The sequence below is a fragment of the Schistocerca nitens genome, chromosome 9 (assembly GCF_023898315.1).
Source record: "Schistocerca nitens isolate TAMUIC-IGC-003100 chromosome 9, iqSchNite1.1, whole genome shotgun sequence".
Classification (NCBI taxonomy): Eukaryota; Metazoa; Arthropoda; class Insecta; order Orthoptera; family Acrididae; genus Schistocerca; species Schistocerca nitens.
The window spans coordinates 405,173,705-405,245,793 of record NC_064622.1 but is presented as its reverse complement, the minus strand read 5'-3'; positions in this window follow the sequence as shown (position 1 = coordinate 405,245,793).

The window sequence follows — 72,089 nt, the reverse complement described above, 5'->3', positions numbered from 1 at the left end:
GATAATAAGTGTTAAACAGTATTCCTCCAAGAAATTACCCGTGAAGTCCATGATTTTATCAGTGATTTTAGTATCATCAGGAATGGAGACAGGCACTGCTATTTTAATTCTGCCAGACATTGATGTCAAAGATGTTGAATTCTTGCTGAAAGTTCACGCGATTGTTTGCACAATAAACAACATTGTCATTGTCAGAGTTTACTCTTCTTCTAGGGACAGAGCGGCAAGAAGGCACTTTCATAGTCGGTAACCATGCCACCTTTTACAACGCAATGACGACCAGATTGTCACTGGTGGTGACTTTAATGCAGTGCTCAGCGATATGGATCAAATGCCACGGCCAAACAGATTTCCCAAACTTCGTGCTGTAGTCGACAGTTTCCTGCTTAAAGACAAATGCCAGCTGCTGTGGTCGAGCGGTTCTAGTCACTTCAGTCTGGAACCGCGCGACCACTACGGTCGCAGGTTCGAATCCTGCCTCGAGCATGGATGTGTGTGATGTCCTCAGGTTAGTTAGTTCTAAGTTCTAGGGGACTGATGACCTCAGAAGTTAAGTCCCATAGTGCCCAGAGCCAAAGACAAATGACGTGTCCTGATTCTAGACAAAACACACTATACCTATTTTTTTAGTACGGGCCGCAGTCGGTTAGAGAGGGTGTATGTTTCGCCTACACTTACGGCACACAGAAACAGCAAAGATGTCATACCCGTCATCTTTCTGATCGTTGCAGCTACTTCTATCAAATGACCTTGCCCCCACGTCACAAAAACACCTAAAAGTTCAATTGAAAACTTTTGGACGAGGCTTTTCGAGGCGAAGATTTTATCACCTTTTTGCCAAAATGAGTTCATCTCTTCGTGTGTACATTGTACCGCTGTTGACTGTCATCTTGTTGATTCCGTGCCGGGCGTCCAATATTATCTTGGAGTGGTGCGTCGCGTCGCTGAAAATGCTAATTTCGATGAGTCACACATTTCTCCGATCCAGCAGGCATTATCTCATTGTCTGTATCTTCCAAACTGTCTACTGCTATTAACAGTATGCCGTCCGGTGACACCGCAGTGGTGTTGTGGGCGAAATTGCGGTCAACGGCCGGCGACACCACAGTTGTGTCGTCTGCATAGTAGGGCTCAGTGGCCGGCGACACCACGGTGGTGTCGTATGCGTAGTATCACGTCGTGGCCGGCGACAGCACATTAGTATCTTTTGCATTCTGTTGGTGTTTTGTTTAGGTAACAATAAGTTACACACGTCAACAAGTGTTTTGTTTTTATATGTTGTTGTGCCCTTTTATCATGGCGGACGAAAGAGACAATAGGATTATTTACGATGAATGCGCGGTTGCCAACTGATTCGACTGACAAGGGGAGGCCGCCAATTGTGAAATTCAGATTCGATTCATACCGCGCATAATAAAAGCTCATGGCCAGAGGTGTAATGTGGCAAAGCACCAAGATGCACTTCTCAGCCGTTGTCGAGAAAATCGACAGTTAAAAGAAACCGTTGCGGTGAAATACTCTCTACGATTAATGATTTTCTACAGCGTCGTGGCGCAGCGGTAAGCGCTGGAGTTCGTAATGCGAAAATCGCCGGATCGAATCTCGCGCCATGCATTTTTTATTATTATTTTTTTGTAATTCATATATATATATATATATATATATATATATATATATATATATATATTAATGAATTGCTTATGCATGTTGGTGAAGGCGGATCGCTCTCCAATTGTACCGCCTCCATTTTCCCGTATTTTTCCGTTTGTTTAGCAGGGTGTACCAAAGCTCTCCCGTCCGCACTGATTTTCGACGATGTTGTAAGTTGCGCTAGGGACCGCATCTACCTTCTTTCGAAGTTAGCACGCAACTACGCTGTTACGCGGCGGCTCGTTTCGGCCCATTCAACATCTGTCCTTCAGGCGTAACGAGCGAGTAAAGGAGTTTATATTTCATACCTGCCACAGCAAGTTTGTGTTCGTGGGGTCTCTATTCTAATTCGAACGTTTGACTTACGCTATACGTATTCGTTTCGGAATATCGTTTCTACGTCTTCCGTTAACTATACGTGGTTAACATTATGAAGACAATTAATAACATTTGTGAAATACAACTTTGTTTGCGGAAAACATAATGATGTTCGAAGTCGCCAGTTTTTCCACGACAAACGACTTTCAACAACTTATTATATGCATAATTGTTGCAACTGATTGCCGGGTATTATATATATATATATATATATATATATATATATATATATATATATATATATTTTGAATTACAAAAAACAAATACTAAATAAAAAAAAAGGTTGAATAGCGCGAGATTCGATCCGGCGACCTTCGGATTACGAACCCGAGCGCTTACCGCTGCACCACGACGCTGTAGAAAATTACTAATCGTAGAGAGTATTTCACCGCAACGGTTTCTTTTAACTGTCGATTTTCTCGACAACGGCTGAGAAGTGCATCTCGGTGCTTTGCCACATTACACCTCTGGCCATGAGCTTTTATTATGCGCAGTATGAATCGAATCTGAATTTCACAATTGGCGGCCTCCCCTTGTGAATCAGACGAAGAAGACAGCGCACAGTGGTCAGACTTTGATTTACCGAGGACCAATAATAAATTTGAAGGATCCCGGGTCCATACATATTTCCTAAAGATACACAGAGCGTCGAGGATATCGTACCATTATATATTGGGAACGATCTATTTGAATATATTAGCAACGAAACCAGAAAGAACTACAGTCAAAATTGCAATAGAAGGTAACTGGATTTAAAAAAATGCCAAATTTGTCGACGTCACGGTACCCGAACTTAGAAAATGGTTTGTGCTTGTTACCCTTATGGGAACTCTAAGAAAAGCAGGGCTCAATGATTATTGGTCAACGAATCCGTTGATAGACACGATATTTCGCAAAACGATGTCCCGCAACCGATTCAGACAAATATTATCATTTTTACATTTTTCCTACAGCAACAATAAACTGGATAATGTCGACCGGTTCTCAAAGTGCAATTCGTAATTGATTATTTTTCCAAAAAGTTTAAAGAAATGTTTAATCTAAGTCAAAACAACTCAACTGATGAAGGAATGATACCGTGGAGTGGACGGTTAAATTTTAAAGTTTACAATCGGTCGAAAATTACGGAATATGGCATACTCATTCGGATGGTGTGTAATTTGAGTACGGGATACATTTCCTCATTCAAGCTATATTACAGCGCTGGACAGCCTTTAGCAAAAACAGTGATGGAACTGTTGACACGTTCTGATGAAAAGTGGCATCACCTCTGCATGGATAATTATTACAACAGTGTAGAACTTGCAGAGAATTTGCTTGAAAAGAAAATTCGAGTTTGTGGAAGGATACGGCAAAATAGAGGATTTCCGGAAAATTAAAGTGCGCAAAAGTCGATGTGTTTGAAGCTTGTCATCAACGGGAAGGTGATAAGCGGCCGGCGACAAGTCAAGTAATCCGACTCAGCGCTGCCGGTACCAAGCGAATAAATTTGTACGAGACGTGCGGACGGCAAAGTGTTAATAACTAGCCAAAGTCATTAGGAAAAAAAACGTTCGTGAAACGTTCTCTTACTATCCAGGGTAAACGGTTTATTAAAATTGTTATTAAATGACTGTCGTTAATAGGACCATAAAATAACTATTACATTCCCTGTGTTTCTGAAGAAAAGTACTCATCGCTCCTTCGTGGCAGTTGTAATGAAGCTGTGATTATAATGATTTGTCACATGTTGCTGAGCGATCTTTAACGATTGTATTATGATAAGATTAAAAGCAGCCGACCAGTTGCAAAGGATAAAGTACTCTTTACCTAGGTTTCGATAGATTTAAATCTATCTTCTTCAGAAGACGGCCTGAGGACAATGAACATCGTAATTTATATTAAAGGTATGAAACATGAGTCAAGAATAAAGTTTAACATATATTAGGAGAATCTTGTATTACAAAATGTGAGAAGGATTCCTGGTACTTACAGTATTACATTAACATGGAGTGATATGTCCTTGTTTTTACAAACATCTGCATAGCTCCATTAGTCAAATAAAATATAGCCCTGAGAACAGGGTTTGTCAGACAAATAAAAATAAGAACATGGAAGTTGGAGAGCGCATAGGCGACTGAGTAAAATCGGCCAGCGTAGTAGCACTGCGGCCAGGGCAGGTGGCGCTCAGGTCGCGAACTATGTGCCGATTGGCGTACTGAAGTAACATGTAAAATATCAATATTAAATGCGTCCTTAGATAGAATGACAATAAATAAATGGAAAGCATTTATCACTCCCGTTATGACATTGTGGGAGCTATAGGAACAATAACGTAGATACATACATCAAAAAGGCAGGTGGCGCTTACGCCGTGAGTAACATGCAGTGGCAAATACAGCCAGAATATAAAAGTTATATTACCATAATAGTGAAGCACATAGAACGTATATAAGTCAAAACTTTAAGAAAAATCAATAATGGCTCTTAAGACATAATTACGAAATCTGGTCCACAATCCAGTTAATACACATTTTAGAAAAAGAGAAAATTACATGAGGGCCGATGTGGTGGCAGCCATACATCGTGAGAAAAACACATTATATAACAGGTAGTGAGCTGCAAGATTTGAAAGTGCATTATAGCTTCCTGAGGAAATAGACTACTGAGGTTACTCGCATTAATGTTATATATTAAACAGTACGGGTTTAAAGCCTTCGAAAAATTGTCTACAGGCAAGGTTCAACTGATCATTCAGTATATTGCCGTCTTTGAGCTCTAGATGTTTAAAAATAAATAATTCTTCCCACAGATCTAGTCTCCGTCCTTTGACTTGTCTGTGTAGGATAACCGTGTCTTCTAACTGTTTAGGCGTATGGCCGGCTATCAAGAGGTGTTCAGCAAAAGTAGAGTTGTGAATATTCGTTCCTTTTTTACCTAATAGATGTTCTTTATATCGTGTTTTCACAGCTCTGCCTGTTTGACCAATATAATATGAGGGGCAGTTATTACAGGTTAGTTTGTAAATACCTGAATTAGAAAACCAATCGCTGGCAATCTCTACTGACTGTATCAGATTTCTTTTTAAACTGTCATCTGTAGAGAAGGAGACGTTACAGTTATATTTTTTTTCTTTTTTTATTTATTTAGAAGACGTTTAATCCTATACGATATGTTACCCAAGAAAGGGATGGAAATAAATTTTTTAGTTTCTGTGGTATCTGTGGGGAGGTTATTTCTCAAAGTCGAACAATTTTGGGAAATTTTCTTATTGAGCATGTAATCGATCATATTCTGGTTGTACCCATTATTAACCGCAATCGCTTTGATGACATTCAATTCCTTTTTTTGATCCGCAGGTGATAAAGGAGTGGTTACCATTCGGTGAATGGCGGAATGAAAAAATGCCAGTTTATGAGCTTTTGGATGAGTTGAGTCAGCAGGAATGACATTATCTGAATATGTTTCCTTGCGGAAGATATTGAAATGGAAGGTATTATCTTGTATAGAAATTGTTAAATCGAGAAAATTAAGTTTACGTTTATCATTTTGAAGTTCTTTTGTGAAGGAAATTTTTTCATGTAAACCATTGAAAGTATTAAAGAGATGCTCTAACTCATGATCAGTGCCATCAAAAGCAATGAAAATGTCGTCAACATAACGTGCATAATAGCGGATTTTGTGGCGTAATTCTGAACTTGAATTGAAGAACGTTGTTTCCAGGGCGTTAATGAAGACCTCTGCTAGAATACCGGCGAGGGGGCTACCCATTGCTAGACCATCTGGCTGTACATACATTTTCCCGTTAAATGTGAAATAATTGTATTTTAAAATGACCTTAAGCAAACCAATGAGTTCCGCAATCTGAGTTTCACTTAATTTTTTATGCTTAAGAAGATTCTCTTTTACAAGGTCTATGGTTTCATCAACCGGGACATTTGTGTAAAGGCTGACGATGTCAAAGGACACCAGTCTAGTATCAGGTGTACAACTTACAGATTGAATATTGTTAATTAATTCCTTACTGCTTTTTACAGAAAAGTTATTTTCAAATGTGAAAGCATCTTTAATTTTAAAATGGAGGCGCCTAGCAAGTGTGTGATGTGGACTGCCTATACCATTCACTACAGGGCGGATCGGGTGATTTTGTTTATGCAGTTTAAACTGACTTCTGAGCACGGGTGGTTTCGGGTTCATATTTATAAGCCCTTTCTTTTGAAACTTATTGTGTTGGCTGGGACTTTGTGAGAGGAGGACTGAGCAGGTGTAGTCGAAATTCTGTATTCTCACAATTCCCCACTGTTGGGACGAGTGTCGCGTGGCCACCCATACGCTTCAGGCTTCCTGTGGTTGATCAGCGGCGGCTCTCGGGCCCCGTGACCTCTGTTGCCTGCCTCACTGCCAGCCGGCTCGTGCGTCACATAGACCGGAAGTCGCGCTGATCCCCGGCAATCATTGGATTTTGATACCTGAGGAAAGTTTCTGTCAAAGCACATGCTCTCGCCACGTCCCCTCTCTCCTCTCTCAAGTGGCCACTGCTGGACCTGCACGTGCCTTCAGTCACAGTCGGAACGAACGACAAACAAACTAATCTTTACCTGAGAAATCCCCAAGCCTTCCCCTGTGGGGTACTGCTGCATGAGATAAGTTCTTCCAAGGCAAATGCACGACTGGGAATCGATCCAGAAATACTGGAGAAGTCAATAAATTTACTGACTAATTAATTTTTGGTCACATGATCGTGATGTAGGGGATATGATGTGGGCACAGTGTAACCCCCCCACAAAATTCGTTCTCATTTAGTGTAACCTCAAAACAGAAAAATTCCTAAACTTCACAACAGTAAAAATTATAATTATGTCGTTCACATTCAGTGTGACGACCCAACAAATAAAAAAAAAATTCAGTAACCTGGTAATAATACAATGTAACTAAACTCTCAATTAAATTGTCGCTCACTTATAATTTTTTCAATAAGTGACTATGAATTTAACCTGGTAAATTTTGGACGTCAGCAGTGATGCGTCATGGCCCTGAAAGATCATTCTGAATAAAAAAAGAAAAATTCTTAGCTCAATGAAGTCGCCGGATAACGCATATAAATTTTTCTGGCACAGCCCTGTGCAATGCTGGCCGATAGATTTGTCATTTATGAAAGGAAACAACTGATTTTTCTTTTGCAATAATCGGGATGATCATGGATTGGAGAAATTAGTAAATTCTTTAAATTGAAATGAATCGTTGTTAAAAGTTACTTTTTATGAGAAAGATTATTATTAGTAGATTTTTAAAACATTTACATGGGACTTGAGATAACAATACTACACATGGGCGAGGCTGCTTTTTACCTTATACAATAATGCTCAGGCTCCGGCATCGCTGCACCGCGACCGGCCCAACCAACACGATACACCAAACCAGACTGCTCGCTAGCAACAACTTACTGCTACAGCTACACAGTTCCTACTGCAGTCAACACTGCTCTCTGGTCTGAGATTCTCTTATACCTTGCATATCGCAGGCAGCGCGTGAGCAATACATCGAAATTACATCTGCTCGGACCTCTTACAACAGTAGCTCACCAGTCTCAGTTGCAGTCTTTTTTTTTTCCTTTATTGTTATTTCATGCCTCTGATAAGGCAGGCCAGCAGCGGCCTACATACGCCGCTCTTCGGCCAATAGACACAACAGACAGACATAGAAGACCGAGAAACATTAAAAGCATGGTAAGACATGATGAACATTACACAATATATTAGAAGTCGTTCGATGGAAGGCACTGTGCACAAAGGGTGTCACCAGTTGAACAGAAGAAGACATCCAGTTGGAGACGCGAACATAGGAGAACACTGATTAAAACACTGTAGCACACAACGGAGAAACACTGACGCACGGAAACACTGGTGACTATCATTGGTGAAGCACTCATAAACACACTGATGAAGAGGGGGGGGGGGGGCTGCCTCCAAGTGGAAGGGAGAGATAAGAGGGCGGGAAGGAGGGGGGGGGGTGGAGCCAGTGGGAGAAAGAGGGGGAGAGTGGGGGAGGGAAGAGGGTTTGGAAGTCCAGGGAGGGGGGAGGAAGTGGGATACTTGGGAGAGAGGAGGGTGAGGAGGGAGACAGGGTGCCTTGCGGGAAAAGGGGGGAATGGGAGGGGAGAGTCAGAGCTGGTAGGAGGGGTAGATGGATTGAACAAGGACATCATCAGGGGGAGAGTTGGCGGAAGACCCTTTCGGCAAGGGTATTGAAGGTGTGAAGATGGAGAGCAGGTAGGATGCAAGAATACAGGTGTAGCAGCGGACTGGGATGGGAGAGGATGGGAGAGACAAGCAGGTGTGGGGGATCGAGCTTGCAGGAGGTGTAAAGGATCCATGTCCGTTCAAGGAAAAGGAGAAGGTGCGGGAAGGGAATCAAGTCGTATAGGATCCGCGTGGGGATCGGAGATGGATGCGATAGGTGAGGCGAAGTGTGTAGCGTTCAAGGATTTGGAGGGATTTATAGTAGGTGGGAGGGGTCAGTTGCAGTCAGTCTCTGGAAGAAGAAGGACCATGAAGCATCAACAGCAGCTGAGATCTTCATCTGCCTCTCCATTACAGAAGAAGCATAAAAGTAAGTACATGTCGTTGCTAGTATTACCATATGCAGCAGTGTCTCCTCCTGTTCTTTGTCAAGTTCCCTTTCTTTGTTCAGCTCCATGTCATTGTCTGTGAATGCTTATGGTCTGTTCTTCTTCTTTGTTCAACGGTTTCTGGTGTGCCTGGACAGGCAGCGACATCTAGCATGTCTGGACTACCAGCAGCTACCATCAGCTCGTCAGGACCTGCAGCAAATTCCGGCTTGTCAGCACCAGCAGCAGTAGCAGCACCATAAGATTCTGTAGCACACCTGAACAGCAAGTTGGAGATGAAAATCCATCTCTCTCATTGATTTGTGTAATGAAAACACCCAGCAAGTCCCCAGATGTCAGAAGAACTGTGCTGGAGGCCCTAAACAACATGGAACAGGTTGGTACTGGTCCCTGGCATATGCACCATTCCAGAACATTCCAGTGTTACTGCAAGGACAGATTGTTGATGTGGCAGATCAGAAGCTGCCTATTCCTCCCAGTGCTCTGCTGCATTTCACTACAGCTCATAATTCAACAGCCAGTGGTTCAAAGCGCTTAAATACTGGCATAGAAGGATCAGTGGACAGTGACTGGCGTTTTGTGCTAGAGGTTGACAATGCATCGCGAAGTGTTAAAGTGCGGTTTACAAAGTTGGAATGGCTTGAACTGTGACATGCAGAACACTACATCAACCAACAGATGAACTCCGAGCATTCTCCATTGCCGGAGATTTACTGTGCTGGTCTGACGATATGTAACATCAATGTACTACGGCGTGACACTCATGGTGAGATCTGGAGGTCGATCCGTTTATATGCAACACTCCACATTACAAACTTGTTTGGCCAACAGACGGTGCTATCACGAGTACTGGAAAGACTGAATCATGGGCACCCGTATATTCAAGCTGTGTAAAAAGACATCATGAACTAAGTTTGAGCTGTGGCGGGATCGGCGCCAATAGTATCTGTGACATGAGTACGATCTATTTCGTAGTACAGGGGTTTACTTGGGGCTTGGGCCGGCTTGGGATATAAGCGAGTGCCGACCGCGAGTAAAGGGGAATAATGCTTTGAGAACGGAAGGCTGCGGTACGCGAGTCGACGATTGGTTGGCGGGCAGAAGCGAAGACGGCATGCCTGAGGCCACGCAGCGGTTATCACGTGGTTATACTAGAGGCGGCGGGAGTTGGCCGGCGCTGTGCATTCTCTAGCAACCTCGTGAGCTTTGGATGTGTCCGCTTCCTTGGAGGGAGACGCTGTTAAGGTCTTGGGAAGTGATGGTCTGACATCATCGCAAAATCGCCCCAGCATTAAGACACCCAGTTAAGTACTCTAATTACTAAAAGCGCTTAGTTAACTGTAGTTGTGATCGATCTTGGAACAGTAATACCTTGCCGGACGCGTGATGTTATGTGTGTTCGATTTCATTTGATGCTTCTTACTAAGAGTGTGCTCTGCTTCCGCATAATATTGATGTACTTGTAGAACGTTAGTTCATGAACTATTATTAGCAAGTGTTTAATTTGCTTACGATATCGGTTAATCCATGCCAATATGTCCTCTGCGGGCAACCAGAGTTTTTATTTCTACCGTGTTGAGCTTTGCAGGCCCACTTAAGGTGGCCAATATGTGTGTCATTAAGTTCTAGTGAGTGTCGGTTCTCGTGAGCCAACTGATTTCCCACTCTTAGCGTTTGTTTATCTGATACTGTTTCACTTAAAGAAAGGACCTGCGAGTAAAATTAGTTGTTGTTTAGCCTTGGTTTTATAGTGTTAATTTACTGGTCAATCTTGAGTTTTAAAGTTAATAAAAGTTCTTTTGGCCTCCTGTTATCGGGTGTGGTCTATGTTTCAGTGAGCTGAGGCATCGGGCAACCGAAGCGCAGAGCTTCCCTTTACATTACAAGTTTGGCTTATGGGCGGTGGACTTCGCCTGAGCTCGTGTGTTCCTCTTCCGTAGCGTTTGCTGGGCTCACATTTCGGTGGCATACTCGCTGTGGGTTGCAAACGGAGCCCCGTCTTGGTTCGAAGTTAAGTATTACTTCCCTCAGTCGACTTTACCGTTCGTGGTTAAACTTCAGCCTTAAAAACTTGGGCCTTACTTCTGTTGTTACACATTTATGATTGTAACAAGTTATAACTTTCTATACCCTAAAAGCCCATCTTACAAGCCAATGGGCATTTCATTAATTTCGTGGTTTACTCTGCAAAATTCTCTAGTCTAGTAATTTCCAAGATTGCCCAAGTTACTTTTTAATAAATATGTTCTAAGTATTCGTGTTAAAATTGAGGCTGTATGTCCACTATTATTTTAGATGTAGTGTTAAAGTATTGGAATTGAAAGGACCAGAGTTGTTTTGTTTAAGTTATGGTCAAATTCAGCCTTAGTGGCGTTTCCTATTGTTTATGGGAGATCGTTGGCTAATGATTTATTAACATGCCTATGATTTTTGTAATGATTGTTTTATAAATAATCTTGGGTGAGTGGCGTCTGTCAATTTTCATGTGAGATAGTTTTTGGTAGTTAATAAAGACATTGGAATTGAAATGTTCACTTTATTGGGTCAGCCCTTCCACTCCCTTTAGATTTAAAGGTTAAACAAAGCAGGTGTTAAGTAAAAACGTTTAAAGTTCATCATATAGTGTGTGCAGACGATTTAGAACAGTGCATCAATGCGGTTTCATAAGAAGAAGCTAAAGGAACACCCATCCGTTTGGGAGAAATACATGCGGAATTTATGGCATACAAGATACATTTATTTGTGAAATACTGTAAAAAATGAATTAGTTGTTTTTGCTGTTGATGTAATGAAGCCTGGGAGGGTGAAGCATCAGGAATTTGTTGGAGGTGAGTATTCCTGTGATGTTATGGAAGAAGACTGGAAGAAAAAGAACAACAATTTAGGGTACTCCTGGCCACTAGCAGAAGAGTGATAATTATAGGTCCATCTAGTTGTTGAAAGACAAATGTTATCATTTCACTACTAACAAACCCGGATGGAGTCCGGTCTGGGTTTGTAAGAGTATTTTCAAAAATTCTGTTTCAGCCTAAGCACCAGCTACTGCAAAAGAGAATGCAGGTTGCTGATGGCGTAACATACAGGACATTCAGTCAAAACAGTCAAACAGTGCCCGTATTTGACGATGTTGCTGTGGAAAAGCCAAGATCATTCTTCTTTGGTTGTTTATAAGTAGTGACGTATTTTATTTGAGTCAGACATATTACAGAATCCCTAAACAGTTGGTGAGGAATAATATAAATCCCATTATAGCTTTCGGACAAGACAATTTTAATCTAAAACAAATTTAACAGGTGCATGCAGGAACCGATATGTCATTCAATGGTTTTGTAAAGATATGTGTAGATTGGTGGAATCACACAATATGAGAAAACTGAAGATGGTAGGTATAGATGGAACTTCCAGGAGTGTCTGAATATACAGGGTGTTACGAAAAGGTACGGCCAAACTTTCAGGAAACATTCCTCACACACAAAGAAAGAAAATATGTTATGTGGACATGTGTCCGGAAACGCTTATTACTTCTTTTCAAATCACATTAATCATGGAATGGAAACACACAGCAACAGAACGTACCAGCGTGACTTCAAACACTTTGTTACAGGAAATGTTCAAAATGTCCTCCGTTAGCGAGGATACATGCATCCACCCTCCGTCGCATGGAATCCCTGATGCAGCCCTGGAGAATGGCGTATTCTATCACAGCCGTCCACAATACGAGCACGAAGAGTGTCTACATTTGGTACCGGGGTTGCGTAGACAAGAGCTTTCAAATGCCCCCATAAATGAAAGTCAAGAGGGTTGAGGTCAGGAGAGCGTGGAGGCCATGGAATTGGTCCGCCTCTACCAATCCATCGGTCACCGAATCTGTTGTTGAGAAGCGTACGAACACTTCGACTGAAATGTGCAGGAGCCCCATCGTGCATAAACCACATGTTGTGTCGTACTTGTAAAGGCACATGTTCTAGCAGCACAGGTAGAGTATACCGCATGAAATCATGATAACGTGCTCCATTGAGCGTAGGTGGACGAAACTAAAATGAGGCCTAACATGGAAATTAAGCGTTTCCGGACACATGTCCACATAACATATTTTCTGTAATTGTGTGTGAGGAATGTTTCCTGAAAGTTTGGCCGTACCTTTTTGTAGCACCCTGTATAGGTATGAAAAAAGTGATGAGTATGTTGGACAAGTTCGCACGTATGTCAGGCACTCGCCCAGAGACGATAGGTGTGCACAGACAGAAATGTGTCTGCACACAGATGGAAAATTTCAGTCTCTCGAACGTAAAGTTAAGAAGATAGAGACGTACGTCAAGGCCGTTCTGAGACCGATCAACGATTTAAATGCTAGGGTTAAGAACTAGAGACATACACCCGCATCATTCTGAGAAAAAAAGTAGGTGACTTAGACGTAAAGGTTTATATAATTGAAAAGAAAGCATGTGACTTAACCGAAGATTTAGCGGAATGCGACCTGTGAAGCAGTCCACTTAGTATATAGTAAGATATCAACTAAGCATAAGGTCACTGCTGCCTGGAAGGTCGTTGGAGGGAAGTTACGGTTGCTAAGGTTAGGACATTTAAATTAAGAGCAGATACTCCAAGAATGTTTAGACCAGTTACTGAATATCTCGATGAACTCTCGATGAAATCACAACGATGACAATGTTGCTATTGGCGGTTTCATTAACTATCACAATGACGCTAGGATAGACAAAATATTTGGTGTCAGTGGTGAAAAACCATACATGTTCGGTGCGCAGCTTACAACTTTAAATGAAAAGATGATACAGATAGGGGATAAGGAACTTCATACAACACCAAGTCTACTGATCCTCATTTTCCTAAAACCCTCAAAAACTGTAAAATTTTCATCCAAAGATCTGGAGGTGTATGATGAAATACTGCAATTGTCTGGTGTACACAGGAAACCAACACAGTGCTAAATACAGAGGCGTTATAAAACCATTGTTATTAAACTGTCGGTATAACAGTGGTGGTGATATTGACATTCAGCAATCTGGCTCCTCAGTATATATACTATGACGACCCCAATGAGATAGTAGATCGACTACAACTGCTCATGGCATCAGCTGCTGTAATACCGCTCATTCGAATTAGGTTGTCCTAATAATTTCAGCACTTAGAGAGAGGTATAATCGAATGAGTATGGAGACAGTAGTTCGAGAACTGCACAAACCAGCACACGAGACATACCCTTGTTGGCATTTTATGGTTAAGGGTTTGGATTACTTATGGCAGGCTGATCTTGTAGGATTGAGAGAATATTCACTTGAGAATAATGGATTCAAATATATTTTAATGGTTATTGATACATGCTCCAAATTTACCTGGACATTACTTGTTTAAGAAAAAGCAGGGAGAAATGTCGCGGATGTGTTTGAGCGTTTGTTACAGACAGGGATGTACTGAGGCCCAGACAACCTCCAAGACTGTGATCCGTAGGTGTGGAATACATCACTACTCAACATTCACCGACCTGAAGGCGAGTATCGTGGAACGTATGAAAGGAACAATAGAAGGTCAAATGTGGGTTCGGTTTAATCTTCGCGACTGGTACAAATGGACAGGTGTCCTCCCAGGAATAACTTCACAGTATAATCGAATCTAACATGGCACAATAAAAATGAGACCACTCGATGTTCGTGATAATGGAATCATGGATATGGTGTACTACCGTATTAAAATGCTGGATCCATCTAAGCAGAAATTTAATATTGGTGATTTGGTACGTATCTCAAAACACAAAATAGCATTTGAAAGTCAAACCTCCCAAACTGGTCAAGTGAGATATTCACAGTTTCTAGGTTGTAGAGAACAAATGTCAGAACATACACCTTAAAGGATAACAAATGCACTTAAATTTCAGTATACTTGTACACCGAGGAAATGCGGAAGAGCTCAGAGCCACATGTGTTTCTCATCGAGCATGTCATAAGACGTGGAGGGAATGGAGCACTAGTTAAATGGCTTGGTTTCTCTGCGAAGCAAAAGAGTTGGATTGACTCTGGCGATTTACAGTATAATGGGGTGCACAGAGTGGGGCCAGCACAGTAGCATAACATGAGTTATAGGAGACACAACATGGGAGGCGGCGGTACTCTCGACAAACTTCCCATCGAATTGTACATTCCGGGATATAATTACTGTGGACCTGGTACAAAGCTTCAGAAACATTTGGTTCATGGAGACACAGAATTGTAGCATAAATCACTACACAAACCGCAGGAAATGCTAATTTCCTATGGGCTGATGATATAGGCAACCAATTACAACATCTTCAGCCCTCAGATACTCTCCGTAATGCCTAAGCCATCCAGCAAAATTACAGAAACAATTTGTAAAAGGAACTCCGAATTTACGAAAACAATTTTAATTCCAATGAAAGAAAATACATATTATCTTCAGAAGTAAAATACTGGTTTAAAACATTACATTTCATCTGGTTGCTTTTACGTAAAAGCGTGCTCTCTGAACATACGTCACTTGGTACCTGATCGTGCAAGAATTTTCCCACACATGCATTTTACACAGTTTTCAATAAAATAAAAATCCACATTTTACTTATGTTCTTCATACATACATATACAAAACACTCAAACAGCAAAACATAACTGAACAGTGATTTTTGAAAATGGTTGTTGTTACGTTTTCAAGATTTTGTAGTGAAAGCAAAGAAACTTCTAGAAAAACGCTTTATATGAACTGATCTTTTTGATTATGATTTCAAATGAGATTATAAATGAACACATTACAACTCTCATTTCTGCTTTTTAATACCAGAAACGTTAGTATGATTTTTACAGCGCAGATTTATTATCAGTAACAATCGGTATACAGAGCATGAAAAGGAATAACTTTTATCACTACTTCTTTAGAGTCATCGGGAGTGTGCATAGCAATCCGATCGGACGCTGGGCCAGCAAGGTGCCTCAGCGGCCACAGTGACAACTGCTCTGATGTGAGAAAGAAAACAGCTGCTCTCCTTCCAGCTGCACGGCAAGACACTACAAGATCGCTTACTTCACTGCAAGGTGTAGAGACTCTCAATTATTTGCCACATTGCAGCATGACGAAAATTTATTGTTGACTATTGACTGAAATTAAAGAGATTTTGTAGTTCCTGCATCTGGATCACTGTCTTTATAAGTGATCATGTCGCAGCAAGTAAAACTGTGTAACGCACTCAGATCATCTAATGATAACTTGCTAAGACACTAAAACAAGTTATGATTGCACTTCTTTGTTCTGAGGAGAAAAATAAACATAAGAATTTAACTCATCCAATCACTTTATGCCGCCTGGCACTGTGTCCTCCGAACCGGAATTCGAAATAACGAAACATTTACGCTCGTTGGACGTCGGTCACATCTTTCTGTGTCAACGTATTTTTCACAACATTTTTGTCATGTTCTGAGTGCTAAGGTTCGTAAGAGGGGCTATCGTCATTATTTAACCACATATTAGAGAAAAGTGACGGTTTCAGCTTCCCCTTGCCTTCAGGCATTTGTATTTACAATACTAGCACAGCAAGACCAAGATGTTAGAAGTCTGGATGAATCATTCAGACCGCTACCCCTGCAACTACTGAAAAGGCTGTTGTCCCTCTTCAGGAAACAACCGTCTGTCTGGCCTCTCTACAGATGTCCCTCGATTGCAGTTGCACCTTCAGTATTGCTGTCTGTATCACTGATGGACGCATTGAAACCTTCCCGTCTCCTCTATATCTCTTTTGTTACGCAACCTTTCCTTCTACAATAACCTATGAAATCTTCCCTTAGGATTTCTATCTCCTGCTTAATAATAACAAATGAATTCTTCCCTTCGAAATTAATTCTCTTTCTCAATCTTCGCCTACAAATTTAAATGCTGCTTATTAAAAGTGATTTTCTGATTATTTCGACGAAACATACAATGTGTCGACGTCGTGGTCCTCAGTCGTTACCTGTAATAACCCAAAACTGTTCCCTACCTTTTCTACTGTTACTGGATCGCCATCTGACTGCAACATCGAACTGTGACATGAATATACTTACTCCGTTTTACTATACTCTATTAGCTGCTGGTGGGCTGTCATAATAAGTGGTTGTATTTATCACCAAAGCTGACGTTATTCTTTAACAGCAAACCTGAGGTCATTCTTTAATTAATTTGACTAAAGTTACGTAATTCATAGTTAAACTTTTTCTTGACAACAATAAAATGTTGCAAAGTTTTACGTTGATGGTTTTTGGGATGGATTATAATCAGTAATGCAACACTGCTGGGAAAAATTAATTATATTCTGAAAACGATTCATGAAATATTTACTGTTGGTAATGAAATGATTTTACAAACATTCAAATGGGACTTACTTTTTACAATAATCTTACAACCAGCATTGCGCAAACATACCTTCAGTAGTCTAGAGTTTCAAAAAAAAAAAAAAAAAAATAAAAAAAATTCAACAATATTAGTTCCTCTTATGACGATAGTTAGCTGATGTGTCTGTACATCCGTTTATAATCTCTTGTAAATCATAGCTGATGGCTGGTAGGTACACCACTCCTCTGAACCTCTCGCTACAGACCTGCTACCAACTCGCTTCACATCTCGCTTACTACTGACTTCCTACGAACGCTAAAGTGCGGTCTCTCGCGCCAACAATGCTTTCTGGTGCAAACAACCCCTGCTACCATTACAAAATGTATCAATGCGCGGTCTTAGCCGCTCTTTTCTTAAAATGTATCCATACGCGGTCTCTCCCACCCTTGCTAAAATTACATCAATGTGCGGTCTCTCCCGCCAACAATACTTTGGTGCAGGCATTCCCTGCTAGCACAATTATTTCCAAAATGACAAATATTAATTATTCCTACTTAATCCTATTAATAAAATACAAACATCTTTCATAAATTGTGGTTTGACAATAGAAATATACACGTCTTACAGCATGTCATCCCGAATCGCCAACGTCATGCCTCGTGAGTAGTACAACCGAGAGAGTAGAACAAAAATCATTTCACAGAGATGAAAGTGAACAAGTATCATGGCTCACAAGAAACTACGAGCGAAGATTCACGTACTTTAGTTAATAGTTGCACGTTCCGCACACTTTACGATCCGACGTAAACAGGACGAGCTACTGATTGAAGATGCGTGACGTTAACGGGAACTTCAAACGCGCAGAGCGTACGGATGGGGGCAGAACCGGTCTGACGGCGGGCTCCACGGATTTATGGCCTCCGTCGAGTAAATCATCAGTCGCCACAGTCGATCACCGCGGCCCCTGAATGAAACACGAACCGGCGTGCGTCATTTCGTTCCAAGGCCGCGGTCTCAACTCCCAGCGAGTGCCCCGGAGCTCTGTCTCTGGTTGCATATTTAACGCGCTTACCCTGATTGCATACCGCGGGGTTCCACTCTCTTCCGCTTCTGGTATTACATGAAGGCGGAATTTTCGAGTGACGTACTAACCGGGCGAAATATATTTCTGAAGTGACCCCCGTGTCGCGCATGCTCGTAATAAAATCGTGCCGGTGGCACTTAGGCACAGACGACGCAGTCACTCCTTAATCGCTGTATCCTCGAAGCTTGTACGACTATTAATCGAGCGCGATTGACATTTTCCGCTTCCGCGTTACTTCTCTGCATACTGCTATGGAAATCTGCTTTCAGAAGAATCTTTGAGAAGCACCATGAGGGGGAAAAAGGACATGATCGACTGCAGTGGATTATCAAGGCTTGTTTCTGTTGTCTTTGTTCTTAATTGATTTTAGCCAATTTTGGTTTGTTTTTTGAGTTGAGGCTACTACTGTTTCACTGTTCTGCTACATTGCTACACCTACGTAGCTATCTAATACAGTGATGTTCACTTTTGTATACTCGCGTATCACAACAGACAACGATTACAAACCCAAAAACGTTCCAATGGAGATGGGGCTGTAGACAAGGCGTCTACGAGATACACTACGTGATCAATAGTGTCTACCGTTTATGAAGCGAAATTGACCAGCAGACGCCACGGTAAGTGGACCTCTAGTATAAAAACGGGGAACATTGTGTTGTTATCAGTGGGGAAGCGGTAACAGGAAAATAGATCGGTCAGGAGAGCTCAGTGCTTTAGAACATGGACTAGTTACACTCCAATTGCACAGTGAGTGAGCGTAGGGGGTTAAAAAGAATAGAGTACAATCGTCGAGCAGGTCCTCATAGGCCACGTATTCCTGTAGTCAAGCAAAGTGACGGATGAGGTGGTGTAAAGAGCGAAGTCACTGCACGGTGGATGACGGAAACGAGTGATCAGTTACTCTATGGTCTGTGGTAATTCGATGCAAGGGTTTGGCTGCCGTGAATGCCTGGATATCAATGCTAGCCCTCATATGCAATGCCAACAGTGAAGCGCAGAGGAAGTGGTGTTACAGTATGGTGTTATTTTACCTGGTTAGCTTGTGGTCCACTTATTATACTTATGGGAAGGCTAAATGTGGAAGGAACTAAACATATCTTACAGCACTGTGCATTGTGCAACAGATGAACAGTTCCGAGGTGACAACTGTCTCAGCATTACATTGCACCTTGTCAAAGTAGCATCTGTAAAGTAATAGTCAGCCGGCCGCTGTGGCCGAGTGGTTCTAGGCCTTCAGTCCGGAACCGCGCTGCTGCTCACGGTCGCAGGTTCGAATCCTGCCTCGAGTATGGATGACTGTGATGTCAGGTTAGTTAGGTTTAAGTAGTTCTAAGTCTAGGCAACTGATGACCTCAGATGTTAAGTCCCATAGTGCTTACAGCCATTTGAATTTTGAGCAATAGTCTGTGGACAACAAGATTCCTGAAGTGGAATGTCAACACTGACCCACAATATTCTAGCGCAACGCAATCTGACTGCTCAAAAAAAATTACAACTTGACTACAAATAATTAATACAAAAGACTGGCCCTGAATAAGAAGCAATCCTGACAATAACCTATACATTTCATTAAGCACTTACCTCACAAAAATCTTCATTACGCGAACTAATGCAATACAGCGAGCGTCAATACTGCCAGCTACGTAAAAGAGTATACTAAAGCCACTAACTACTAATAGGCATGTGGTTAGCAAAGGAAATGTTTTGTTGGAAACCAGATAATTTATTTTTTACCTTAATAGTGTGACATCCTTCAAACACGAATATAAATCGACATTGACATCCAGTACGAAGATATACAATCATGAACAATTTTCAGTCTCCAAGTCGGATACTTCCAGATCGTTAGCCTACGCTGACACTTCAGACCTCTACCCTCCATCAACACTAACTTCTCACATTTAACATCCATCACTGCTGGCTGTTCACCTCCAACTGCCCAACAGTACTTCCATCACTGCTGGCGACAAACGTTTAACTGCCAACACTACTGGCAATTAACTTCCAACAACGAGTCCTACCAGCCACAGAGTCTCTTACAAAGAAAGCGCAGTTATAGATCCAATTCAAAGCCCTACAAAACGCTGCCAACACAGAAGCAGCCCACTTACAAATACCCTACTCGTCCGTGCAGTGAGTTAGAAATTCTTTCCAATACCGTCGGATTATCTCGTAAGGTTTGGTAATACTGTACTGTTCGCTGCTCGGGTTTCTTAACCGCACACTTCACTTTGCAAATGACCCCAGAGACAAGAATACAGAGGATTGGGATCAAGTAATTTTAGAAGTTAAGGTACAGACTCTTCTTGACCATTCCATCTTGTACCAATTTGGCAAAATGTCTATCGCATTTCCCCGCGGTACGGCACAGGTGAAATTTGAGAGAGTTAAATGAAAAGCTGGACATTTCAAATACGCTTTCCAGTCACATTAATGTGATCATCTATCAGTAGCTGAAACAACCATCTTTTGCACTATCGACGGCTGCAAGACGTCCGGGAAGAGACTCAGTGTCTTCTGAAAGCTAGCGAGAGGAATATGGAGCCATGCCAACTCTACTGCTAAAGGCAGGCTCTGCTAGATTTCTCGGTTTAAGATCCATGGGCTAATCGAGGTGGTCCTACATGCCCTCGATTCTGTTTAAATCTCGGGAGTTTGGTAGCCAGGTAAACTCATCCTGGTGTTCGTACACTGCGAGCTGTGTGACACATTGTATTGCTCCGCTCGTAAATCTCATCAAGCGGAGGAAAAACAAACTGCATTCAGCGATGCACATGGTCCCCAGGGATAGAGGCAAATTTGCACTGCTCTACTGCAACTTCCAGAATGACGAGATAACCCAGGGACTGTCACGAGAACATTCCCGAAACCATAACGCACCTTCTTCCGGGATGAACCCTTCCGACCATTCTTGCAAGGTATTTGCCTTGTGTTCGATGGAACATAAAACGTGATTCTTCTGGAAAGGCCATCTGTCGCCACTCATTGGACGTTCAGACTCCAGCCTTCGTCGCTGATGAATAGGAGTCCGCATGGGTGCATGAACCAGGCGCCTGCTATGGAGGCCCGTGCGCAGCAACGTTAGCTGAACGGTCGGGAGACACTGTTGGTGGCTCATTGGTTCATCTGGGCTGTCAGTTGTCCAACTGTTGCACGTCCATTCACCGTACACACCACCACAGCCGTCGTTCACCCTTGTCATCTACAGCCTGTGGTGCAACCCACTTGCCTTCGTGGCGGTCATCAAGGCACCATTTTGCCATGCACGGTATGCTTTAACCATGGTAGCATGCGAACGGTTTAAAACTATTTCGAAAATAGTTCCGCCCTTGCCTCGAAAGCCAACGACCTTGCTCTTTTGGATATCAGATAAATCGATCTGTTTCCGCAATACGACAACATTCGCATTTTTTTTCCACCGCGCCCTCCTCCCGAAACGTTTTACATACTCTGCTAGTGCTGCCACCTGCCGTCTGTGGGTGCTTACTGCAAGTTGACGTCGACCATAGGCGGTGGTCACCTTAAGCTGACTGGTCTGCGTACGTTTGCACTACGTAGGACAATTTTTCACGTTGAAATCAGTGGCGACTCGTAAACATACATTTATAAATATCTCAGAACCACCATACTTTCGGACACATGTTTACTAGAACGTTTTTGCTGCTGTCATTGCATATATTCACCTGTGTGAGTTTTTGCTATTATTTATGATACACACAGAAATGGCGTAAGAAACATCTACAGCTAGTGTCTTAGGACACATTTTGTATAACTAGAATAAAATGTATCGTATGGACATGGGTATGGACAATGTATCATTTACGTGCTAGAACCCATTTTCTACCAAACTTCACGCTACAATAATCATAGGAAACACAGGGGGTGCAGGATTTACTAGCATATCACATGAAATTCATTTGTACATAATTTTTTTAAAATATGCTCCATTAGTGTTGATACGTGCCTCAACCCACCCTCATTCTGCATTCAGAAGGTGTTGATGTATCCATAGCGTATTGCATATAGTCTAACACTTTTCGAAATACGACCACGAAGACTCGTTCCATCATGTACAGGGTTCGGAGCGCAAAAGTTTTCAAATGCCTCCACAGACATAACGGAAATTGGCTCAGTTTCTGAGAACGTGGAGGCTAGGAAATTGGCCCAACTCTTGCTATATATCTATCAACGATTCTATTACTTAAAATTCGCTGGGCAATTACAGTGAAGTTAAGAGGTGCGTCTTCACGCATGAGGTACAGGTACTGATAGTGGCACTTCTTTCAGCAGATCGGGTAAAGTGTATGTAAGTGAAAGGTGGCCGTGCAAGATAACTTCAATTTTTACTGTCTGATATTGGTTAATTATCGCATATAGGTTGCGCAGGTGGTTTTTCTTTGTGTTGTACTCCCTCCTTAAGAGAACACACAGGATGAGATTATATGTGTATCAACCAGCATTGTCTCCACATCTTCCGATTTTCTCCGGATAATCTCTGCGAAGTATGAATATTTTTGTCCACTGATAGATGTCCTGCCTCTTTTGTTCAGACAGTGTGTTAAGCGAGGAATCTAGCAGTATAACTCAGTCCCTACGTATCCCTCCTATAAGAAATACGAACACAAGATTAGACTACACGATCCAGTCACATTGATGTGACTACCTGTCAAAAGCCTGAATAACCACCTTTTGCAGAGCGGAAGTGCCGAAAGAGAGACAGTGAGGTTCTGAAAAGGATTGACTGGGAAGTGAGACCATGCCGTCTCCACTACTGTGACCAACTGTTTTGGGGTTCCCAGCTGAGGTGCCATGGTGCGAACAGCCCAGTACAGATGGCGCCACAGATTCTCGATTGGGTTTAAATTTGGGGAGTACGGTAAACCCATCCTGATGCTCTTCGAACCACGCACGTACACTGCAAGTTGTGTGTCACGCTGCATTGGCCTGGTTGTAGACGCTATTATGCCGACAAAGAAATAAACTGCACGTACGGGTCATGGTCCTCTAAGATAGATGCACACTTGTGCCAATTCTCTGTGCTTTCCATAATGACGAGATCACTCAGAGAATGCCACTAAAGCATTCCCCAGACCATAACGGTCCCTACTGTGGTCTGCAGCCTTCTGACGACTGTTGTAGGATATTTCCTTTGAGTCCAGTGCAGCGCAAAATCTAATTACTCTGAAAAGGCTACGTGTCGCAACTCAGTGGACGTCCAGGTGCAGAACTGGCGCTCAAATTCCACTATTCGGCGTTGGTTGATGAACACCTGTCAGCATGGGTCCATGAACCAGGCGCCTGCTGCGGAAGTCCATTCGCTGCAGCGTTCATTGGACGGTCATTGAAGAGACACTATTGGTAGTCCCTTGGCTCATCTGGACGATCAGCTGCTCAACAGCTGCACGTCTGTTATTCCTTACACATATCTGCAGGCGTCGTTCAGCCCCGTCACCAATGGCCTGTGGTACACCGCAGTTACCTTGGCGCTGGTTTTCGCCGTTTTGTTATGCACGGTATGCTTTAACCACTTTAGATTTATCCATTTCGGAAATGGTTCCACCCTAGGCCGAAAAGTCAATAATAACCCCCTTTTGGACGTCACATACACTCCTGGAAATGGAAAAAAGAACACATTGACACCGGTGTGTCAGACCCACCATACTTGCTCCGGACACTGCGAGAGGGCTGTACAAGCAATGATCACACGCACGGCACAGCGGACACACCAGGAACCGCGGTGTTGGCCGTCGAATGGCGCTAGCTGCGCAGCATTTGTGCACCGCCGCCGTCAGTGTCAGCCAGTTTGCCGTGGCATACGGAGCTCCATCGCAGTCTTTAACACTGGTAGCATGCCGCGACAGCGTGGACGTGAACCGTATGTGCAGCTGACGGACTTTGAGCGAGGGCGTACAGTGGGCATGCGGGAGGCCGGGTGGACTTAACGCCGAATTGCTCAACACGTGGGGCGTGAGGTCTCCACAGTACATCGATGTTGTCGCCAGTGGTCGGCGGAAGGTGCACGTGCCCGTCGACCTGGGACCGGACCGCAGCGACGCACGGATGCACGCCAAGACCGTAGGATCCTACGCAGTGCCGTAGGGGACCGCACCGCCACTTCCCAGCAAATTAGGGACACTGTTGCTCCTGGGGTATCGGCGAGGACCATTCGCAACCGTCTCCATGAAGCTGGGCTACGGTCCCGCACACCGTTAGGCCGTCTTCCGCTCACGCCCCAACATCGTGCAGCCCGCCTCCAGTGGTGTCGCGACAGGCGTGAATGGAGGGACGAATGGAGACGTGTCGTCTTCAGCGATGAGAGTCGCTTCTGCCTTGGTGCCAATGATGGTCGTATGCGTGTTTGGCGCCGTGCAGGTGAGCGCCACAATCAGGACTGCATACGAACGAGGCACACAGGGCCAACACCCGGCATCATGGTGTGGGGAGCGATCTCCTACACTGGCCGTACACTACTGGTGATCGTCGAGGGGACACTGAATAGTGCACGGTACATCCAAACCGTCATCGAACCCATCGTTCTACCATTCCTAGACCGGCAAGGGAACTTGCTGTTCCAACAGGACAATGCACGTCCGCATGTATCCCGTGCCACCCAACGTGCTCTAGAAGGTGTAAGTCAACTACCCTGGCCAGCAAGATCTCCGGATCTGTCCCCCATTGAGCATGTTTGGGACTGGATGAAGCGTCGTCTCACGCGGTCTGCACGTCCAGCACGAACGCTGGTGCAACTGCGGCGCCAGGTGGAAATGGCATGGCAATCCGTTCCACAGGACTACATCCAGCATCTCTACGATCGTCTCCATGGGAGAATAGCAGCCTGCATTGCTGCGAAAGGTGGATGTACACTGTACTAGTGCCGACATTGTGCATGCTCTGTTGCCTGTGTCTATGTGCCTGTGGTTCTGTCAGTGTGATCATGTGATGTATCTGACCCCAGGAACGTGTCAATAAAGTTTCCCCTTCCTGGGACAATGAATTCACGGTGTTCTTATTTCAATTTCCAGGAGTGTAATTCATTCTGTTTCTGCATTACGACATCGATTGCACAGTTCCCCTGTCCCCCGACAAACTTCATAGATCCTCCACTGCTAGTGGTGCCAGCCGCCGTCTGTGTGTGGTTAAAGCACGTTGATGTCGGACAAAAGCGATGGTCTCATTAATATGACTGGACCTTGAAATCATAGCACACACCGAAGCATTTAAGCAATCATTATTCCCACACCCCATACGCGAATGAACGGGAAGAAAGTCTAACATTTGGTACCATGTTAAAGACCCTCTGTCATGTCCTTCACAGTAGCTCGCACAATATGTGTATGGATGTAGAAATAAGATCATGGAAGATTTTTCGGTGATCAAAGGTGAAGTCCGTCGGGCGATTCCATGACTGGACTATCGTCCGAACTGCAGGTAGAGTGCAGCATTTCAATTTCATTTGACTTCCTTTCACCCGAAAAGATCCCCGATACCAATTTTGACTGGAGGCTGAATGGACATGAAGCCGTCCTGTCAGGAATGGAATGAGGAAAAATCCCCGCTCCCCTACACAGGATGAACCCGGGACATGCCGTGGCGGAATCTAGCTGTCTAACAGCTTCTTTTTTGATAAACTAAAAAATTCTTTGTCTGACATAGATTCGAACCCGCGCCCTGCACGCACTTCGCCGTTTTTCTCTTTTTCAGAGCACCGCTAATACGTGAGGGTGAGTATGTTGACAAAGGTGTCCTGAAAGCGGGGCAATTGTCCTCTGCACCAGTATGTAGGAGACAAATACTGTCGAATCGCCAAGTGGTCTTCTCTCACATCACCAGCAACCGCAAAGTGTACAGACTTACCAAACAGCCACTTGATTGTATTCTTCTTCGTTCTTCTAAGGAACAAAGCAGCAGGCCGCAGAATAATGTCAGTGGTGCAGGCGGTGTCAACATATGTGGTAAGGAAACCCAACTGTTTCCAGAGCCTATAACAGTTCGCCATATGTCCACAGCAGATAAATAGATACTCGATGGTTTCTATAATAGCATACTTACTACATTTGTCCGTGTCTTCAACCCCAATATGATGCAATACGTCATTAGTTGGGGCTCGAATTATTTACGACTATATTACCAAGAAGATGGCACTGCCATGGAATGAACCGGGAGACATTTTTCCACTTTGTCTTCCAGTGCATCCGTGCTGACAGTGCTTGTATGGGAGTGGGACAAACCACCCACTCCCGGCGAGCGAGCAAATACTGGCTCGGAAGTATAGGTAGCTGCAGTACATCGCCATCCAAATAGCTCACGGCAAGGTAAAATTGTCTGATGTAATGTAGTTTAAATTTAAGGCGACCAACATCAACAGACGGAGCAAGACTCGGTGGACTCACAAGTGTGAACAGCTGAGCCGTGGAAGTATGTGTCTCCTGTGTAACAATGAAAATCGTCACCGAATATATAATTCAGAAGCTTTGGTCTTGATATCACGGTGGCCCAAACCTCCTAAGATACGTTGTTTGGTCGTGATCAGATAGCGCGACCTAAGTATGTAATGTTTCCATAAAAGTCGCCGAGACAATTGCTGCAGTTTCTCTGTAATCATCGAAGTGAGCTGGAGCAATTGCCTTACACTACACATAAGTATCCAGAATGCGAACTTTTTGGGAAATAGTAGCTCGGCGCCGTTCGTGTTGCAGTACAGCCGCTGAAGTGTCCCCCCACCCCCACCCCCCCACTCCGGTGTATAAAGATCGATGTCGGAGCCAGAGTCCATTTAATCTCCGACACAGCTCTTAAGTGCCAATGTTGATACAGTTAACACAATGCAATGGAAATACGCTATCTGAAATTTGGCTCTAACATGAGATCGTAAGGTGGGGAGCTGCTGTTAAATCAGTTAATAACTATATTTTAAAAACAATTTGTAATGAAAATGAGATGAAGGAAACAGTACCTGCTTTAAATGAAGTACAAATCAAAATAAACTGGTTATTTATTACAACAGCTCGTTTTCGTAGACAAAATGGTTCAAATGGCTCGAAGCACTATGGGACTTAACATCTGAGGTCATCAGTCCCCTACACTTAGAACTACTTAAACCTAACTAAGGACACCACACTCATCTATGCCAGAGGCACGATTCGAACTTCCGACCGTAGCAGCAGTGCAGTTCCAGACTGAAGCGCCCAGAATCGCTCGGCCACAGCGGCCGGCATCGTAGGCAAAAAAGCAACAGATTGATAATACTAATACAACGCGATAGACAATTAATCAGCACAAGTTCTAAATCTTCGGGACTACGTCCCAGCGCAGAATACCAGAATGATCGCCTCCTTATCGATAAAATCATCTCTAAGATTTATTTATTTAGCATATGGCATGTACAGGGTAAAATTGCACACATACTATTAATATAATAAAGGAATTACAAATGTATTATTAAATGATTCATTGAAAACAACAATATGCGAAAGATTAGGGAGACAGCCACTGCAACTATTACAAGTACACATCTAAGCAGGTCACCTACTGAATAGCACGTGGAGTAGCATTCATGATATCCCTCCATTCTCCTTTAAATTCTCCTCGCAGGACATTCGAAGATCAGGTGAGGGATTGTTTGCTCTTCTGCACCACAATCGCATCGTGGGTCATCAGTGAGTTTCCATCTGTGGAGAATGGCCTTACACCTGCCGTGTGGTTAGTCCTCACACGATTAAGTCTGCACCAAGTTCTTCTGGGCATTTACATTCCTTCCACCGGTGTCGAAGGATCAAAATCAGTGATGAGAGAATGATAATTATTCAGCGACCAGTATTGCCTCCATTCCCTTGCTATGTCGTACCTTGCTGGGAATTTGAGGACTTCGTCGTCCCATAATGGTTTCCTGGCTTTTAGGCGGGTAGATGGCCCAATATTTTTCGGATAGGTATATCTTCAGAGACAGAGGGTCATTAATTTTCTTCCATTCTCGGATAGCTGCTTGTTGCCTTCTGAAGGAGGGAGGAGCTATATTGCAAAGGGCACGAAGCCATGGAAGTGGAGCTGATTGCAGAGTTCCTGAGACAATCCTCATGGTGGTATTAAGCTGGGCATCTATTTTCTTCGTGTGTGTGCTCTTGTACCAGACTGGGGCGCAGTATTCTGCCACCGAGTAAACAAGAGATTGTGCTGCGGTGCGTAGGGTGTTAGCTTGAGCTCCCAAGGAGGTTCCAATCAGCTTTCTTAATATACTATTTCGATTTTTTATCTTTTGACTAGTTATTTCTAGGTGTTTTTTATAGGTTAGTGACGGGTCAAGGTATTTTGGCTGGCTGTTGTGCGTCAATCGCTCATTGCAGAATGTTAGTTGTAGCTCTCGTCTTGCGTCATGGTTGTTCAGGTGGAATACGCTTACCTCAGTTTTATTCGGATTTTGGCACAGCCTCCGTTTCGTATAATACCGGTTAAGAAGTTGAAGGTCCGTTGACAGAGTAGCTTACCCCTCTTCGAATGTCATGCTCTGAGTGGCTATTGCAATGTCAACTGCATAGCAGAATTTTTGTGATTTAGTTGCTGACATGTCACTCGTGTATGGATTGAAGAGAAGGGGAGCCAACACTGATCCCTGTGGGAGCCCATTGTTTATTGAGTATTATTTACTCGTAGATTGACCTACGTTCACTCTGAAGTAGCGATTTTTCAACAGGTTTTCCAGATGCTTAGTTGTCTTGCGGCAAGGGATCGCTGTTTTCAACTTGGGTATGAGTCCGTCGAGCCAGATGGTATCATAGGCGGCCGAGAGGTCCACAAAAACCACACAGGTTTTCTGGGCCCTTTGAAAGACTGACTCAGTGTATGAGGTTAAGGCAAGGACTTGTTCACAGCAGCTCCGTTTGTTCCTAAATCCTGTCTGGTCTGCGGGAATTAGTCTATCGTCATATATTCTGTTGTACACCAGTCTTTCTAACAGCTTGTAGCAAATGCTCAATAGGGCTATTGGCCGCTAGCTAGCTGGGTCATCCTGTGGCTTTCCTGGCTTTAAGATTCCGATGATTAAAACCAGGAAAGCCACAGGATGACCCAGCTAGATTACCGATCCAAAGCTGCACCATTCATGTATCCCTGCACTCGACTACCCCGTTAGCGTCGACATGGCAGCAACCGCCGATCAGGCAAAATGTCATTTATTTCTGTCCAATGGCGTGAAACTGTGATGTTAAATAATTTCCGTCCGCAGAATATATCGAGTAGAGGACCAATCGGGGCACAGTTTGTTGTGGAAATTACTGTCTGACGTCAAGAGCTGGTATGCGAATCAGAGCGTTATTTATATAACTCAGAATTTCCAACACGTCCAGCGAACGTTGTGGAGGCTCCAGCAGGTACAGTTACCAAAGCAGCAGGCCTGGTCTGTTCAAGAATAGTGAGCTCCCTCCAAACGTTATCAGGTGGCGGGCCAGCCCTTAAGACTCAAACCCGCTAGCCGGGCACCGGGCAGTACCGTACACCACAACACCGTAAGTCCTGTCCTTCTTTGAGTGACATGAGAGTCTGACAAGCCCCATTCGAGTGGCTCTACCACCCTCGTAAGGTAAGGACTTCATCCTCTGAGTGGCGAGCGGGTTCTCAGGTAGATGCCGTGTTACTTAACTTCCGCAAGGCGTTCGATACAGTTCCCCACAGTCGTTTAATGAACAAAGTAAGAGCATGTGGACTATCTGACCAATTGTGTGATTGGATTGAAGAGTTCCTAGATAACACAACGCAGCATGTCATTCTCAATGCAGAGAAGTCTTCCGAAGTAAGAGTGATTTCAGGTGTGCCGCAGGGGACTGTCGTACGACCGTTGCTATTTACAATATACACTCTAGGAAATGGAAAAAAGAACACATTGACACCGGTGTGTCAGACCCACCATACTTGCTCCGGACACTGCGAGAGGGCTGTACAAGCAATGATCACACGCACGGCACAGCAGACACACCAGGAACCGCGGTATTGGCCGTCGAATGGCGCTAGCTGCGCAGCATTTGTGCACCGCCGCCGTCAGTGTCAGCCAGTTTGCCGTGGCATACGGAGCTCCATCGCAGTCTTTAACACTGGTAGCATGCCGCGACGGCGTGGACGTGAACCGTATGTGCAGCTGACGGACTTTGAGCGAGGGCGTATAGTGGGCATGCGGGAGGCCGGGTGGACGTACCGCCGAATTGCTCAACACTTGGGGCGTGAGGTCTCCACAGTACATCGATGTTGTCGCCAGTGGTCGGCGGAAGGTGCACGTGCCCGTTGACCTGGGACCGGACCGCAGCGACACACGGATGCACGCCAAGACCGTAGGATCCTACGCAGTGCCGTAGGGGACCGCACCGCCACTTCCCAGCAAGTTAGGGACACTGTTGCTCCTGGGGTATCGGCGAGGACCATTCGCAACCGTCTCCATGAAGCTGGGCTACGGTCCCGCACACCGTTAGGCCGTCTTCCGCTCACGCCCCAACATCGTGCAGCCCGCCTCCAGTGGTGTCGCGACAGGCGTGAATGGAGGGACGAATGGAGACGTGTCGTCTTCAGCGATGAGAGTCGCTTCTGCCTTGGTGCCAATGATGGCCGTATGCGTGTTTGGCGCCGTGCAGGTGAGCGCCACAATCAGGACTGCATACGACCGAGGCACACAGGGCCAACACCCGGCATCATGGTGTGGGGAGCGATCTCCTACACTCGCCGTACACCACTAGTGATCGTCGAGGGGACACTGAATAGTGCACGGTACATCCAAACCGTCATCGAACCCATCGTTCTACCATTCCTAGACCGGCAAGGGAACTTGCTGTTCCAACAGGACAATGCACGTCCGCATGTATCCCGTGCCACCCAACGTGCTCTAGAAGGTGTAAGTCAACTACCCTGGCCAGCAAGATCTCCGGACCTGTCCCCCATGGAGCATGTTTGGGACTGGATGAAGCGTCGTCTCACGCGGTCTGTACGTCCAGCACGAACGCTGGTCCAACTGAGGCGCCAGGTGGAAATGGCATGGCAAGCCGTTCCACAGGACTACATCCAGCATCTCTACGATCGTCTCCATGGGAGAACAGCAGCCTGCATTGCTGCGAAAGGTGGATATACACTGTACTAGTGCCGACATTGTGCATGCTCTGTTGCCTGTGTCTATGTGCCTGTGGTTCTGTCAGTGTGATCATGTGATGTATCTGACCACAGGAATGTGTCAATAAAGTTTCCCCTTCCTGGGACAATGAATTCACGGTTTTCTTATTTCAATTTCCAGGAGTGTACATAAATGACCTTGTGGATGACATCGGAAGATCACTGAGGCTTTTTTGCGGATGATGCTGTGGTGTATCGAGAGGTTGTAACAATGGAAAATTGTACTGAAATGCGGGAGGATCTGCAGCGAATTGACGCATGGTGCAGAGAATGGCAATTGAATCTTAATGTAGACAAGTGGAATGTGCTGCGAATACATAGAAAGAAAGATCCCATACCATTTAGCTACAATATAGCAGGTCAGCAACTGGAAGCAGTTAATTCCATAAATTATCTGGGAGTACGAATTAGGAGTGATTTAAAATGGAATGATCATATAAAGTTGATCGTCGGTAAAGCAGATGCCAGACTGAGATTCATAGGAAGAAACCTAAGGAAATGCAATCCGAAAACAAAGGCAGTAGGTTACAGTACGCTTGTTCGCGCACTGCTTGAATACTGCTCAGCAGTGTGGGATCCGTACCAGATAGGGTTGATAGAAGAGATAGAGAAGATCCAACGGAGAGCAGCGCGCTTCGTTACAGGATCATTTAGTAATCGCGAAAGTGTTACGGAGATGATAGATAAACTCCAGTGGAAGACTCTGCAGGAGAGACGCTCAGTAGCTCGGTACAGACTTTTGTTAAATTTTCGAGAACATACCTTCACCGAAGAGTCAAGCAGTATATTGCTCCCTCCTACGTATATCTCGTGAAGAGACCATGAGGATAAAATCAGAGCGATTAGAGCCCACACAGAAGCATACCGACAATCCTTCTTTCCACAAACAATACGAGACTGGAATAGAAGGGAGAACCGATAGAGGTACTCAAGGTACCCTCCGCCACACACAGGTGGCTTGCAGAGTATGGATGTAGATGTAGATGTAGAATAGTGAGTTCCCTCCAAACATTATCAGGTGGTGGGCTAGTTCTTAAGACTCAAACCCGCTAGCCGGGCACCGTTCAGTACCGTACGCCACAACACCGAAAGTCCTGTCCTTCTTTGAGTGACATGAGAGTCTGACAAGCCCCATTCGAGTGGCTCTACCACCCTCGTAAGCTAAGGACTTCATTCTCTGAGTGGCGAGCGGAATGCCCTGTTGCTGCCAGTGTCGTGTGCATCGGCCGCTCCCCAACTCACGGGGCAAGGAACTGCAAAGTTCCCAGGAATTCCCTTGCCTGAAGCAACAAAAGTTCAGTTGGACAACACCTGCACTTTTATCAAATACAGTACTCAGAATCAAGTACGGTATTCAGTGTTAAATAAATTCATGAGAATCATGTGTACCGCATATCTCCAGTCATGACCAGGGCAGATAGTCGTGGCTTATTAAAGGAAGGAGGCAAACCAGACGGTTTGTACTCTTTCACTCCCTGGACTTTGCCTATTACGTTTCGGTTTTCCAGTTGTGTCGCAATTTAATACGCCAACTATCAACGCTGATCGCCAATGGTATATTCCGGTTTACAGCAGTAACCCATGGAACACCAATATCGTCGAAACCTCGATGTGTAAGAATTTAATTTTTGCCCTTATTCAGTTGTGCACTACCGATTCGACAGTAATAATCTAACACCGCATTCAAGAGGGGCGGAGAAGAGTCTCTACATACGCCTTGACGGTGAGGATCACACCAGAAAGGCTCATTTCACGTAACTGAAGTGAGAGACGGCGAAGCAGGGTTTCTATGGGGAGAAAAATAAGGCCACTGATAGCAGGCTGCCCTGAACCACGGCAATGGCCTTGCCGCAGTAGATACACCGGTTCCCGTGAGATCACAGAAGTTAAGCGCTGTCGGCGTGGTCGGCACTTGGATGGGTGACCATCGAAGCCGCCATGCGCTGCTGTTATTTTTCGGGGTGCACTCAGCCTCGTGATGCCAATTTAGGAGGTACTCGACCGAATAGTAGCGGCTTCAGTCAAGAATACCATAATAACGACCGGGAGAGCGGTGTGCTGACCCCACGCCCCTCCTATCCGCATCCGCCTCTGAGAATGACACGACGGTCGGTTGTCCCGGTAGGCCACTGGTGGCCTGAAGACGGAGTGCATCTTTTTTTTTTTAATTGAGTGCCCTGAACCACACACCGAATTAACGCGATCAGTGGTGACAGCTGATCCGCTAACCACCGCAGCCACCGCTTTCCGGTGATGGAATCGGGAATATTTCATTGAAGAGTATGTATATCTTATCGTCGCCAATCCAGTGGCAACTGTAGTGCGTATCACGAGACGCGGTGCCCTCTGCAGTGGATGGGGACACCCGCAGCGACATTCCAACACGTGTGTAGCGCCAGCCTGCGTCGCAGGTAAACTTTCTTCCACACGTGCTTCGCCACGTGACGCGGCGCTATTTACAGCAGGTCAGTTCCGGGAACACAGTTCGCAACACATTTTATTCTCCCGCGAGACGAAACGAGGTCCAGATAATACCCGACAACACCAGGAGGTACTGCATAAAACAGACTCCAAATATGATTATATAAGCTCATCTATTACACTGCTATGGAGTTCGGTGTGTACCTATAATAAATGAGCTGCAATGGTTTAGAATTAAATGCAACCAATTTTCTTTGAACCTGGATGCAAAGTAGCAATACATTTTTAAAATTATTTCACACGGACTGCTGTTGTGAGCTTTAATTTGTTTTCGTACCACTGTACAATGTCAGCATAAGGTTATTTTTCAGCAACCTGGTAAAAAGCTTTATATAAAGCAATATTACATCTTCAGAACGTTTTTAGCTAAAGTTGAAAGCAGTCATTAAACAGAACGGTAACCTACTGGATACATTTGTAAGCTCTTTTTTCATCAAAGTACACTACTGGCCATTAAAATTGCTACACCACGAAGATGACGTGCTACAGACACGAAATTTAACCGACAGGAAGAAGATGCTGTGATATGCAAATGATTAGCTTTTCAGAGCGTTCACACAAGATTGGCGTCGGTGGCGTCACCTACAACGTGCTGACATGAGGAAAGTTTCCAACCGATTTCTCATACACAAACAGCACTTGACCGGCGTTGCCTGGTGAAACGTAGCTGTGATGCCTCGTGTAAGGAGGAGAAATGCGTACCATCACGTTTCCGACTTTGATAAAGGTCGGACTGTAGCCTATCATGACTGCGGTTTATCGTATCGCGACATTGCTACTCGCGTTGGTCGAGATCCAATGACTGCTAGCAGAATATGGAATCGGTGGTTTCAGGATAGTAATACGAAACGCCGTGCTGGATCCCAACGGCCTCGTATCAGTAGCAGTCGAGATGACAGGCATCTTACACGCATGACTGTAACGGATCGTACAGCCACGTCTCGATCCCTGAGTCAACAGATGGGGACGTCTGCAAGACAACAACCATCTGCACGAACAGTTCGACGACGTTTACAGCAGCATGGGGTATTAGCTAGGAGACCATGGCTGCGGTTATCCTTGACGCTGCATCACAGACAGGAGCCCCTGCGATGGTGTACTCAACGACGAACCTGGGTGCACGAATGTCAAAACGTCATTTTTTCAGATGAATCCAGGTTCTGTTTACAGCATCATGATGGTCGCATCCGTGTTTGGCGACATCGCGGTGAACGAACATTGGAAGCGTGTATTCGTCATCGCCATATTAGCGTATAATCCGGGTTCGATGGAGTGGAGTGCAATTGGTTACACGTTTCGGTCACCTCTTGTTCGCATTGACGGCACTTTGAACAGTGGACGTTACATTTCAGACGTGTTACGAACCGTGGTTCTACCCTTCATTCGATCCCTGCGAAACCGTACATTTCAGCAGGATAATGCACGACCGCATGTTGCAGGTCCTGTACGGGCCTTTCTGGACACAGTAAATGTTCGACTGCTGCCATGGCCACCACATTTTCCAGATCTCTCACCAATTGAAAACGTCTGGTCAATGGTGGCCGAGCAAGTGGCTTGTCACAATACGCCAGTCACTACTCTTGATGAACTGTGGTATCGTGTTGAAGCTGCATGGGCAGCTGTACCTTTACACGCTATCCAAGCTGTGTTTGGCTCAATGCCCAGGCGTATCAAGGACGTTATTACGGCCAGAGGCGGTTGTTCTGGGTAGTGATTTCTCAGGATCTATGCTCCCAAACTGCGTGAAACTGTGATCTCATGTCAGTTCTAGTACAATATATTTGTCCCCTGAATACACGTTTATCATCTGCATTTCTTCTTGGTGTAGCAATTGTAATGGCCAGTAGAGTATAAAGGATGGGAAATATGCCAATTGAGTAGGAGGTGTTACAAAGAACGTATGTTATATCTGTCTAATGGTGTTCAAGGTAGACTAGGAGCATAGGGTAAACGTAAAGTTATTTCAACTACAACATTTTTTAATCTATAGCTTATAATAAAATAATAAAACACAGTAATATTTTTACATTGAAAGCCTCGTACTCCTTCTTACATTTAATCTGAGTACTTAAGTAATATGACTTCAGTACCAGTTCCCTGAAAGCATGCCCTTCATATGCAAGATATTGACCCGTAAATGAATAGCAATGCGTCCAAATTTCGTTTCAGGAGATATTAGGAAATAGGGAAGACTTTCATAGCGCAACGAAAAATATAGGGGAGCTGTACATAGCGTTTAAGCAGTGCAAAATTACGTCGAATTTATTTTAAGCTTACAGCGGGGTTTGTAGGTGTGTGGCATCCCCGCTTTCGGGGACATTGCGCACAGGGGAGATACAGACTCCACGTTGTGTCAACTAACACCTACCCACAACAAGAATTAATCACGATAGTCATTTTCAACACATTCTGGATCAGAAGGTATCGCCAAGCTCTCTCCAAGTCAGACACACGTTGTACTTGCTGTAATATGCATGCAAAGAAATAACTACGTACACCGAGCTGAAAAAGAGTCATGGGATATCGATATGCAAATACGCAGACGGCGGCGGTATCGCGTACACAAGGTATAAAAAGGCACTAGGTTGGCGAAGCTGTTATTTGTACTCAGGTGAATCATGTGAAAACATTTCCGATGTGATTATCACCGAACGACGGGAATTAACAGACTAGCCGGCCGGAGTGGCCGTGCGGGTCTGGGCGCTACAGTCTGGAACCGAGCGACCGCTACGGTCGCAGGTTAGAATCCTGCCTCGGGCATGGATGTGTGTGATGTCCTTAGGTTAGTTAGGTTTAATTAGTTCTAAGTTCTAAGCGACTGATGACCTCAGCAGTTAAGTCGCATAGTGCTCAGAGCCATTTGAACCAATTAACAGACTTTGAACGCGGAATGGTAATTGGAGCTACACGCGTGAGACATTCGGTTTCGGAAATCGTTAGGGACTTCAGTATTCCGGGATCCACAGTGTCAAGAGTGTGCCGAGAATACCAGGCATTCCTCTCAGCACGGGCAACACAGTGGCCGACGGCCTTCGCTTAACGACGGAGAGCAGCGGCGTTTTCGTTCTGTTGTCAATGCTAACAGACGCAATGCGTGAAATAGCCGCAGAAATCAATGTTGGATGTACGACGAACACATCCGTTAGGACAGTGCAGCAAAATTTGGCGTTAATGGACTATGACAGCTGGAGAACTGCGCTCGTGACCATATCGGTTGGAGCCAAGACGACTAGGAACCCGTGGCCTTTTCAGATGAGTCCCGATTTCAGTTCGTACAGGTTGATTGTAGGGTTCACGTGTGGCGCAGGCACCATGAAGCCATGAATCCAAGTAGTCAACAACGCAGTGTGTAATTTGGTGGTCGCTCGGTGTTTGTATGGAATGGATTGGGTCCTTTGGCTCAACTGAACCGACCATTGACTCGAAATGCTTGTCTTCAGATCCATGGGGACCATTTGCAGCCATTTATGGACTTCATGCTCCAGAACATGTCAGCGGACCACAATTGTTTGCGACTGGTTTGAAGAACATTCTGAACAACCCGAGCGAATGAACTGACCACCACACGAGTCCCATCGCACATTACGGGACATAATCGAGAGGTTAGTTCGCGCACAAAATCCTGCACCGCCAACACTTCCGCAATTATGAACGGCTATAGGGACAACATGGCTCAATATTTCAGCAGGGTATTTCCAACGACTTGTTGAGTCATAGCCACATCGAGTTTCTTCACGACGACGCTTAAAAGAAGGTCCGACACGATATTAGGAGGCTCCTCTTGACTTTTAAGACCTCAGTGTATGTGTCTCGTGGAATCTCTGGATATGATATCACTGAACATCACTACTCTGGCAACTGGGATGTACGAAGCTTTTATCGTCGGCTGTTAAGGGGCTGTCTTGGAAAATGTTAGTCTAAGACTAAAGGACGTATGCGGATGCAGTACGATAGTCACCCAGACCATTCGTCGTCTGATGTTCTGAAAGAACTGAACAACAGATCGCCTGGAAGATGGTGAGACTGCCATGGTCCTCAGGAATGCCACCCATCGTCGCTCGATTTAAAGCCAGGTAGAATTCTTTTTGTTGCATATCTAAGGAATCGAGCATATGTCACTGGATCCAAAACCCCAGACGGCTACAAACAGCGTCTCGAGAAAGCTTGTCGTTCCGTGACACGACAAACTTAACATCTCGTCTGCAGCTCATTTAGAAGGTGCACTAAGTTGTGCCTCTAGGAAAATGGACACATTTGAACATCTCACTTAAGGGTAGGTTTACTACCTTTGGCCCGAATAAAGCATGTTCTTTGAGAATTTTTTTCTCGGGGAGTATTGTAGATATCAATGTCAAATTTGGTCAAAATGTTTATTGACATTTCCTCTACAAACTGGAATTTTTTCGACCGGAAGTGTCGAAGAGCAAAGGCGGAAGAAAATATTTATAGTTGATGGATCGGAATAAAAGTGGTACAAGTTAGCTAGCTTCGTCAGAAACAAAGAATCATGCCAGTCGGTTCAGGAGATTTGAAGCTACCATACTGCACGATCAAAAAGACGTCATTTCGAGAAAAACGCGTTGGAAGTTTTAACTGCATATAAATGAAATATTATGCAACGTACGTTCAATCTGCTATTCCGGGTCCATTAACCAGTCGTTCCTCTTCCTCATAGATGGCGTTCTGCCCGATCTGGGCCATCCTGCGTTGCTCCAGAGCCGCTCGTACGGCCGGTGACAAGCGGTTTTCGGCCGCTTGAATCCGGTGGTCGTCCGAGTGCTTGGCGAAATCCGTCGTATAGAGTCCCAGGGTGATATCCATCGAAACCAAGGTCAAGGGCTAATAAACGTTTTTTGCAATTGTAGTAGGGGCAGGAAGGTCGGACATCAGTCAACGTATGTGGGAAGAATCTCCATCGTAGTAGACGGACCTGTAGAGGATAAAAACTGTAGAGGAAGACAGAGGTTGGGATACTTCAACGAATAATGGAGGACGTATGGTGTAAGAGCTATTAGGAGATGATGAAGGAGGTGCGCGACCCTGGATGAAATCCACTCGGTAGGATAACTACGGGAGCTGTTGTGCAAACTAGCCTGGCGGTTTCCTACATCCGACTACGAGAGTAGTGGTCCGATACATACGTCCTTCCTCAGCACACGAATTGCAAACATGTAGGAAGCATTCTCTCACATTCACAGGAGACTCAGACTGATGGGATACACGTCGGCCGGAGTGGCCGAGCGGTTCTATACGCTACCGTCTGGAACCACGCGATCGCTACGGTCGCAGTTTCGAATCCTGCCTCGAGCATGGATGTGTGTGATGTCCTTAGGTTAGTTACGTTTAAGTAGTTCTAAGTTCTAGGGGACTGATGACCTCAGATGTCAAGTCCCATAGTGCTCAGAGCCATTTGAACCATTTATTTTGAACGGGAGACACAAATTCCGTCTGGGATTTGGGGGGCAATGGTGGTGTTGGTGGTTGGGGGGGGGGGAGGACGATGGGGGAGAGAGGGGCATGGGAGGGTTGGAGACAGGAGTGGGGGGGGGCGTGGGATGGCGTCATGTCACCTTCTGCCACTAACACTGCCAAATCCAAGTTGACATGTCGACCCCATGTCAGCAACAGGATAAGGCCAGGAAAAGGATAAGTACGTCAGTTACATTATAGAAAAAAATTCTACTTTAAAAAAAATTGTAACTCGTTGCCGGAAGACTCTGCAAGATAGATAAACTATGTTCATATTTCTTTCACTTATTATATGTCACAGAGAAAAACACCTTATCGGAAACAGATACACTATTTACGGCACGTTTTACAAAAATGGTTCAAATGGCTCTGAGCACTATGGGACTCAACTGCTGAGGTCATTAGTCCCCTAGAACTTAGAACTAGTTAAACCTAACTAACCTAAGGACATCACAAACATCCATGCCCGAGGCAGGATTCGAACCTGCGACCGTAGCGGTCTTGCGGTTCCAGACTGCAGCGCCTTTAACCGCACGGCCACTTCGGCCGGCCACGTTTTACACTTAGTGTGTTATGTAACTCTCTCTCTCTGGCACACAACCCCTGTTCACCGTCGCTAAGGTAGAACTAGATGTGATGCGGGCGTGATGTTAGTTTCATACTACAGATTCTGCCTCTTTCGACCAGTGATGTTGCTTGCTGGCAACGCACTTTTTCTAACACAACATACGTACTCGAATTACCTATATCTTGTGTATCACTGGGTGGTAATCGCAAATAAAGTAAAAACTTTGGTCTTGCAATAGAAAGACTGGGCAATATGGTATGGGCGGAAAGAAGGCTCCTTCATTCCCTGTTTCTCGCCCACACCGTATTCTTCCATTAGTCCTCGGAACAATTTCGGACACACGGCACCATCCCAGAAAGCAAAACAAATAGTGATCGCATGGTCTACAATGACTGCAGGATCCCTGTGCTGGAAACGAGGAGATAGCTACCTATGTATGAGGCCGATGAATAAGTACGTAGCGTTTTTGTTTTGCGTGTTGCTATTCCGGTTGATATGGTTTTATTCATCGATTGTTAATTTTTATTTGTGGTTCACTGTTGCTATCTACGTTTGCATGTTGTAATACTGTCATTTGGAGATGGTGATTGGAGCTATAGGCGCTACAAAATGGAGTACCAGCTGAAGAAATAGAAACTTTTCCAACATATTCTTCAGTTTGAGTTATTTAGAGGATTGACAGCAGCGGAGGCAGACAAAAACATTTGCACCGTGTACGGGGAGAATGCCATTGTACAGAGCACGGGAAGAAAAAGATTTTCCGTTTCAAGAAGGATCGCTTAGACGTTAAAGACTTTCCACGTTCAGGAATACTCTCGGCGTTTGATGAAGATCGTCTAAACGCATTAATCCACATTGGTCCAAGTCGAAATATTCGAGAAATGGCGGAAGTAATGAACTGTGATCATTCCATCATCGTGCGACTTTTGTATGCAATGGGGAAGATCCAAAAACCGGATATTTGGGTACAGCATGCTCTAAGTCAAAATCACAAAAATCAGTGGGTGGCCGTGTGTGAGTCTCTGCTTGCTCGTGATCAGTTGGCTCACGTACAACACCGACATTTCCCATCCTGTATCGTTACTGGTGACACGAAATGGTGTCTTTAAAAGACAGGAAAAGAAACGAATGTTGGGCCCAGACAAAGCACCAACTTCCCGTACAAAGACCTGCGTGCATCCACAAAAGATGACGTTATCATCTGGTGGAACAACGGCTGTGTGGTGTACCACGAATTACTTCTGAGAGGTGTAACCATCCCTGGTGATACTTGTTGTCAACAACTGAGACGTCTTGCAGACGCAATCCATGAACAACACATTCTGCTAGACTGACAAAAAACAGTATACAGCTATTGGGTTGGGAAGTCATTCCGCACCTACCTTATTCACCTGAACTCGCGCTTTTAGATTTTCAAATTTTCTGCCCTCCATTCAACAACATTCAGCGGACTTCCTTTCCAGATGGAAATGCTCTCCAAACATACTTCGGTGAGTTTTTCACTTCAAAACCAAATGATTTCTACACTCGTGAAACCGAAAAGTTTCTCCAGCGTTGGCAGACTGTTGTAAATAGTGAAGGAAAATTCATTATTGACGACTAATGTCCCTGTAATGTGTATTTGTAGTGTTAATCTTAAGGAAAAACGCTACGACTTATGTGCCAACCCAATACAATAAAGCAAAGATAAAATCTGAATGTAAACGACTTTGTGGATGAGACAGTTCGATGTGAGCAGGAAATTATTAGCTACGAGCGCAGGCGACCTTGACTTGGCGATTGAACGGGCGTGATCCACACTATATACCGGCGGAAACCGGTCCGTTCCCGAGCGATAAACGCATCGGCTTACAAGCAAAGAAATACCGATCGGTAGTTAAAAAGGTATGAGGAACACATTGAAGCTTTTCACAGCCAGGTACAATTTCAGCAGTAGGTAGCAGGAACACGGATGTATAAGTTTCTATGCAGACTCCTTTTCCTAGACTCAAGATATGTGACGACTCATACTACGTTAATTCCCACAAAAATCCTGCTTTTTTCGATGTTGCAAGTCCCTGGCAGAGGATGTAAGACAGTAATGCCTTATTAATTGTAATCACAGATTCGAGATGTCCACCGTCCTAACGTTGAGTTCCGGCATTACGCCGTTGCACTTCCGATGTCACTTGATTATTTGCCGCGCGGAGTGGACGCGTGGTTAGAGGCGCCATGTCACAGATTGCACTGTCCCTCCCGCCGTAGGTTCGAGTCCTCCCTTGGACATTAGTATATGTGTTGTTCTTAGCATAAGTTTAGGGACCGGTGACCTCAGCAGTTTGGTCCCTTAGGAATTGACACATATTTGAACTTCAGTATTAACAGCTCAACAGTTGTGGGAAAGATGCATTTAAAATAGGGCGATATGGATAAAATAGGCATTTTTTGTGATTAAACGAACCTACTACGGTGTCGTAGCAGGCGGAGAGGTGATACTCCGACGTGGCGCGTCCCAGGTGGCGGATAGGGGGGTCCTCACCGGTTTACCGGCGGACTTGAGCGAAATAAAATAGCTCTCGCGGACCAAACACTAAACAACCTCTACGGCTAACAACCGCAGTTGTAACTCGGAGCTTGCTCCATACAAGGTTGACTACCTTTGAAAGTCAAACATGGAAGGAAATCTTTCAAGGAATAATCCACCGCTTGGCAATAACCAAGGAAGACTGCACTCGGATACGGTGGGCAGTCACCTGAAAGATAACTTGGATGAGTCGGAGCATCTGAAAATACCCAAAACGGACAGACGACCAAAACTCAAGACAAGACAAATAAACTACATTGCGACACACAATATAAATTCCCTCATACAACCAGGCAAACTCAAAATTCTGACGGATGAAATGGATCGCAAGGGGATTCTCATAACCGGACTTCAAGAAATGAGAAATACTGATCAGGAGCCGATAGAATCACAAGGATATAGGATTTATAAGGGAATACCAGGAAAAAGAGTCATGAAACAGTGTCCACAATTTGGAACAGGATTCGTGGTGAGTCTGAAAATAATAGAGTCCATAATAGAATTTAAAGCACAATCTCCCAGGCTCTCAACATTAACTCTAAAAGCTGCAAATAAAATGTACACAATAATAAATGCCCATGCCCCGACAAATGATAAAAATAATAAAAAAGAACACAGAGAAGAGGTAGAAAAATTTTGGGAGCTCTTAGATCAAACGACGAATAACATTAATAAAAATCACATCAAAATTTTAATTGGAGACTTCAATGCCCAGTTAGGAAGGGAAAAGAGATATAGAGACATAATAGGGAAATGGACAGCACAAAGAAGAACAAACAAAAATGGCATAAGACTAGTGGAATTTTGCAGAAACCATGACATGATCTCAAAGTCGACGTATTTTAAGAGAAGACCAAGTAAACTTAAAACTTGGAAACATCCAGACTGGAAAAAAGGAGAATGGCAACTGGACCATGTCTGCATGGATAAGAATTACCACAAGGAAATTTACAATGTGAAAGTACTGAGAGGGACAGATACCGGATCAGATCATTACATGATAAAAATTAAAATTAAATTAACCCCATTAGCAAAGAAAAAATCCCACCAGAAGAAGAAGAGAACCTATGACCCTCATAAACTGATACAAAATGAGGATTATGAAGCACAAACCAGGGATATAAAAATAACAGATGATCTGGAAGAAATAATTCCCAAATTGAAACAAATAGCTGAACAAGTTGCCCCTATAAATCCAAGGAAAAAACACCAGTGGTGGAACGATGAATGTGATGAAGCAGTGTTGGATCGACACCAAGCCTGGTTAAGGCATCAAAATGAAAAAACAGAAAAATCATATTTGGAACTCACAAAACAAAGGAAGACAACACAAAAAATAATAAGGAGAGTTAAACGTCAGTACCAAAAAGATATACTTCTAATGATAGAAACAAATAGTGAAAAAACAAACTCAAGAGACTATTACAAAATATTTGGCAGACAATTACAAAGATATGATCCTCCAACATTAATGTTAAAAGATAAAGATAATAGCCTAGCCCATAGCAATAGTAAAAATACAGAAATTCTAGCAGAAACATTTAACAAGTTACTAAATTGTGAAGATCCCCCAGAACTTCTTCAAATAAACACAGAAACCCCAATTAAAACACCAGCAGAAAATATAAATCCACCTACAATTAATGAGGTCTACAGAGCTTTGAAAGAACTCAAAAACTACAAAGCAAGTGGAGAAGATCAAACGTTTGCTGAACTTTGGAAATATGCAGCAGAACCAGTAAAGATAGCATTACACAAATGCATAGTAAAAATCTGGAATGAAGAGAAATTACCAGAAAATTGGACTACTGCTATAATACATCCATTACATAAGAAAGGAGAAAAATCAAATCCAGACAACTATAGAGGAATTTCCCTTTTGGACTGCACGTATAAGATCATGTCAAGAATACTATACAACCGCTGTAAAGATCAACTAGAACTGGAACTGGGAGAATATCAAGGAGGATTTAGATCCTGGAGAAGCTGCCCAGAACAGATAATCACCCTGAAGTTAGTTATGGATGTCTACAAAAGAAGGCAAAAACAACTAGTCATAACCTTTGTAGATTTCAAAAAGGCGTATGATTGCATCCATAGATCTTCAATGATGAAAATATTAAGGAATTTAGGACTTCATCCTAAATTAATAAAAATGATACAGTTAACCTTAACAAACACCAAATCCAAAGTAAAATTTAGAGGAGAAATATCTGAACCATTTACGATTAAAACAGGGTTGAGACAGGGAGATTGTTTATCACCATTGCTATTCAATTGTGCTCTTGAATATGTAATGAGAGAATGGTACAAGGAAAATCCTATGAATATTAAAATTGGGACTAAGAAAGATAAAATAAACCTAAATTGCTTGGGATTTGCTGATGACCTAGCATTACTAGCTAATAATATTCAGGAAGCCACGAAACAAATAACAAGCTTACAAAATATAGCACAAAAATTAGGACTCCAAATATCATTTGAAAAGACTGAAATAATGGTAACGGATCCACTTGTAATAGATCACATCACAGTGAATAATAGGGAAATTAAAATAGTGAAACAATTTAAATACCTGGGTGAAATTATAACACATAAATTGGACGAGAAACCTGCATGGCGAGCAAGAACTAATAAAATGATAAAAGCTCAAAAACTAACGTGGTCTACGTACAATAAAAAATGTCTATCAATTAAAACAAAATTAAAACATTACAAGACGGTGGTTCAACCAGAGGTTACATACGGAAGTGAAACTCTTTTTAAAGTCACCCAGAAAAACAGAATTGACAAAATTTTAAAAGTAGAGAGAAGAATTGCTAGAACATGCATAAATAAGAAATATCAAAAAGCTGGGCAATGGCGGATAGTTCCAAATGAAGTGGTATACAGAGAACTGGAGCCCATCACTGATACTATACGAAAGAAAAGGATCTCTTTTTGTGGTCACATTCTGAGGACACCAGAAACCAGATTATCAAGGAAAATTATTGAGAAACTCTGGAAGTTGAAACAACAAGGAGGATGGCTTAAGGAAATAAGAGAGGATATGGAAGAACTGGAAATAACCCTGGATGATTTGCAGAACAAAACGCCAAATTTAAAGAAGTTGAGGGACACAGAAATAAGATTTAAACCAAAAATTGACAAACGACATACAATGAAAAGGGTATTTACAGATGAGGAACGACGAAAAGCATCGGAACGAATGAAGAGATACTGGGCCACTCGGAAGGGGAAAATACCAAAGAAGAGGACCAGAAATGATTGACTGAAGTGGTCCAATGAGGCCGTAAAAGCAGAAGAAGAAGAAGAAGAAGAAGAAACGAAACTATAAGATAGAGATTCTGAAAAAAAAAGTTTTCCACCCAGTAAAACAACGTGAAAGTTGCCTATTCATTTGGCAGCTTCATTTTACCTACTACCTTTTCATGGACCGCGACATAATTTTTGCTATAGTTTATGTGTTTCTGTTATACCCAGCTTCGACTAATCGCAATAGACTCTTTGAGCAACTTCTTTGTATGCCCAATAAGGCATCTACACATCTCTGGGAGGTTCTCTATTAGCAAATGGGAAGCTTTTGCGCTCAGGAACCCACGAGTAGGTATTTGTTTTGTATGTGCATTTGTCATACTGGAGGTATTTCTCGTCGAGGTTAGTTCTATTTGGGTTAGGAGACCTGGTTTTCGAGCTGAATCGAAGCTTCCACACTGAAGAAGAAATCGGTTGAGATCATTTCAGTTACTTGCCGTGGCGAATATTAAGCGACCAGTTAGGTTATTTCGGGAGATAATTCTAAATTTCTGTCAGCTTAATACGGGATTACTGCGCGCACAGGTTCGCAGCAATATTCTTCCGCAAGTCGAAATGGAACTTCACAGGTTGCTCATTTTTGACTGAACGGAAAGTAACTACAGCAACAAATGTTATCTCTTCAGTCCTTCGTGATCTAGATTCAAAGTTATCGTCCTGAATTTTCAAATTTTCAAATAGCCGTTGTCTTTTTTAAAGTTGTGTTTTGAGAACATATTGTTCTGAATACATTTGTGAGATTTACTTTCGTACACTCCTGGAAATTGAAATAAGAACACCGTGAATTCATTGTCCCAGGAAGGGGAAACTTTATTGACACATTCCTGGGGTCAGATACATCACATGATCACACTGACAGAACCACAGGCACATAGACACAGGCAACAGAGCATGCACAATGTCGGCACTAGTACAGTGTATATCCACCTTTCGCAGCAATGCAGGCTGCTATTCTCCCATGGAGACGATCGTAGAGATGCTGGATGTAGTCCTGTGGAACGGCTTGCCATGCCATTTCCACCTGGCGCCTCAGTTGGACCAGCGTTCGTGCTGGACGTACAGACCGCGTGAGACGACGCTTCATCCAGTCCCAAACATGCTCAATGGGGGACAGATCCGGAGATCTTGCTGGCCAGGGTAGTTGACTTACACCTTCTAGAGCTCGTTGGGTGGCACGGGATACATGCGGACGTGCATTGTCCTGTTGGAACAGCAAGTTCCCTTGCCGGTCTAGGAATGGTAGAACGATCGGTTCGATGACGGTTTGGATGTACCGTGCACTATTTAGTGTCCCCTCGACGATCACCAGTGGTGTACGGCCAGTGTAGGAGATCGCTCCCCACACCATGATGCCGGGTGTTGGCCCTGTGTGCCTCGGTCGTATGCAGTCCTGATTGTGGCGCTCACCTGCACGGCGCCAAACACGCATACGACCATCATTGGCACCAAGGCAGAAGCAACTCTCATCGCTGAAGACGACACGTCTCCATTCGTTCCTCCATTCACGCCTGTCGCGACACCACTGGAGGCGGGCTGCACGATGTTGGGGCGTGAGCGGAAGACGGCCTAACGGTGTGCGGGACCGTAGCCCAGCTTCATGGAGACGGTTGCGAATGGTCCTCGCCGATACCCCAGGAGCAACAGTGTCCCTAATTTGCTGGGAAGTGGCGGTGCGGTCCCCTACGGCACTGCGTAGGATCCTACGGTCTTGGCGTGCATCCGTGCGTCGCTGCGGTCCGGTCCCAGGTCGACGGGCACGTGCACCTTCCGCCGACAACTGGCGACAACATCGATGTACTGTGGAGACCTCACGCCCCACGTGTTGAGCAATTCGGCGTTAAGTCCACCCGGCCTCCCGCATGCCCACTATACGCCCTCGCTCAAAGTCCGTCAGCTGCACATACGGTTCACGTCCACGCTGTCGCGGCATGCTACCAGTGTTAAAGACTGCGATGGAGCTCCGTATGCCACGGCAAACTGGCTGACACTGACGGCGGCGGTGCACAAATGCTGCGCAGCAAGCGCCATTCGACGGCCAACACCGCGGTTCCTGGTGTGTCCGCTGTGCCGTGCGTGTGATCATTGCTTGTACAGCCCTCTCGCAGTGTCCGGAGCAAGTATGGTGGGTCTGACACACCGGTGTCAATGTGTTCTTTTTTCCATTTCCAGGAGTGTATTTACTACTCTGAAGATCCACGAAGGCCTGCAAATCAGCTGCATTATTTTGCTGATAACAGAGCTTTACAATAATGAGATTTTTATTTGAATGAATATTCCATTCAAACTAAGTCGTTTCTTGGCTATTTGTATACGACGCAGCGGCACGCTACCACACCGTTATATTGCTGTAATTTGTTGATCCCAACCGCAGCCCATGAACATTTTGAGGCATCAGAGGTAACTTACTGAATTAAGTCTGCAATTGCAAAGCAATGGGAGTAAATATCCTGTCTTTGGATGAAATTTGGTTTCAGATGCAGAAAGGTGGGTGGACGTCTGCTGTGATCGGAACAGCTCTACTTTCTCAGTACACTACTTAGGCACTTGGCTCTTTACTGAGATGTTAGCTAAAAATAATATTCATAAATTGCCTGCTGATATTAATGGCTCAATTATTCCTTCATGCTTAGAATCAATGACTACATGTCGGAGGGGGCGCCAAAGCTGCAACTAAAAAGCAAATACAATACTCAGTTCCTAGTCAGTCTGCTGATGAATCTCTTATCGTTTAATGTTTGGACAGAAATATGCAAAATCATTTTCGTTGCGCTTAAATTATGTAAGCGTGTGCGCGTGCCTGGGTATATTCTGTTAAATATACGATGTCAGATTGTGTTTCCAAATTATTTTTCGGGACATAAAGATTTACTAAAATTAATTCAATTAAACAGTTTAGATAGCGGGTAAGTTGTATATATTTGACTTGCTGACCGGTCTCGTTCTCTTGTAAGTCCAACAAGAGACCATTTTTCACTCTGTAAACAAGAGCATTACATGATGATTCCACGAGTAGGCAGTCGAATTTCATCGACCTCACGACACGGTACTTCGACGGCCCAACTGGCCGCCATCTTCAGGCGAGATTGCAGGTGCACAATTAAGCAGGAACTGGTAACATCAGGTACGGCGTCCCCTTTAAACGTCGGGAACAAGCCGCTGCGCGGGTGAGAGAAGCAGAACGGCTGCTCTCTGCGAAGCGAAGAATTGCGGCGCCACCGGAGATAGAAATTAACAAAAGCGATTAATCGCAAATTAAGATGCAGCCGATCGGAAAGCGGGCCGTTGTTCTAATAAAATAGGATTCCACATCTTACTTAAAGGAAAACAATTATCTCTGTTAGTAGTGTCATCGGATAATCGTATTTCGATGGTTTCCTTAATTACACAATGCCAGTAACGGGAAGCCGGAGCAATAATTCGCGCCCTCCATTGAGACGATGTTCAGCTACAGCAGCTTTTTCAGGCTGGAGCAAACGTGTGTGATGTTCGACGCATCGTTCGTCAACCGTATGAATACTCTGTCCAATATAAGCCTTTTCGGAATGGCAGGGAATTTTACATATTTCAGGCTTCCTCAGTTCCATATCATTGTTAACAGACCCAAGAAGGGCTCTAGTTTCGGCCAAAGGAAAAAGCAAACTTTTAACGTCGTATTTTCTGAGAACTCTGGAAGTTTTCGAAGAACTACTGCCCGCAGAGGATAAAAAAGCAACTGTACGTTGTTGGTTCACATGGTGGTCCAAACTGGAAAGCCGAATAATTTGATGATCAGTAAATCCATTCTGCCTGAAAACTAGCACCAAATCTGAAATAGCATAAGCTCTCTCGACCAGTGTACATAAAACCTCCTTGCGTAGATGTGGTGGATGACTACCAGTAGCATGGATGTAACGGTCCTTATGCGGAGGTTTATGGTGTACAATGTGTCCCAAAGTCCCATTTTCTTTTTTATGTACTAGAACATCCAAAAAAGGTAATTTCTCATCTTTTTTCAATTTCCATCGAAAATTTGATGCGTGGATGAAGATAGTTAAAACGATATAAAAACCAACGAAGAGCTTCAATTTAATGTAGGCAAACGGTAAAAATATCATCCACATATCTCAAAAAACGTGTGGATTTAAGAGAAGAAGTCTTGAGTGCGATGCCTTCAAAATCTTGCAAGGAAAAATGGGCGACAATGGGGGAACTACGACTCCCCATAGCCACACCGTTAGTCTGTGAAGGGGCATTAAATAAAAAAAAAGTCGATGTATATACGTGACGACATAGCTCAGTAGTTTTACCATCCAAAAGCTGACCAATTAGCCACAAGGACTCTTCCAGAGTTCCAGAGGCACCTGAGTAAAAAAAGAAACAACGTCCAGAGGAACTAGAGGGTCAGATGTTCCAAGGCATAGAGACTTCAAACGTTGAATAATGTCGTTCGATTTGGACGTATGACGTTCACATTTCCCCACATAAGGGCTAAGAAGAGAAGCAAGCTATTTGGCCAAAAGCAGGAGCACTCAAATTGCTGACGATCGGACGAAGGGGTGTTCCAGCTTAATGAACCTCAGGTAAACCCTACAACCGGAGTGGTGCTGCCGCCCCTGGATGAGGCTGGACCGTCGAAATACCGTGTCTTCAGGACAATTACGGATATTATGGATATACATAAATGACGTGCATTATAAACCGTTCTCAAATAGAGAAAGACGTCTCCGTGGTAACCAGCTGGCGTGTTGTCAACCATCTTTGCCGCACTCACGTTCATACAAGCACCAGTAGCGGGCAGCATACACTGGAATGAGCCAGTGTTATTGGGCGAGACGTTCTCATCCATTTAAGAACGGTTTACAATGCACGTCTTTTATGTATATTCATAGTATCCCTAATTATTTATCCATGATTTTTCTGTGACTTTAACTTATAATAATAAACGCTTACAGACAGCTTTTGCAGGTCATAGTAACGCCTCTCTACAACTGGCTAATGCTGACGTTGTGCAGGAGGCGGCGGGGGGAACTACCGCAGTAATAACATGAGTGACTGAGCTCCACTCAGTGTTACACACGCCTCTTCAGAGTGGCCTGGCCCGTTCCAAGCCACCGTCCCTGCTGTCTCAAAGGTATACCAGATATCCATTATTTTGATTTGCAGCTCCTTGTATTGGCCGTGTTTGCAATTAAAATTGTTGGATGTTAGGTCCGCCAGTTATGAAAAACACCGTTTTTCTCAGAACCCAAACATGTTTCGGCACCACTGTGCCATCATCAGTGGGTTTTCGTTTTCATTGATTCTGCAATGTGAACATTTTTGTTAAATGATTATAAAACTATGTGCACTTTTAGTTCAAACAACAGATCGTTTCTTTTTGTAAATACCTTTACATTTGGTGTGCATGAATTTTTTGGATCAATTGTGTGTTAATTACTGCAGGTAGCTTGTCATCTGCAACCAAACGATGTTGATGAGAAAGTTTTTTGCTGCTAGTTAACCTATCTTATAGACTGTAATTTAGTTTCTCGCAATGTTTTTGGGCCTATATTCCTTTTTACAGCCACACGAAAACGTAAGTAAAAACGAATATAGGCGCGAAAACATCGCGAGAAACTAAATTACATTCTAGAAGATAGGTTAACTAGCAGCAAAAAACTTTCTCATCAACATCGTTTGGTTGCAGATGACAAGCTAACTGCAGTAATTAACACACAAGTGATCCAAAAAATTCATGCACACCAAATGTAAAGGTATTTACAAAAAGAAACGATCTGTTGTTTGAACTAAAAGTGTACATAGTTTTATAATCATTTAACAAAAATGTTCACATTGCAGAATAAATGAAAACGAAAACCCACTGATGATGGCACAGTGGTGCCGAAACATGTTTGGGTTCTGAGAAAAACGGTGTTTTGCATAACTGGCGGACCTCACATCCAACGGTATACCAGATATTTACTCATAGATATTGACGAGTCATAGCAAATAAATCGGTTATCTTCTTTGGCAAGACGTCATCATTGTAAATTGAAATAAATGAATGTGTTTTTAAACGACAGTGCTAGTCATTTTGTATGATTTTGTCGCTTACATTAATTTAAATCCTTTACTCGTTCCGATTCATGCATTCTGAATTGAGGCAAAATTACACAACTTAGAGTTGGCCATGTATTAATTTCAAATACAAATCTGTATATTTACCAACTAAAATGTACTTTAAACAACGTCAGTGACTAGCTGGACTGCTATTTTTATGGATGCAGCGAATATTATAGAGAGGTTTGTTACTGTTTATGTTTATGAGCAGGCAACTTCATTGTATACTAAAATAAACAGGTACTGCAAGGATGTGACCGCTACCAAAGAAAATAAATTGCTCCTAACCTGTCCTATCCTACCGGACACTGAGTCCAAAGACTAAAAGGAAGGTCACCTGCTTGTAACAGGAATTTCTTTGACCAAGACAATTTGACACTTAGCCATCTGTCATTCAGTCAAGATGGTGTACTCAGTAATGAAACAAAGCAGTAGGCTCTGCCAGAAATATCGACTCTTAGACGATGCGCCTAATATTGTATTTTAATACGACAGTATGCCATCTTAGGCAATTTATAACACTTGTAAGTAAGCATTACAAACATGGATTCTTATACGCTTATATCACTTGTTATGTATTTCACTACTATTGTCTAACCTGCTTTCAGAAAACCCTTGATAATGGCACTTTGAAGCCGAAATCATGATTGTGTAAGCGTAATGTAGCACTGTAAATAAACAACAGTCTAATGGCGGTACTGACTTGAAACAAATATAATATATTTGTTTCTGTGGCCCCGCATTATGAAAAAATCATTAAAACAAAGTCGTTTTCGATCCAGCGAGATCTTTTCAGAAATTATCATCAACAACTTTCTCCCATCACTGCGAAAATATTTTAGAATCGCCAGTCTACAGAGAGATAAATTATCAGCGCAATGAAATAAATCAGAGCTCGTACAGAAATATTTAAGAGTTCATTTTTCCCAAGACCTGTCAGAGAGTGGAACGGTAGAGGAAGAGACTGAAGGTAGTTCAAAGAACCCTCTGCCGGGCACTTAAGTGTGAACTGCATCGCTGAATAACGTTATTATTTTTCTTTTTTATGAGGGCCCTCGTTTAACTACTCACTTTTTGCCATATTTTCTGATTCCTCTCTGGAAGAAAATCACAACGTGTTTTTCTTTGTTGGTACATGATGATTCCACCGATGAGAAAATGTAGGCCTGTTACAATATCGTTAATGTGAACTCAAGTGAATAGTGTAATGAATCGTTGTAAAAGAGAACTAATCTTTCCATTCAGCTCAGGTAATAATCTAATTTTAAAATCGAACTAAACATTTTCTATGAAACGAACGCACGTGGAAGTTGATTTTACAGGATGACAAGCGCACTGGAAGGAAATGGAAGCCGAATCTACCCGAGCCATACACGAAGTACATACGTGGAAGATAATATGCGAGTAGCGAAACCCTTCAGGCAGTAACAAAACGGTACTTCGAGTCCGTGACATTATAGTTACTCAATAACGAATATGCCTACATACGATATCCAGTAAATCTAGTCTTACAGAGATAATAAATGTTCTCTCTTGTTCGCTTATTTATTTCTGAAGGTTCTGGTTTCCAAAAGTTATTAAGTCGTTCGATCAAGAATTTATGGTGGTAAATTTCGTAAACACATATTCCAGTGCATATGTTAACAATTGATATATCTTGGACCACAAGCGGTGTACTGTAGTGCAGTTTAGGAGATTACAGTTCTCGGGTGAATGGTAACTGTTTCCTCTTTTCCTATCTGGAGGTGGCTTTCCTAACGCTCGTCGAATCTTCAAGTGGATGCTTGTGTAAAAGAGAAATCGAAACTTAATTACGTCCTTCTGTGTTTACAATCTCCTTATATGTATAAATACCAAGGGCTTATTTAAAAAATGGTACAAGTCCATTTTTGTTCCTTTTGAGATACAGGGTACTAAAGTTAAATGAGCGCTCAAAAATCTGAAGTTGAGATACCAGAAATATTCAAGCATATGGCTTCCTGCTAGAGATGAACCTTTCTTTCTGTTTGTTTGGATCATTAATTTAAGAAGCATTATAGACAGAAAAGTGGAGATAATGGACTTGTACCACTATTGAAATAAGCCCTTCATATGCAGATATGAAACTTGTCGACTTTATAAACCGTTCTTGAAAAATGAAGTATGTGTCTTACCTGTTTGACATATTCGACGAGGGCATAGGATTGGACTTACTTCATGTTTCGTATACAAATTCTTATCGTTAGCGCTAGACTTTCTGGAAGACTTTCCTCGCTTTTAATGCTCTGATTCAGGTGATTCATGTATAATTCCTTGACCCATTCTGTTCTTTGATGTAAGCACGTTGCCTCACGGTGTAAGCTGCTGTACAACCTGTAGTTTATTTCAAGTACATTTGTAATTTGAATTTAATCGAGTGCTTCCCGCCTCTTACCATAATCCCGGTGCCTCCTCTCATTCATGGCAACAATATTTTCATGCTTTATCGTGCCATTAAGTAGATAAGCAGAGTGACCATCCTAGTAAAACAGGATTGTTTCCCATACTGGGAAAATCAAAGGAGAGACCTATATTTAACTTGAAAAAGCTTCTTATAGTTGAATCGCATTAATTAATATTTATTATTGACAACCTGTTTCGACAAAATCTCATCTTCTGATCTTCAAAAAAAATGTTTATTTATAAATCGTATTTGATTGTGAGTTTGTCACACATGGAATATCGTCGTTATGGCGGAGAATATTCAGCTCATAGCTTTGCCAAAAGTAAAACCATATACAGATAAAAAGCAACTTGTGCAGATGGGCATTTTAACACGTAACACACACTGAGGCTTGTTAGTTCTTACAGTGCACGATATATAGTAAAAATGCATATTTGTAGAAGTGTTTGCTTTCTCATGACATATTGTATGCATCACGGATACATCTTAGCTGAAATATATGGTGCATCTGATATATATCTATGATGCGTACAACGCGACATGTAAATATTTTGCCGGCCGGTGTGGCCGAGCGGTTCTAGGCGCTACAGTCTGGAACCGCGCGACCGCTACGGTCGCAGGTTCGAATCCTGCCTCGGGCATGGATGTGTATGATTGTCCTTAGATTAGTTAGGTTTAAGTAGTTCTAAGTTCTAGGGGACTGATGACATCAGAAGTTAAGTCCCATAGTGCTCAGAGCCATTTGAACCATTTTTGTAAATATTTATACAAATGTGTGTTTTCACTGTAATATTTCGTGCATTGAAAGAACCAAGCCGCGGTGGGATGCAACGTCTGTTAACATGCCCGGCTGCACGAGGTGCTGAATTTTGGACGTTCATATATTTCTTTGGATAGTTTGCCACTGATTCTTTTGTGGTGTGCTCACAAACTCTGAGTCTTAGACATTATTATCGCAAGTGGATGCGAGCGAACAGTTGTTGATAATAATCGGACGCAACTTGTGGTGGAGAGAAGCCACGTGACTGATGAGGTCCAAGCCTGCCGTGATCGTGGTAGTAGCTCTGGAGAAGACTTTGGTATTAATTGAGGATTTTTGGCATCTTGCCTGTTTGCTGTACGTAGTTGTTGCTTGCGCACTGGAGGGATTTTGTCAGATTTATGTTGCATACGTTGTGAGTAGTATTCGTATCTTTGTTGTGACCAGTTACGTGATTATTGATTACAGACATACGGACGTTGTTGTATAATTAAAGTTGTTGCTAATCAACCTGTCGAAGAAAATTAAAGGTCCGAATAGTGTGTGTCAATGATTAAATACTCAGTTTTCACAATAAAGTAAATTAAAAGTTTGTATTGTTTTCTTTTTCTACACTGCTTAAGGCTTGTTGACCAAACACCTCCTGATCATTCAATCTCTACATAAGAAATGGCAATATTTGTATCAGTACTTGTGACCATGCTTTACACTCAGCGTGGATCGAAGTATTTCTTCTGAATTAGTTTAGCATGTTGTTGGATGCAGAAATTCACGCAGTTGCAGCGGCAAGACGAGGTGAGTTGTATGTGTTGCATGCATGAACATTATTGTACTAATTGTTAGGAGATGTTGGAGAATGCTTTTATAATCGCTTTCAAATAGCTCCATATTTAGCAATTATATTCAACCGCTCGCACACAGAAAGATCCGTAGCTAAATACTGGAAAATTGCACAAGTCACACCAATAAGCAAAAAGGTAGTCCGTTGAATTACAGACCCGTATCACTAACGTCAGTTTGCAGTAGGGTTTTGGAACATATACTGTATTCGAACATTATGAAGTACCTCGAAGAAAACGATTTATTGACACCTATTCAGCACGGATTCAGAAAATATTATTCTTGCGAAACACAACTAGCTTCTTATACTCATGAAGTAATTAATGCTATCGACAGCGGATGTCAAATTGATCCCATATTTTTAGATATCCAGAAGGATTTCGACACCGTTCCTCACAAGCATCTTCTAAATAAACTGCGTGCCTATGGAATATCGCCTTAGTTGTGCGACTGGATTCGTAGCAACAGACGGAAAGTCATCGAGTAAAACAGAAGTAATATCCGGCGTTCCCCAAGGAAGTGTTGAGGCACTCTATTGTTCCTGATCTATTTTAGCGGTGTAGGAGACAATCTTAGTAGCCGTCTTAGATTGTTTACAGATGATTCTGTCATTTACCATCTTGTAAAATCATCAGATGACCAAAACGACTTGCAAAATGATTTAGATAAGATATCTGTATGGTGCGAAAAGTGACAATAGACCCTGAATAAATAAAAGTGTTAAGTTATTCACATGAGTACTAAAAGAAATCCACTAAATTTCGATTACGCAATAAGTCACACAAATCTGAAAGCTGTAAATTCAACTAAATACTTAGGGATTACAATTACAAATAACCTAAACCGAATTTGTCACATAGATAATGTTGTTGGTAGAGCAAACCAAAGACTGAGATTCATTGGCAGAACACTTAGAAGATGCAACAGGTCAACTAAAGAGACTGCTTACGCCACGCTTGTCCGCCCCATTCTGGAGTATTGGAGTGCGGTGTGGGATCGGCATCAGGTGGGACTGACGGATGACATCGAAAAAGTACAAAGAAGGGCAGCTCGTTTTGCATTATCGCGAAATAGGGGAGATCGTGCCACATGATACGTGAATTGGAGTGACAATCATTAAACCAACGGCGTTTTTCGTTGCACTGGATCTTCTCACGAAATTTCAATCAACAGTTTTCTCCTTCGATGGTGAAAAAATTCTGTTAGCACCCACCGAAATAGGGAGAAATGATCATCACGATAACATGAGAGAAATCAGGGCTCGCAAAGAAAAATTTAAGTGCTCGTTTTTCCCGCTCTCCGTCCGGGAGTGGAACCGTAGAGAGACAGCTTGAAGGTGGTTCATTGAATCCTCTGGCAGGCACTTTATTGCGAATAGCAGACTAATCATGTATCTGTAGATGTAGCAGATACAAGAGAATTTGATTTTTCATGTTGTGTGGAAAGAGTAATAAATTGATGTTTTTTTCCCAATGTGAATATTAGTTTTGTCAGAGATGGAGCTTTACAAATTTCCGTACCCTTTCACCTGAACTATAATAATTACAAATAAAGAACTAATCAAGTTCAAGTGCTTCTTATCTATAGATTTTACGTTTGATAAAGCTGTGTGTGATATGCTGTATGGCCTCCACTATAAAGACGACATGCTACGAAAGATAAGCTCATAACGGAACACGACGTATGAACGAAAAATTTAAGATAAGGTGACATTTTCAACTCTCGAAACCGGTCGTCAATAATAAACATTAATTAGTGCGTTCTTGGCTATAAAACCTTTTTCTGGAGTGTTTCATTCAGCTTTTGTGCATAAAATGGAAATGAAATTCAGGTAAATCCAGTAGGTATATCAGGTAAGGAGAAATTGTAAGAATACCTTCTGATCTTCATCTAAGAAGCGGAAGAGCTGAAATGTTTACAGTTCTGGACGCTTGTGAATAGTTAGATGCGTTCGTGTACGTTTCTTGGAAGTCATTTTGCAGATGCCTGCTTGCAGTCTGGCAGCACTGTCACCCTTGCAACATGTGTTCGCACAGCCACCTGCTGACGTATGCAGTCCACGCAGCCGGAGACGTTTGTCACGAGGAACCGTTGGGCTAATGCGAGGAAGGGGCAGTCGGAGCATTTTTGGCATCTGGATCAACCGGTCCTGGCAGCGCAGACGGGCGTGAATGCACAGACTCAGCATCGGCGGCTGAGTGCAAATGCCGCCAAGTCCTTCATCAACGTCACTAACGCTTTAACACGATGCGACAAGGAATCTCGATGGTTGGAAGAGGTTAGTATGGCGCGATGAGTCACCTTTCAATCTCGTTTTCCATGAGAGGCTGAATTTATGCAGACGCGTACTAGAATAAACACAAGCGTCGAGCTGATTGCTACATACCGACCTTCTCCAGTGTTCACAAAATCGAATATAACTCTGAAGTACACATTTCCCACAGAATTATACGAAGGCGTGGTTTCGTAGCAGTATGTACTGAAAAAATTTTCTCGAACTTTCAGCCGCGTCAAGTTGTTTTAAGCCACCATACGCGGCTGGAAGCTCGAGAGAATTTCATCAGAACCTATTTAAAGATCAAGTTATGTATATCGTACTTGTGATAATGGCCGATATACCTGAAAAGACGAACCACAGATGTCTGGGTGAGGTCTTCCTCTAGTTCTACTGGCTATTTTATTCATGACAGTTCCGCAGTTTACGATGCCATTTTTGTTCAGGGAGGAAGGCCACTTCTGTTAATTTCCCTTAAGGAGATTTTAAGGAAATTACTCGTATGTTTTTAAAATCGGCAGTTTGTTATCGGAAGGTGTGACTTTAATGTGCTGAAACTAGTCGTGATTAATAAATTATTTGGGCATAACTGTTGCTGTTTTCATCATGTGGAACGTATAATCGTAGCTATGGTCGGCTCTCGTACCAACTGATGTGTGTTTTACTATTATTTTTACGTCTTTAAAACCTGAATACACAGTATTAATCTTACACAACAATATTTACTTAAAAGTTCGTTAGGAACCAGCTTTCGGCTTCCAAGGCCATCGTCAGGTAACTTAATACTTAAGAGATAGTCCACACGACTTCAGTGAGAGTTCTTAGCCATACAAAGGTTGTTGCACAAAAATATGTGATATTTATGACGATAACGACACAAAACACATACGTAATGCTTTGTATCGATAAAGTCGTAAAATGTCACATAGTGCAACAATCTTTGTACAGCTATGATCTCTCGCTGAAATTGTGTGGACTATCTGTTAAGAATTAAGTTATCTGACAATGACCTAGGAAGCCGAGAGCCAATTCATAACGAACTCATAACTTTAAACATCTTTGTGTGTGCTTATTTTTATCATTTCAACACTGACCTACGGAATTTTCCCTGACAATGTCAACTGAAACTTAACCTAATCATTTGTTACCCACAATATACAAGCCCAACGCAATCTGACTGCTATATAATAATAACATTGCGTCAAATAACTAACACAAAAGAATGGCCCTGAATTGGAAGAAATCCTAACAATAACCTATACTTTTCATAAGTCACTTACCTCACAGAAAATCTTCATAACACGAACTATAGCAATTACAGTAAGGAGCAACTACAGCCAGCGAAATAAAGAGATTCTAACCAGTGTAGGTTCTAACTACTAGGAGGCAAATGGCTAGCGAAGGAAAGATTTTGTTGCAGAGCAACCAAGGTATTTAGCAGATTTTACCTTATTCATATGACATACAGTCGTCAATAATTCCACTACCCAAACATTACCAACTACATCCATCCTCATTTTACAATGCATATCCTACCAACAATGAGCATCCACGAAGCACTTATGTCCAAGTCATCCGCTCGCTAACTGCTAAATGCATGTCCTACCAGCACTGAGTCTCCACGAAGGACACATATCCAAGCTGTGCACTCACTAACTGGTAACTGCTAACCCGTCCAACCACAGAGTCTCTCACCGAGGGCGCAGAGCAATGTCAGCGATATCAATACAGTCTATAGGGCTGCCAACTTGCAAACATATAAACAAACTACTTACAAAATGAGTATTATTCTGGAACGTTAATAGTTTGTCTTCAAGTTGTTAATATGGATGTTTTCCACTGAGAACAGACGGAATATTTTTTACATATTTTTCATGTCCACCACGAGGTTGATTGCTGCCTGCTGGGGTTGCGGGCACGTGACGTGGTAAGTTAAGTACATAAACGGAGCAAAGACAAATGGGAATCATCGAGCAACGGTACGGGCCGCGGATTGGGGGGGCCAACTGGCGTTGAGAGACTTCGACAAGGGACTGTTACGGCCTGGCGTCTACGAATGAACATCTCGGAACGGCGAAGCTGCTTTGTTGTTCGTGTGCTACTGTTGTGGGTCTATGGAAGCTGTTTGAAGGACGGTGAAACAACGGGAAAGGAAGAAGGTCGTGGACATTCACGCCTTATCACGGACCAGCACGCTCGACGTCTCTCCGCTCTGTGAAGCAGTATAGGCAGTGATCTGCAGTTGACCTGAGGTCACAGTACAATACTGGCACAGACACCAGTGACACTACGCAGCCACCGTTCAGCGTACATCGTTGAAGATCGGGGTCTGCAATAAGTGACTCCTACTGTAAGTAGGCTGTTTAGGTTTTTACGTTGGTAACGCCACGTAGCGCTCTATATCACAATCACTGACTGTGCTGTGTGCAGTCTGTGGCTGGTTGGCATTGTTGGAATATTTGATATTGTAGTGTTGGGCAGTTGGATGTGAACAGCGCATAGCAGTTGGAGGTGAGCCAACCAGCAGTGGTGGATGTGGGGAGAGAAATGGCAGAATTTTGAGAGCGGACGATCTGGATGTGTGTCCATCAGAAAGAGTACATTTGTAATACTGGATATCCTGAACTTATATATATATATATATATATATATATATATATATATATATATATATATATATATATATATATATATATATATATACAGTTGCAGCTGTAGCGGCGCATCGAAAGCTAAGTACTAATTAATTGTTTGTGTATTGTAGTTTATTTAGGAACTTTAGTAGTCTTCAACCGCTGTTCTTGTTGTTTTCCGGTGAAATAACTTCAGAAGAAATTTTTGCGAACTGCTTTCAGTTTCGTTACTGTCATTAGACGTTTGATTTTCTTTCTGTGTTAGTATTTTGTTATATTCTCATTTGTTGTTGATTAATACTGTCAATAATAGTAGTTACTTCCCTTGTAGAGCAAGTTTGTGATTATTGTAGTCAGTTTTTAACATCTTATTATTGTAGTAGCGGAACTTAGATAAAGTTGTTTTCTTGTTTCAATAATTGTAAAATTTTACCATGAGTGAGAAGTGTGGGCTTTGCCGTAGGTTCGTGAGTAGTGGATTGCGGTGTGAGACTTGTTCGAAGTTTTTTCACTGGGGGGAATGCAGTGGGGAAGCCAGTGGGCATTCTGGTGAGATCCTCTCCTGGAACTGCAGGTTATGTAGCAAGAGTAAGTTGATAGAGGAGCAGGAGCGTAAGATCTGTGCCCTTCAGGTGCAGTTGAAAAACGCACAGGAGGAGCTAGATAGGATGAGGAGGGAGAAGGGGGTTGGGGAATGGGAGCTGGCTGTTGGCAAGAGATCTGCTAGGAGAAGGAGATTTTCAGATAGTTTTACTATTGGTGTTTGTAATAGATATGACCAACTGTCAGAGTCTAGTGGAGAGGAATCTCTAGTAGCTGTAGATGTAGGAAGTATGCAGCAGACCTCAGCAGTTACGGTGGCTAGGACAGTTGCAAAGTCTAAGAGAAAGAAGAAGGTTCTGCTGTTAGGTAGTTCTCATGGTAGAGGTGTAGGCCAGCAGTTGCAGGAAGTTTTGGGGAGTGAGTATCAGGTCACCAGCATTGTGAAGCCTAATGCAGGATTGGCTCAGGTGACTTTTAACATAGGGGGGCTATGTAGGGATTTTACTAAAGAGGATCAGGTAGTGATTGTGGGTGGGGCTGGTAATAGTATTGATAGGGATGGGGAGTATGACATAGATGGTGACCTGGAAAAGATAGCCACTCAGACTGGCAACACGAATGTCCATTTCGTGGAACTGTTTCAGCGTCACGATCGGCCTCATCTTAATACAGCCGTCAGGCGTAATAACATGAGACTTGGGGGTGCGCTGATGACAGAAGGCATGAGTCACATTTCAGTGGTGTCGGTGGAGTCTATCAGCAGGACGGGTTTCACTAGACATGGCCTGCACCTCAACAGGTATGGGAAGGGGAGGTTGGCAAAACTTATAGGTGACAGCATAGGTGGGGGTGGTGGGATCACTCATGGGGAAATTCCGGTAGTTGTGGGTGTTAGAGCTGTACCTTTTTTAGATTGAAGTCAGCTGATAGGTATTCCTGCTTAAGGGAAGTCTCTCTAACAAAGAAACCACTTTCTACAAAGCTTGGGTATCCGATTAATGAGGGAATTAGTATATTTCATCAAAATATACAAGGTATTAGAGACAAAGTTAGTGAACTGCTTATAGATGTTGACTCTGAAATTATTGGTATATCTGAACACTTCTTAAATAAGGAGATAATTCAGAGGCTTCCTTTACCAGGATACAGGTTGGCTGGCAGCTTTTCTAGGAGCTCTTTGCGGTGTGGGGGAGTAGCCATGTATGTGAAAAACGGTATCCCATTTGAGTCAATTGATGTTTCAAAGTACTGCACTGAAAAGGTGTTTGAATGTTGTGCAGGTGTGGTTAAATTTAGTGGAGCTAAACTTCTTACTGTTGTTATTTATAGATCCCCAGACTCCGATTTCACAACATTTTTGCTAAAGCTAGAGGAGGTTCTTGGTTCACTTTATAGGAAATACAAAAAGTTAGTTATATGTGGTGACTTCAATATTAATTGTATAAGTGATTGTGCAAGGAAAAGGATGCTGGTAGACCTCCTTAATTCATATAATCTTATGCAAACCGTATTCTTTCCAACGAGAGTGCAAGGGAACAGTAGAACAACCATAGACCATATTTTTGTTCATTCGTCATTATTAGAAGGGCATTCTGTTAGCATAAAGGTGAATGGCCTTTCAGATCATGATGCACAAATTTTAAGTCTAAAAGATTTTTGTGCTGCAACACATGTTAAATATAGTTACCAACTTTTTAGGAAAGCTGATCCAGTTGCTGTACAGACTTTTGTAAACCTTATCAAGGAACAAGAGTGGCAAGATGTTAATAGTGCTGATACAGTAGACGATAAATATAATGCTTTCCTCAAGACTTTTCTCGTGCTCTTTGAAAGTTGCTTTCCGTTAGAACGTTCAAAACAGGGTACTAGCACAAACAGGCAGCCTGGGTGGCTCACTAATGGGATAAGAATATCTTGTAGAACAAAGTGGCAATTATATCAAAACGTTAGAAACAGTCAAAATCTAAATGCAGCAGCCCATTACAAACAGTATTGTAAGGTGCTTAAAAAAGTTATTAGGAAGGCAAAAAGTATGTGGTATGCAGATAGAATAGCTAAGTCTCAGGATAAAATTAAAACCATATGGTCAGTCGTAAAGGAAGTGGCTGGTCTGCAGAGACAGGTCGAGAATATAGAATCAGTACGTAGTGGGGATGTCCGTGTTACTGATAAGTCGCATATATGTACAGTACTTAATAATCACTTTCTGAATATAGCAGGTGAACTAAATAGAAACCTAGTCCCAACAGGGAATCATATAGCGCTCTTAGAAAAAAGTGTTCCGAGACTGTTATCTGAAATGCTCCTCCATGATACTGACAAGAGGGAGATTGAGTTAATAATTAAATCACTAAAGACCAAGAACTCTCATGGATATGACGGGGTATCTAGCAGAATACTGAAGTATTGTTCCACGTATGTTAGCTCAGTACTTAGCCATATCTGTAACTTTTCCTTTAGGAGTGGTCGGTTTCCTGACCGATTAAAGTACTCGGTAGTGAAGCCACTTTATAAAAAGGGAGACAGGGATAATGTTGACAATTATAGACCTATTTCTATGCCATCGGTGTTTGCTAAAGTTATCGAGAGGGTTGTATATACAAGGTTACTGCAGCATTTAAATTCACATAATTTGCTGTCAAATGTACAGTTTGGTTTTAGAAATGGCTTAACAACTGAAAATACTATAGTCTCTTTTCTCTGTGAGGTTTTGGACGGATTAAATAAAAGGTTGCGAACGTTAGGTGTTTTCTTTGATTTAACGAAGGCTTTTGACTGTGTTGACCACAAAATATTACTGCAGAAGTTGGAACATTATGGAGTAAGGGGAGTAGCTTACAATTGGTTCGCCTCCTACTTTAAGAACAGAAAGCAGAAGGTAATCCTCCGCAATATTGAGAGTGGTAATGATGTTCAGTCCCAATGGGGCACTGTTAAATGGGGCGTTCCCCAGGGGTCGGTGCTGGGGCCACTGCTGTTTCTTGTTTATATAAATGATATGCCTTCTAGTATTACAGGTGATTCAAAAATATTTCTGTTTGCTGATGACACCACCTTGGTAGTGAAGGATCTTGTGTGTAATATTGAAACATTATCAAATAATGTAGTTCATGATATAAGTTCGTGGCTTGTGGAAAATAATTTGATGCTAAATCACAGTAAGACTCAGTTTTTACAGTTTCTAACAATTCAACAAGAACTGACATTTTAATCAGACAGAATGGGCATGTTATAAGCGAGACGGAACAGTTCAAGTTCCTAGGCGTACGGATAGATAGTAAGCTGTTGTGGAAAGCCCATGTTCAGGATCTTGTTCAGAAACTAAATGCCGCTTTATTTACCATTAGAACAGTATCTGAAATAAGTGACATTTCAACACGAAAAGTAGTATACTTCGCATATTTTCATACGCTTATGTCATATGGTATTATTTTTTGGGGTAATTCTTCTGATTCAAAAAGGGTATTTTTGGCTCAAAAACGGGCTGTTCGAGCTATGTATGGTGTAAGTTCGAAAACCTCTTGTCGACCCCTATTCAATAGTCTGGGAATTTTGACATTGCCCTCACAGTATGTATTTTCTTTAATGTCGTTTGTTGTTAGCAATATTAGCTTATTCCCAAGAGTTAGCAGCTTTCACTCAGTTAATACTAGGCAGAAATCAAATCTGCATGTGGAATGCACTTCCTTGACTCTTGTGCAGAAAGGAGTGCAGTATTCAGCTGCATCCATTTTCAATAAGCTACCACAAGAACTCAAAAATCTTAGCAGTAGCCCAAACACTTTTAAGTCTAAACTGAAGAGTTTCCTCATGGCTCACTCCTTCTATTCTGTCGAGGAGCTCCTGGAAGAGCTAAAAAATTAAGCAAATTCCAGTGTTACACTCTTGATTTTCTTTATTTAAACTAACGACTTGTCGCCTAAATATATTTCTTATATTTCATTTTATCTGTTTCTACAATCGTGTTATAATTTCATGTATTGACTCGTTCCATGACCATGGAGACTTCTCCTAAATGTGGTCCCACGGAACAATAAATAAATAAATAAATAAATAAATAAATGATAAATTTTGAACATTATTAACGTAAATACATTGTTTGTTCTCTATCAAAATCTTTCATTTGCTAACTATGACTATCAGTAGTTGGTACCTTCAGTAGTTAGAATCTTTTATTTAGCTGGCAGTATTGGCGCTCGCTGTACTGCAGTAGTTCGAGCAACGAAGATTTTTGTGAGGTAAGTGTTTCATGAAAGGTATAGGTTATTAATCAGGGCCATTCTTTTGTAGGGATTATTGAAAGTCAGATTGCGTTGCGCTGAAAAATATATTGTGTGTCAGTTTACTGTTGATCAGAATAAGTAAAGAGAGAAATGTCTGAGTACGTTCAGTTTTGCTCAGCTGTTTGAAAATCAAGTAACGTAAGAGGTTTAACAGCTCAGTAATTTATAAATTTTTCTAAGGGGATGTTTACTACCTCTAAGGTACGCCCAGGTGAAGCGATCTTCCCTGTAGCAGCGTTGTATCCAATATCGGTGGGTGAATATGTTTGCCGAGATATGACATGGTGGTTTTCCCAGCCGCACGAGAAATTTCCTCATCTCTCGTTTCCGCACCTTGTTGCATGATGGGTTCCTCCTGATCAGTAAAAAGAGCGGTTTTCCAGCGCGCTGAAGGCGAGCACGATTCACAGATTTGTTGCAGGACGAAAGAAGTGTACGGAAAGGAGTGTCCCGCACGGTGCACAATATTCCGGTTCTGTCTGCGTTATTAGGTGAAACGAGTAAACATGAAAGACTGCTACGCCTTGGTCACGCTCAGGTTGTCGCTACTAGTGCTTCAGTTTCGGCTGTGTAAGATCCCATACCGACCATAACCACATGCGACATTACTGTTGAACTGTTGATAAGCAAAGGAACTGTGCATCATATAATGGCCGAGAGGCTTCGCTATATCCAAGTTTGCGCATAGTGGGTGCCCAAGCATCCTCCAGAGAATAAGAAGACCATTTGTTGAGATACGCGGAGTAAGAAACGGATTTTACTGCCCAGATCGTGGCACTTGATGGGGAAACGCGGTGTCACTATTACGACCCTGCCTCCAGACCCATGAGCATGGACTGACGACATGCCAGCGCCTCTCGTCCAAAGAAAACTGACTCTGCCCCAAAGGACAGTAAAGTTATGCTCAGTTTATGTTTCGATGAAGAAGGATCTCTACTCATCGACTGGACACCACGGGGAGCAACAGTTAACGCTGAACAGATTTGAATCACGTTGTTGAGGCCCAAACACACCATCAAGCGCAGGGACAAACTCTCGAATGAGGTAGTGCTTCTCCAGGACGACGATAGACCACATGTGGTCAAGATCCTTCAGAAATATCGATGGGAGATCCCGGTACATCCCCTTACATCCCAACATCTCCCCATGTGACTCGCACATCTTCGGTCTTCAAAACAATCTGTGAAAGATCAGAGAGGTTCACCTGGGACAAGGAAGTAAAGGGCACTGCTGAAAACTGGATCCATCAGTAACCCAGGGGTTTCTACATTGAATCCATTCACTCCCTTCCTACATGCCGGGATCGGTGTATCAGTGTTAATGGCAATTATGTATAGTTCTATTGTTCCACATCAATTGTAATTATAATATTGTTATTATCTTTCTTTACATGGAGGGAGTTAGTGGTATAGGTGCAGATACTTGTACTGGTGACTGAAAACAGTGTATTCAAACATTAAACCAGTATTTACTTCATTTGCAGACTAATAATTATAGCTATTAATAGTTGCATATTTTTAGGTTGGTTAGTATCTCCTAGTGGAAAATGCCCAAGTAAACTATTGATGTTTACTTTCACTGGGACAGCAGGCTACGTATTGTAGTGAGGAGGTCTACATGCTAAACGTGTGGTCTACGCCGGTAGGGTAGCTCAGCGTGTTCGGTCAGAGGGTTAGCTGCCCCCTGCAATAACAAAAACTGAGTTAATGGGTTAATGATGAAGTTGAACAAGCGTCATGGGACGTCCAGTCCGAAAAAACAGAACAAACAACAACGAACAAGAGGAGATAAAAAAAATCATGGGGTCCTGGGTTCGATTCTCGGCTGGGTTGGGGGATTTTTCTACCTGGGGACTGGGTGTTCGTGTTGTCCTTATCATTTCATCATCATCATTAATTGTGACAGTGGCTGGATTGGATTGTGAAGAAATTGGACTGTGTAAAAATTGGGACTTTGTATGGGCACTGATGGCTGCGCAGTTGAGTGCCCCACAAGCCAAACATCATCGTCACTTACAGGTGTAGTCCACTTGCTGACTCTGTTAAGACCGTGCAGAAAACATCAGGCAGCAAATTACGTCCTCTGTTTATGGGAAGACAGCTAAATATAGAGGGAAAAAAAACTAGCACAATTAAGTGGGTGCTTATTAAAATACCACTGACCGCAATATCTGTACCCAAACACCCTGAGGAGCTGTAGCCTCTTTTTCATTTTGGGTATACATTATGTTTCTCTGTTGGCCCAATGACACAGTCAATTACGACTGTACCGGCACAGGATCATCGAGATTGTACCCCGTATCAGTAAAACGTGTCGTCTGGTTGGATGAATAACGTTTCTTTTTATATGATATTGAACTGATGATTTGGCCACAAAACTCGCTGATCGGAACCTAATGGAGGACTAGAGGGATATTGTCAGGTGCCAGCTCCACGTCTGCGTCAAATTGTGTGACCTGTGCATAGGCATCTGGTGTCACACATCTCCCAGGACTTGTGCAATCGATGCAACGCAGTGTGATTACCCTATTACGTTCCATAGTTGTACCATCACTCTGATAAATAAAGTGGTTACAAGGTTTTGGCTTATCAGTGGAGACATTTCAAACAAAAATAGTGTTTCCTGCTATCGCGTGCTGTCGCAACAATACTCAGGAAATTGAATTCTGGCACATCTCTGTTTACAAAATTGTTAAGGCTTTCGTGGCCACTTGTTGACAAACTGCCTATTGGCTTCTGTCTCGGGTTCTTCGGCCGACGTTCATCTAATGATTTTTCTGACGTTTCGCCAGCACGAGTGGCTGGCATTGTCAAAGCTTCACTCTCCACTGCCGGTGGTGAACTGGAGCCGAGCTCGCGGCCGCAGACTATATGTACCTGGCACGCCAACGTCCGAGGGCTTCTCCGCGGTCATTTCCGGTGCGGTTCTCCTCTTGCTACCTGCGACGGTCGTTCGCTGCAGTACGGGAAGCCAGGATCCGTTTACCTTAAGGCTTTCCTCTTTCTTGTTGAAACTGTTCGCGTGTTTTTGTATTTCTACAGCTTCTCTGAACAAGCGCGTGTGATAATGCTTCTCTACAGCCAGAACTTCCGTGTCGGCGAATTTTATTACGTGGTCGGTCTCATTCAGTGGGTGCTCTGCCACGGCCGATTTCTCCAATTGCCCCAACCCGCAATGTCGCTTATGCTCTTTGATCCTGGTCTTAATGAATGGACGATCAACTAAATGACTGGACGATCAACTAACACCAGGATCAAAGAGCATAAGCGACATTGCAGGTTGGGGCAGGTGGAGAAATCGGCCGTGGCAGAGCACCCACTGAATGAGACCGACCACGTAATAAAATTCGCCGACACGGAAGTTCTGGCTGTAGAGAAGCACTATCACACGCGCTTGTTCAGAGAAGCTGTAGAAATACAAAAACACGCGAACAGTTTCAACAAGAAAGAGGAAAGCCTTAAGGTAAACAGATCCTGGCTTCCCGTATGCAGCGAACGACCGTCGCAGGTAGCAAGAGGAGAACCGCACCGGAAATGACCGCGGAGAAGCCCTCGGACGTTGGCGTGCCAGGTACATATAGTCTGCGGCCGCGAGCTCGGCTCCAGTTCACCACCGGCAATGGAGGGTGAAGCTTTGACAATGCCAGCCACTCGTGCTGGAGAAACGTCAGAAAAATCATTAGACGAACGTCGGCCGAAGAACCCGAGACAAAAGCCAATAGGCAGCTTAACATCTCTGTTTGATACTAACTATAAGAACAAAGGACAACGCAAACACAGGACGATCGGCCCCACCGTCTCCTCCATTGCCACTTTTCGTCACAATGGTCATCTGCCGCCCCTTTGCATTCCATTGCCCCTTCGGCAATGACGGGTGGACGATAACCTCAAGTTGAGGCTGGCAGTGGGAAGCGGCATCTAAAGCTTATTGGAGAATAATGAGCATATCAGCCTCGGAGTCCGATCCTATGCATTGATGCATCTCGTAAACCAACTTAGGAAACGCATTTTACGCGATCACTACTCACGATGTTGGTGTTGGTGTGTTTCCTAGAGGATTTGTTTGCTATTCATAAGTCATCACAAGTGAACATAAAACATGATCCACAAATGTACAACTAATTCACTTCACTGAAACAGATCTGTTCCGCTACACATCTTTCGAAGGATACCCTTTAAGACTGGAATGACCTACGCTTTACTCGCGTCAAATGGGACTCCCTGTGTGAGACAGAACTTTGGTAAGCTATTGCTTGAGGGGTAGCCGAATTCTATATATGCAGTGCCATATAGAATCTAACGGGTAAATCATTTAGAGATCTATATACTATGCACTATCGAGCACCGTCAGTCGTTTTTCACTGTTGTACTCATCTCATCTGTTACTTTTGTTTCCGTACGATGCGTGAGAAGAACAATTATGTCGTGATATTGTATTGACTAACAGCAGCTCCTCACGTCCAGTATCGAAGGTGGCTAACGCTCACGACTGTTACAGCGAGTATTTAAAGCAAACCTGATTTCATCCTTAGAGTGACGCAAGTAGGAGTCCTCTTATGCGAGTGGCGCGAAATTTGAATAGATATCGTCTTTCAGATGTAGAAACACGCCTACCAACTTTAGTGTATGTTTCACAATTCCTTCTTTCTGTTGCGACTTTTTTCCCGCCAGCGTAGTTATTAATCTGATATACATGCACTCTATATTTTACGTGCGGAAATGCAAAATGCTGAAATAACTTAGCGTGGGTTACGTTATTAGCAAACTTGTGGGTTAAAGTTTTGCTTTTGCCACGTCTGTAATTTATCTTGTTGCGTGGGGTGAAATGATTTTACGTCCTGGTTCACCCGGCCACTGCTCCGGCCAATCAGCAGAGTGCGCAGTGACGTCAGAATACAGTCAACCAACTTCGCCCGTAATGGAAGACAGCGGTGGGCTGAGAGTTTGCGGATCACTGGGGCAATTAATATAAGAGGGTCTGAAACGGAGCCTCTTGGAAAGAGGATACGACCGTTCTTAAGCAGTCATCTGCTTGTGGAGGCTGCAATGAATTCGAACGCTTATGCCCCTTGGCGTCTCGTGAGTATTCTTTCTGAGTGCTCATAAATTTTAAAATTGAGATACATTTGAATGTGTGAAATTAATAGCATGTGGTGAATAACAGTTATGCTTATCAACTAGTTTACACATCTGCAGCCACTGCCAATAACAATAACGACAGTAGTAGTAACAGTAATCAAACGCATAACATATATATGACAGAAGAAAGAAATGTTTTTGTCCAATTTTGTTGTTTTGTACATAATTAAATACAATTCAGGGCAGTAACGAGATAATGTATAAGGTTTTGCAACTCTCCATCTCGCATTTTTGTGTAAGTGATTTCGTACTTTTCCAGTTTTTTAGACAAATGTATAAGATCCCTAACAGACGTATCTGTTCACGAGTTTACTTCCGGGCTGAAAATAAGATATTCTTACTCTGCATCCACACAATAGCTTGTGCTAACAGTACACTCCCTTGCTAAATGTTCACTCTCTCAATAAAAGGAACTTTTCCCGAAAGCCATATTCCTTTGCGGCTAACTTATCCTGGTAATCTACTTCTCTATTCCCAGAATGAGATTTTCACTCTTCAGCGTAATGTGCGCTGCTATGAAACTTCCTAGCAAATTAAAGCAATGTGGCGGATCCAGACTCGAACTCAGGACCTTTGACTTTCGTGGGCAAGTGCTCCACCGAATGAGCTACCCAAGCACAGCTCACGACCCGTCCTCACAGCTTTACTTTTCTGTTAGTATTTGAAATACACTCCTGGAAATGGAAAAAAGAACTTATTGACACCGGTGTGTCAGACCCACCATACTTGCTCCGGACACTGCGAGAGGGCTGTACAAGCAATGATCACACGCATGGCACAGCGGACACACCAGGAACCGCGGTGTTGGCCGTCGAATGGCGCTAGCTGCGCAGCATTTGTGCACCGCCGCCGTCAGTGTCAGCCAGTTTGCCGTGGCATACGGAGCTCCATCGCAGTCTTTAACACTGGTAGCATGCCGCGACAGCGTGGACGTGAACCGTATGTGCAGTTGACGGACTTTGAGCGAGGGCGTATAGTGGGCATGCGGGAGGCCGGGTGGACGTACCGCCGAATTGCTCAACACGTGGGACGTGAGGTCTCCACAGTACATCGATGTTGTCGCCAGTGGTCGGCGGAAGGTGCACGTGCCCGTCGACCTGGGACCGGACCGCAGCGACGCACGGATGCACGCCAAGACCGTAGGATCCTACGCAGTGCCGTAGGGAACCGCACCGCCACTTCCCAGCAAATTAGGGACACTGTTGCTCCTGGGGTATCGGCGAGGACCATTCGCAACCATCTCCATGAAGCTGGGCTACGGTCCCGCACACCGTTAGGCCGTCTTCCGCTCACGCCCCAACATCGTGCAGCCCGCCTCCAGTGGTGTCGCGACAGGCGTGAATGGAGGGACAAATGGAGACGTGTCGTCTTCAGCGATGAGAGTCGCTTCTGCCTTGGTGCCAATGATGGTCGTATGCGTGTTTGGCGCCGTGCAGGTGAGCGCCACAATCAGGACTGCATACGACCGAGGCACACAGGGCCAACACCCGGAATCATGGTGTGGGGAGCGATCTCCTACACTGGCCGTACACCA